Source organism: Zea mays, chromosome 9 (assembly GCF_902167145.1).
Source record: "Zea mays cultivar B73 chromosome 9, Zm-B73-REFERENCE-NAM-5.0, whole genome shotgun sequence".
In the NCBI taxonomy this organism is placed as follows: Eukaryota; Viridiplantae; Streptophyta; class Magnoliopsida; order Poales; family Poaceae; genus Zea; species Zea mays.
Window position 1 is genome coordinate 44,767,593 of NC_050104.1, and position 72,089 is coordinate 44,839,681.

Below are 72,089 nucleotides of genomic sequence, written 5' to 3' on the forward strand. Positions count from 1 at the left end.
ATATAGTGGGAAAGATTCAGCTTAAGTGGGAAGGTCCCTTCTTGGTAATATCTTCGTCAAGGCCTGAATCGTACATGTTGAAAGACTTTATGGTAATGACATTCCAAGGTCTTGGAATGCGGATGAGCTTCGGAGATATTATGTGTAAACTATGTAATTTTTTCATTCTTTCCGTATGGCACCATTTTCCTTTCAAGAGGGGAGAAAGATTTTTAATGGGGCCATAGGTTGTAATTTTTTTCTTGTGCAATACAAGGGCCAAATTCCTCCACATGTAAAATGTAAAATCTGAGACTACACCATCGAGTGTAAAAAGCTATGAAGAAGCTCAAAAGTCGTCCCTAAGGGGATGCAGAGATAAGATGCCACCTAAATAAAAGGTGAAGAAGCTCCAAAGTCGTTTCTAAGGGGATGTAGAGCTTAACTGCCAGCTAATTCAAAGGTGAAGAAGCTCCGAAGTCGTTCCTTAGGGGATGCAGAGCTTAGCTCCAAAGTCGTTCGTACGGGAATGCAGAGCTAAAATACCACCTAAGTAAAAGGTGAAGAGACTCCAAAGTCGTTCCTAAGGGGATGCAGAGTCTGGGTGTGTATTCGTGTGAGTTTTTTATCTTCGACATACATTTGCACACATAATCACATCATCTTTTGCATTCATACAACCATACATTAGGCATTCGTAGGTTAATCATCATCACATAAAGCATGAAGCATTAACAGGAAAAGTGGGGATTCTTGCCTTCAATGAGAAAACGCTTCATTTTATACGAAGGTGCTTCGTTTCAAAGGAAACTTCGTTTTATACGAAGGTGCTTTGTTTCAAAGGAAACTTCGGTGTATACGAAAGGTGCTTCGATGTGAACGAAATGAAGCGAAGGTGTTTTTCGTCTTCGGCTCAAAACCTACAAGTGTCGGTTTCGTCCACAGCAAAGCAGATGATATATAAGCGAAAGGTAAATAGTATTACAAGGCATTTACAAACATTTACAATTCTGCTCTCATTACAGTTACAAATATTACATTTCTTGTGCTAAAGAATTTCCAAAGTGTTTTTACAGAAATCAAGGAAGATCCTAAGAAGACTACTCTAAAGCTTTAGATTTAGCTTCGGATCAGTGGCCTTCGGCATCATCACAATGGAGAATGACGAGGAACAGGGTAATCAAGAACCTGGTAAGGAGTCATGTAAAAAAAATAAAGGTAAAAGAGCTATACTTTGTTAAGTAGGTTTCGGGATTCGTCTCTAGCCAACTCGCGTCCACCCTTAGCGCAAATTTGAGTGATGAACATGTTCCCTATGCTTCGGCCTTCGGCTAGAACGTCAACCAGATCCGATGACGAAAGGCTAAAGTTCGGTCTATTGACAACCTTTGCGTGATTACACTCGGCCTTTATGAAAGCAGTGACTATACCACGAGAAGCCACCAGCGTACATAAGTCTCCATGGCCGGTGATAACTTCATCGAGGACATCGACTTCTTTCTCTACGCATTCGAGGGTCCCGGGGATATCTTCGACAGAGAAGTTAGCTTCTTCAGATGCAGCTCCAACTGAATTGAATATGATTTTCAATCGAGTGGTGCATTGTCTTGCAAAGTTAAAGCATCTCTCCTTAAGAGCTCTCAACGCTTCACTGAGCTTCGAATTCTTCTCAGCCTCAACCTTAAGTTACATTTTCAAAATTTTAGATTCTCAGTTGAATCGGTTGGAAGTTTCTTCTAAAAGTATATGTGCATCCGCCAGCTCTTAGCTCAATTTCTTATTTTGAGCTTGCGCTTCGGGAAGGGATCCTTCGGCTGAGCGCAGCAACTCATCCTTTTCTGTTAGAGAATCCTCAAGTTCCTTGATTTTATCCTCTAAACCTTTGACAATAGCTTCGTTTTTCTATCCTCATTATCTTGGTGCATTTTTAAAGCTTTGCTCAGTAACAAGCTCTGTAGAAACAAATTCAAAATTAAAATACTTAAGCTAATACGAACATATCAGTGATAACTTGTAGAAAAGGTTCTTACTTTGAAGTTAGAATAAAACAGGCTGCCTATGATATGCTGACGCATGTAGTAGCTGATGTCCTTCTCAAGCTTCAGGAATCCAACACTCTTCGACAGGGTGCCTATAATTTTCGCACCAGCACGATCATGGATGCATCCCACGATTCTTTCGTCAACCCCGCCAAAGAGCACCGACCCCGGTTGTTAACCGCACGAGATCGCAAATTCTTTCAACTCTGATTTGTCCTCATCAGAGAGTTGTTGGCCACCCAGGTGTCGTAGGTCGAAATTCGCTCCCTCTAGAGAGGATTCATCAATCTTCTTTCCCTTGTCTGTAATTGTCGTGACCATCTCCTTCTCCACAACCACATCTGATATAAGTCTGTCGATTTCGAACAGAGTGGTTGTAAGGTTTTCACCTTCGGCTGTAGCAGTGGCTTCGACATCAGTCGGTTTGGCAGCTTTGCTTGCCGAAGCTGGAGGCGGGGTTTGTTCAATTGCTTGTAGTATATTCACAATGCGTCGTTTCTTCTGGCCCCCGTCTCTCCCTTTAGCAGTCGAAGATACTTCCTTTTTATGTAAGAGGCTGGTCAGTTCCAATCCTAGAGGACTTAGCGGTGTGAATGGGAAGGACTCAGTCATTACCTTCAATATTTCTGAGACCTCAGCAGCAGAAGACGAAGGGCTTGCAATTGGTTTCAGGACATCTTGTGTCTTCGTCTTCTCCGAGGATTCTACAGCAAGCTTCTGTTTTTAGGAGTCAATGCCTTCGACACCGACACTGTTTTCATCTTCTTCAAAGTTTCTTGGTCTTCCTTGATAGACCGGATAGCTTGCCTACACAGAATGCTGACAACCCTTTTTCTTTTCGCTCCCCCGACCCCTTCGTCAAGTCTGTCGTAATCTAGGTATTCAAAATTCAGGGCATCCATCACCCGATTCAACCTTCGTTTCGGCCGGGTGTCGAATGCAGCAGTCATTAATTCATCTTCTTTCTTTGTATGATTTCTGAGGATTTCATTGCACATGGTTTCTATCATTTCTAACCATTCAGAACATGGTTTTTTGAATTGCTTTTTAAATTTGAAACAGTAGGAAGTCGAACAAGTTCATATTTTCCCTCCTTCCTTCTTATTTAGCATCCCCCAACCGCTAGAGGTTGGAAAAGTTTTGTTTGCCAGATATTCCTGCACTAAGTCCCAAGTGCTAATATGACCAGCTACCACCCTGAATTCTACTTCGGGCAGCTGGCATGGGGAGCCGAGTTGCATGTTGCATAATGGCCTCGTCATGCCGAAGCTTAATCTCAGAGGACTCATTACCATAGTCATGAGTTTTTCTCTCTACTCATCAGCCTTCACGTAGAACCATTCGCTAGTCCACCTGGTTGGCCATTTAGTGCGGTAGCCGATCACCGGGGCATTGGTGTCCTTCCGGTATGCAAAATTATAGCACCCGAAGTTTTTGTGCAGACCATCGGCTCTGGCTTTCGTCTGATAGCGCAGCTCATGTACTCGGTAGAACCCTTCGGCATTCGCACTTTTACCCTGGCTTCGGAAAGCCCATATGTAGACACTGAGCCTCACAATGGCATTCGGTATCAGCTGATGAAGATATATTTCAAATCTTTTCAAAACTTCTCCTATCATATCGTACAGGGAAAACCACAGCCCTGCCCTGAATAAGCTCCTAAACACAACAACTTCATCTTCTTTCGGCTCTAGAATCAATTCTTCGCCAGCAAAACGAATAAGTTTACCTTCATCTCCCCCAAAATAGCCCACCTTTTTCATCACAACTAAGTCCTCTTCTGTTACGGTCGATTTTCCGAATTCAATGTGACTAGGTTTTGATGGGCTTAGATTGTTGTTGTCCTCCTCACTTTCATTATTACTTCCGCCTTCGGCCACTGTCTGCTCAGCTTCGGCAGTAGCACCTTCGACAGTAGTTTCTTCCGACACAACCAGACCTGATCGTCTCATCACTTCTGATATCGGTGTTGTTTCAGTCACTTCGGCCTAGCAGTGGATCTTACTCGGGCCATTTCAGTGTTTAGACTACTTAAGATGAAGCTAATTTCAAGTGACGAAGAGCTTGTTCGGATGCGCAATCCAGAAAGCTTCGGCTTCAGTTAAAATTTTTAACAGCACAACAGTGCGATGGCAATGAATGCTATGGTAACTTCTCACCAACCTGTCTGCTTATATAGTGTTGCAGGAGAAGAAGACGAACCGCCAGACCGTCTACACTGGTTGAACGGTGTACCGCATAGCGCCCGGAAGGTGTTTTTTGGACCTTCGGCATTCTGAAGCCTTCGTATTTTTCGTGGACCGAGCTCGTTACGAAAAAACGATCTAGCATCGCAAAGGGGCTACTATTGGGGGTCTTCTTCTCCGCCGAAGGTCCTCAAGACATAAACACCTTTGGCAAAATGCCACAAGAGGTCCGCCCCACTTCTGCCGAAGGTTCTCAAGACGAAGACATCGGGAAGAAGCAACAATGCAGAATGTCAAAGCTCAGTAGCTTCGGCTCAGATCAAGCAAAGAAGGAAAAGACTAGATAGACCTTATTAGTTTAAGTTGCTTATAAACAAATGTTTAAGGGCATCGATGTAATTTTACCCGGGCTACGTCCCGTGCCTATAAATAAATGAACAGTAACATCGTACTGTTCATGCTGGATTGTAATTACTTTCTTGCGTCTTCACCTTCGAGCAAGCCGAAGGTATCAATGTAATATTAATCCTGCTAATATTTATATGTACTATGTGGAATACAAATACGAATGAATTAATAAGATGCAGTTACTGTCTTCATCCTTTCGTATTCTTATTCACATATTAAGTGATGAAGTATGTTGGGGACTTGTCCTTAAATGCTATGAATTAAGAATAAGACAACACAAAAATTGTTAAACGTTAAAGTCCTTCGTCATTCGAAGCATTATTTCCCTTGGGATATAATGAGTTTCGGATGAAGGTTATGAAGGACATACCTTCATCAGCACAACAAATAATGAAGAAGGATTCATATAAAGTATAAGAAATAACATAAATACTTAAATATTATTATTAACTTATTTCTATTTTATTATTATGGAAAAATAGAAATGATAACAAATTACAAATGTACCTTCGGCTTCAAAGAAGGTAAAAGTACAAGCGTGACGCAAAAGCAAATGCCAAGTCAGCGTGAACAATACGGGAGCACTATTCATCTATTTATAGGCACGGGACGCAGCCCATGTAAAATTACATACATGCCCTTTATATTTGCTAATAACTCTATAGTAATCCATCGGGGTCTAAATAGCCTTTTCCTCTTTAAGTCGGTTTCCTTTTCTGCTATTACACCGAAGCTCCCCTGCACATAGCTTCGGCTCTGCGCCATCCTTCGTATTCTTTGTGCTTCTTCACACTGTGGTTTTGACCTAAGTCCGAAAGTACCTGTTCATGTATCATACTCCAGAAACATTGTTAAATCATGTTTTTGAGGACCTTCGGAAGCCGAAGGCCCCCAACAGTAGCCCTCGCAATATTAATTTGTTAGAATGATAAATTCAGATTGCGAGATGGACAAAGGCCCTAAGTCGAAGGTCCGAAAAAACACCTTCCCTTTGCTAGAATAGCAACAGTTATTGACAAGCGGGGCCCTCCCACTTGCAATGCACTAGGCGTATAAATAAGAGCACACCGCGAGCTCATTTGGCACGCTTTTTGCCATCTGCTCTGCCTACTCAATTTTTAGCTCTTGCGTACAAACGCTTTGCCTGGCTTTTTAGATTTTTTAGCTTCGGCCTCAAGAGCACATTTTCAACATTTTCGAAGAGATGTCTCAAGATAAGAAAGCTGTTGTTGAAACGAAGCTGAGCCTTTCTGAGGAGAAGAATCTTGGCTTTCTTGAATCAATAGCGAAGACAAATACAGAGAAGATTACTAGAGCGATTTTAGAAGGCTTATCTGAAGACACTGGTGATAGTGACAGTTATGATGTGGAAAGTGGTGGCGAAGACTCCGAAGATCGACCCTGGCGACCAAGTCATGCAGTTTTCGGTAAATCAGCTATTAAACAGAGTCATCTCGATAATATGAGAGGAAAATATTTTCGAGAGATATCTCTGGTGAGGGCTGACAATGGAGAGAAGGCTGCTCCTACTCCCGAAGAGAATGAAGTTGTGATCTTCCGAAGCTTTTTCAAAGCTGGGCTTCGGCTCCCCATAAGCGGATTTGTGGTTGAAGTTTTAAAGATATTTCAGATTTTTCTTCACCAAATTACCCCCGAAGCAATCATAAGAATGGGAATTTTCGTCTGGGTCGTGAGGAGCCAGGGCTTGGAGCCAAATGCAAAAAGTTTCTGCAGTATGCACGAACTGTTATATGAGACGAAACCCTAGGGCAAAGAGCAGTATCATAACAATTTTGGTTGCTATAGCTTCGTCGCTCGTTCTGGCTCAAGCTGCCCTGTGCCAACCTTTGGGAAGAGATGGCCTGGGGACTGGATGAAGGAATGGTTCTACGTAAAAAACGATTTAAAGGCACAAGAAGACATTAAATATATTATCATGCGTCCTATCTGGCAGCGCTTCGGCCTTCGGAAACCGAAGGTAGAAATTGATGAGACAGCCGAAAGATGCCGAAGGGCCTTCGGCACGGTTTGCTCTTTTATTGGGACAAGGGACCTGATCCAGGAGCACATAGCCTTCAGAATATGGCCACTTTTAGAGAAGTGGGAAATGCCGAAGGAGACTATCACTAAGACTAGCGAAGGAGAGCTGGTTCGACTGAAATACAGCTTCAAATATGGAGATAAATTTGATGAGCCAAATGATGACTGGCTGAAATGTATCGAAGCTACAAGTGATGAACTGCTCGGACCGTACTCCAAAACGGAAGATAATGCTTTATCTGCGGCCTTCGGGAGCCGGAAAAAGAAGAGGCTAAATAGAGTTTTTGACGCCATCGAATTTATGTATCCTGACTACCGCTACCCGTCGAAAGGGCAAAAGAGAAAAAGTGCAACTTCTGGGAAAGGTGATGCTTCAGCTGCTCCAAACGAGCCCGCGCCAAAGAGGAAAAAGGTGAAGGTCCTTACTCACCGACCGTGCTTCATTGAACCGGCCACAGTGCCCGAATTTGGTGGTGAGACCTCTTCGGCTATTGAAGCCAAAGGACCTGCTCTTACACAGAAGAATGAAGAGCCGGCTATGATGCCGAAGGCCGATAATATTAAAGAGATAGAGGCCGAAAAAACAAAGATATTAAAAGTTATAAGCCCTTCGGCAAGAATGACAGTGCCGAAGGCACAAAAAGATCTCACGACGACTCCCAAGAGAAAAAGGATGGTCAATGTACTAGATGTGCTGGAGACAATAAAGTCTTCAAGCACCGCTCCGAGGAAAACTGTTGAAGCGTCAAAAACGCAAATTGAGACAAAACCATCTAAAGCCGAAGCTGCAAAGAGCCAGACCGAGACCAAAGCTGGGCCTTCAGAGCCCGTCAAGGAGAAATCCTTGGAAACCAGAAAAGAGGAAACGAAAAAAGAAACTGCAGAGCAAATTCAGTCTGAAAACTACTATTCCTACTCCCGAAGCATCTTGCCAAGTTCTTGATTATATTGTACGACATGCTTCGGGAAAAAGGCTATCTGAAGAAGAAAAGCGAGAAGCTCAATACTATGCCCAGAAACTGAAATACCCGAAAGGGGCATTGATATTCAACGGCAGCGGAGAAGAAGATTTCTTGTATTGTCTCCCAGACAGCAAGGAAATCTCTGTGTGCCGGGAGATGGGCAAAAGCTTCAGATTCCCGACACTAGAAGACGGGCTCTCGGTGCTATCAAAAGATGAATTGGCCGACAGCTTAGCATACAATAGCTTAAAGGTGAGAAAATGAGATTTTTGTACTTAAAAACAAAATTTTTCCATTTACTTATACTTAATACCGCACTCCTTTTGTAGGGCCTTATTCTCAGCAACGCCCTCAGGGCGCAAAAAAGTGCTGAAGACGAAGGATGTACTATAGCTTTGAACAACCTTCGTTCCGAAGTAATTGAGCTAAGGAACGAAAGTCTTGAAAAAGATAAAATATTAAACTCATTAGTGAATAAAATAAAATAAAACGAAGCTACTTCCCAAGCCCGAGCTGAAGCCCAAAAATGCGAAATTGAGGATCTTCGGAAATAGATGGCAGAAGCGAAATTAAAATGTGCTATCGCCGAAGCTGACCGAGACGCCAGCGATTACTGGAAAAACTATTGGGAGAAAACGGTTGTAGAACTTCGCTCTTCAAGAGAAAAATGTTATAAAAAATCCATAGAATGTGTGGGAAAAATAAAAACTAGCTTCGCCAATGTTGGCGCATACTACAGCGAGGACAATTTCGTGAGAGGCGATCCTGAGGGCCCAATTGATTGGATCAACAACGAAACCGAAGCTTTTGAGGAAATTTTGAGCGGTCCTGGGGATGTTTGCGCGTTCTCAGGTGCCAGAGGAATTGCGGCTATTTTGGAGAAGTCAGGTTGCGAGCATGTGAAAGCTTTGGCCCAAGCCGAAGCTACTTTATCTATTGATGACACGAAGGACCCCTCGGCTGAAGCGAGCTTAGTTGGTGGAAAGTTTTTCACCGACGTCTAGGAAAATGGCGGCCTAGGGATGGCCCACGAAATTATAAAGAAAAATGAAAAAGATACTCACGATGCTAGAGAAGCAACAAAGGCAGCTAAAAAGACTGCAGAACTCGAAAGGCGGATAGGTATTGCCTAATTGCTTTTATGTTTTATTTTTGTGACTTCGGACTTATTTATGTTTTATATCGCAGTCGAACTATCTCCTTCTCCGGAGCCCTTCGAGTCATTGGCCGACCCCGAAGCAAAAAAGGAAGATGAGATTACTAAGATGGCCGAAGCTATTATGGACGAAGCTGTTACTCGACTACTAAACGAAGCTGCGGAAGCAGTTTTAAAAGAAGAATAGCTATTATTGTAAAAATATTTGGAATATTAATGTAATATTTGCTGAACAAAGTGTGTAATATTTTGTAGTTTTGAATGTAATATATAAGCTGTTTGTAATTCAATTCTTTACGATGCATGAAACTTTATGTAAATACCGTTTTTGAGCCTTCGGCGAAAAAAACACCTTCCCTTCTTTTCATGCTTCGTGAAGAATATCCATATTCCGTAAAAACATTATCACTACAACAAATGTGACCTTCTGTGATGAATATGCTATGACACGAGTGAGAATCATCATTAAATCGCTTTATTTATGACGATTTCTATGAGACATCTAAGTTTAATGACAAATAAATAACCATTGTCATTAAAACTGTCATAACCCATTTTAAGATGCTTTTTGTGACGATGATCTATGACAATATGAGTTTGTCATAAGAATAAATTGCCGTAGCTTCTTGTACACCATAATTGTGACAATTGTATGAAAGCTCATTCGTCGTAATAGTCATTCATACACATAAACTACCTTTAGTTACTAAAAAACACTTAATAACTAACTGCTCTCGTCAGTTGCGTCATTATACTACTAGGCCTTTGGCTTGCATTCTTTACAAAAAGATAATAGAATGTGTGGAAGAGGAAAAAATCATTTGGCTTGCATTTTTTAGTCGCCCAAAAAAATTGCAGCCTTTCCACCAAAAATGGTAACGGCAGCAACCCCCCACGCAAGTTTATGAGATCCGGTAAATCCTCCACCCATCGTCAGTGCCAAATCAGTTCCCTTCCGTGCCTAATTCACCTTCCCATCCTTGGCACTAGCGGCTTCGTAGCCTCCAATCCTTCAGCCTCTCCATCTGATTTGGCGCAGATGCCTCCAGGGAGGAAGGGGCAACGATGCACAAGGGAAACCCCAGGTAAATTCCAATCACTCTCAGATTCGATAACTCCAAGTCTCGTCCCTTTTCTATCTCCTTGACAAAGACTCTGCCTGTAGCGAGCTATCAAAGGGCCGACTTCTCCATGTCTTCCATATCTGGCTAATCTGCCATTCAAGCAGTCATGTGCAAAGGTTGTATTGGATAGTTTATTTGTAGCGTGTGCTTTATGGTACTCCAATAAGAGACATGTACTTCTGAATTGTCTTAGGAATGCAAGATTGTCATTTATTATAAGATTGATGCAATAGTTTCAGGGTACAAACGAATATGAACAATGCAGTTTCTGAATTGTTTGTAGCACACTGAGACTGATATGAGGCAGATTGTAGGGTATTTCCAAGTCTATTGCAAAAGGGAATGACGAATGGCCTGAAGCCTCATATAGGAAAGTGATCACTACTAAACTTAAGCCAAAAACATAAGTCTCTGGTCTCACTTTAGCTAACAATAATAGAATATAACCAATGATGAAATTCGTATCACTAATAAATCAAAAAAGCAAGGTGAGTAGAATATAAAACTAGATGACACGCTTACAGATTTTTATATTTGCAGTATTCATATGTACATTACACCATTTGGAGAGGGCAAAGTCTACCTTACATATTTGCAGCCCTAAAACTACAACTGATGGCATGCTTTGAGTTTGTAGTAATTCTTTGTACATTACACCATTTGATTATTCATCAGAGCCTCAGTTTTCATCATCCTTTACTCCTTCAGCATTTGTAGTTTTTATGATCTGTTTGGTATGATGGGATCGCTGGGTATAAAATGACATGTATTAATTGATTTGAATTATCACATAATGTTTGGAAGTCTACCTGAGATTCTCTTACACTTGATCGGCTAGCAATGGGCATAATTTTCAATTTTTCATTAGTGGTATAAAGTTTTCTAAAACCAAGGTTGGCTGAACAGAATGGAAGAAAATATCCATGATTAGAAAAAAAAAAGACAACAAATAACCGGCCATGCTCACTTGTTTTCTATTGAACTTTTACAATTAGTAGAGTACGCATAACATAATTCAAATTGGTGTAATACTCATCATATCCATACAGATATGAGATGCCCATATGACAAACATAATGAAATGGAATTGATTCAAACATTTTGGTAGACACAAAACTTAGCTGCATCGGAAGCTCTGCATTAGAAGCTCTGATTAGACACAAAACTTAGCTGCATCGGCAGCAAAATCATTGCTATTTAATAGGTGCATCAGAAGCTATTTAATACCTATCTTCTTCACCTAACCTCTCTTCCTCACCCTCCCTCATAGCAGTTGGCTGTCGTGATCCGGTGACCTCCCCACGAAATTCCGAAGGTAATTTTGTTTAGTTGCTCCTCTCTGTTTGTCACTTCGTGAAGCAGTGGGATCTAGGTTAGGGAAGCTTTTTCTCCTTCATGTCCATGGCGGCTCACGAGCTCTGTCCCCAACCTTCCCGCCACCCATGCCTCCACCATCTGTCGCCTCCTCTTCTTTGTCGTCTGACTCGTCCTCAACATCGCAGCGCCACCTCCTTTGCATTCACTGTCTCCACTAGCAGCTTCCACCATCCCCTACCACAACCTCTGCCTACTATTGCCTTCCACTGTGTCCGCGTGAATGACTCGCTCTGAGCCTTCAGCGGCCTCGCTCGAAAAATTCTCCGCCGGCGACAGTGAGAAGGTGCTCGCTGTCGTCGGCGTACACACGGCGACTTCTCCGCGCTACTTGCTTCCTGCCCAACCCCGAACCTCCATAAGCTTTGGATCTAGGTAGATTCATGATGTAGATTGCGGCTGCTCATGTCACGTATATACTAGAAACTTCTAGCTATTTTAGTATCTAGCTGCTTGCCTACTACCATGGTGTGATCGGATAAGATGTTGCTTGTGTGTCTACCGTTCCCTGCATTTCCTGCTAATATGGTGCTTGTAGCTTTAGATCTCTTGGCTATATGCGCCAATTGCAAATGCTCACTATTTTAGAATACAGTTTTTCAATTGGGCATAGCTAGGTCGATTTTATTCATTGTCAAACCAGACAGGATGTTTTTTTAACATTGGGTGGTGTTAATCAAAGTTTAGGAGTTTATAACATTGGGTGGAGAACTTTATCCTTCTATATATAACGTTTTGGACCAACCAAGAAATTGACACAAGATATCAAGTGTTGAATATAATTGATGCATTACATTATCTTCTTTATTGTGTTCGATACCTTTTTCATTTATTAATTTACATTTTAAATGTACAGAAGACCCTCGTACCGAATACGAGAAAATGAGGGATGTGAATATAATGAAGAACAATCAATTACTTTTGGGTTCGCAAATAATTTGATATGAATATGCTTATTGTGTTGTACATATATTTAGGAATTCCAAGCTCGTAAGAGTGTCATTACCCACATCTCCAATGATGGTGAATAGATGTCAACAAAAGTAACAAGAGGAAATAAAAGAATTATGGCACCTGTCTATTTATAGCTTCATGATTTTTTGCTTGTTAGTCTGTGTTGCTTTGTTTGATCAACCACTCTTGTTACATACAATCCTCTTGGTGTTTCTCAAAGAAAGCTACTAAGTATCTAGGTGGTATTCACATTTGTAGCAGTGTGGCATGATCTAGAATGGTGTCTTCTGCATAACCCTATATCTGACATGATTGCTTACTTTGTTGCAACATCATATGTTTGTTTTTTCTTACTTCAGCTACTTATTCTAAGTCTATATTATTTTTACATGCTTATTTGATACACAGGAAAGTTGTGTGAAGAACAAACTTAATCGTGAAAAAGTACTGTATCAACAATGCACAGGCTCTCAATCCTACATTGCAAAGGTTATTATATTGGTAAGAAAATAACCATTGTTTTCTTATCTGCATAGTTGAATGATACGTGAATGTGTAATATTGCCAATAGAGTCAGTTTATCATCTCTGGTACCTCATATAGTTGCCCCTGGTTGTTTCATTTGTGTTCACTTACATTTGTTGATTATGCAACAACCTTTATTTTATGTGCATAGTTGAATAATCTATGAATGTGTAATGCTACAAATGAACACCCATAACCATTTAAAGAGGTGGTTATTACGTGTGCTTGCCTCCATTAATCAGAGATCATGTCTCCTAAATCATTTTTATTGTAGTGTTAATAGTTGACTAACAGTTCATCCAACAAACTATAATGTTTTAGGTTGTAGCTACGTTACCTACAAGTATCCTGATCCTCCTTATTTGAGCATTGTGCAGCAGCTCCTCATGCTCTTTCTCTAAAAAGTCCATTTACATATACATCAAGTACTGAATAGACAGAACAATAATAACAGAGAATGTATAGCTTGTTGTTTTTCTATTTATGTATTCGACTCTAACATCTATGTTTCTGTAATCGACTCTAACATCTCTCTAGCATTTAAATATGTGTATACCTTGCTAAAGCATTTAGATATGCAGTAATCGACTCTAACATCTCTGTTTCTGTTTATGTATACCAAAGCACAAATTAACATCTATGTTTGCTCATATAGCTGTTCCTGACTGCTTCATTTACTGTTTTATTTAAATGCTTTAGCACTGTTCATATCTAAAATGCATTTTAAATTGTTATTTTGAAATCCTATTGTATCTTATTTCAAGACCTCCATTCTCACTGGACTCATTTTATATCATTTCAGAAGCAAGAAAAATATAAGGATGCGGAACCTAATGCAATAGATCTTTTCAAGGAGATGCATTGCTGCAAGAAGAAATGTTTTAGTGAAAATGTTCAAAAAGATATTGTAAGTGCTTGTTTTCCTTTCATGTTTGTACTCACAACTTGCAACTTGTGGTATACTGTACTGATGAATAACCTTTAAAATTTATATTAGGTTCACATGGAAGAAATGGTAGCAGCGCCATTTCAGGATGGACAACAACCAACATCTCCTACAGAAGTTGTTTCTAATGTGCTATCGGGCTCCAGTGTGTTTTTACGCAATGTTGGTCTTCAATTCGCCTCCAAGAAAAGCTCCACGACGATTGTTTCTGCAATGGCTCAACAACTTCAGGATGAACTGGAGATCGAGAAGCAAGAAAAAGATGGCTTTCAGGAAGAAGTGGAAACCTTGAAGGCTTAAGCACAATCATCTCAGGAGACCATTGATAGTATGAAGAGGTCGATGGAAGAAAATAACAACCTCCTTCGTCAACTATTAAGCTTCAATCAAGGCCAAGTGCCTCCATCTTAAGTCTAGTTGACCACTATAGGACCTGCAGCCTTATGGCTGTTATAGTGGCTAGTTACAGCTCTAGATTTAAAGTTATAGGATCATTTTAAATTATGCTTAATGTTTAATACTTTGAGTTGAAGTTATTGGATTTGTTTTGGATTTTAAGTTAAAGGATTTGCAGATATATGTTTTAAAGTTATATTATTCTCTGCTAGATGAAATATTTGTGTTGAACAAATTCATATGATATTTTGGTTGTGATGTGTAATATTCTATGATGATATGAATGCATATGATGTGTTCCTTGCGATGACGATTGTATCTGTCACAAATGGTTCGCCACATCACTGACCATGTCATCACATTTTATGACGAATTTTTTTCACAAATGCATTGTCACGTAAGCGGCCAACGCCTTCTAATTTGTGATGAAATTCTTCGTCACAATAATTTTGGCACGTCATCTGCCACGTGACTTGCCATGTCATCGAATCTATGACAAATATTTTCGTCATAAAGGTTTTGCCACGTCACATACTACGTCATCACCATTAGCCACGTGGCAATGCATGTCAATACGAATTGTGACGTTTTCAAGGGCACTTATGACGAAATAGAGTGTCATAGATTTAGTGACGAAGCTGGTATGCGTCATAGAATCTATGACGATTTTTTGATCATCGTCATAGTAGGCTATTTAACACGCACCTTCTGTGACGGTGGCATTTTCATCACAAAGACGTCACCAAAACATAACCTGTGACAAATAAATACTAGTTAGTGACATAATAATTATGTCACAGAAGGCCTAAAAGGTTGTAGTGATATGCTTCGTACGCAATAGATCTCCTTTGATATTAGAGTTGATGAAGCTGTACTTCTTCAAAACTTATTTTGTGCCTTGGCACAACTTCTTCGAAACAATTTCCGAGGATCAACATTGTATCCCCTTCTTGTGCCATTGATGCAATATGATGTATGATGTCATGTTATGTGAATGATGTGATGATGTTATGCTATACAAAATGATATTTGTGCCGAAGATATACACACATTCCCACAGTAGAACACACAATCTCTTTGCCGTTTATTTTTCGGCTTCACCGCTTATTTTTCGGTGTATCGGCGTTGACTTTTCGCTGTAAGTTCTGCATTCCCTTAGGAACGTCTTTTGAACTTCTTCGCCTTCTATTTCGGCGGTATTCGCGTTGACTTTTCGCGCTTTGCCTTATATTTCGACGGAATCAACGTTGACTTTTCGCTGTAAGCTCTGCATTCCCTTTGGAACGACTTTTGAGCAGAAAACTTATGTTGCGCTCCCTTAGGAACGACTTTTCGTTGCTTCGGTAAAACTTACGCTGCGTTCCTTAGAACGACTTTTGTTGCTTCGGTAAAACTTACGTTGCGTTCCTTAGAACGACTTTTGTTACTTCGATAAAACTTACGATGCGTTCCTTAGAACGACTTTTGAGCTTCACCGACTTTTTGAACTTCATGAGTCTGTGAAGAAGGTATATTATGCTATGACAATAACGAAGCTATTAAAATAAATTGAAAACAACAAAAGAACTAGGCTTTCAATGATTGTTCCTTATTAAAAAAGAAAATGATGACGAATGCAAAAACTGTTTTAGAGGTAGGATATCTCTTAGTAGATGTGCTTCGATTCTGGCACAGTACTATTGACTGTGCGAGCTTCGGACTGCTCCCTGAAGTCTTGCTGGTGGTGAGTATGCTGGCTCCCTTCTGGCTACTGGCCTTGGGAATATGCGGGTTGCATTGGTGGTGGAGGTGGAGGCTGTTGCCAAGATGCCTGAGGTTGGCTTGCCGAAGCAACAGAAGCTGCAGAATGGTTACCCACATACTCTGGTATGTACGGTGAATGATACGAAGCAGTATGCATAACTTGCTTCGGCTGGTTCTGTTGTGCTGCAGCTTCTGCTATCTCCTTCTGTTTCTGGATGGTGACATGGCACATCCTTGTAGTATGGCCCTTGTCCTCACCGCAGAATAGACAATAAATCTTCCTGGGCTGATCCCCAAACATTCCTCTGAAGCCCCTGGCGCCTCTGCCCCTTGGAGCTGGCGGCCGAAGGTAGCTTTGTTGCTGCCCCGAAGCCTGCGAGGAATACTGTGGCCTCTGTTGCTGGCTTGCTCTGTCGTCATTCTGGGTGGAGTGAATTGATCTGACATGCCTTGGATGAATCCTTCCTCCGAAGCCCCTGGTCATCTTGGAGAATCTGTAGGCTTCCTCCCTTCTTTGACGAAAGTCATTATCAACGCGGATGTATTCATCCATCTTCTGAAGCAATTTCTCCAGGGTCTGAGGGGGCTTCCTGGCGAAGTATTGGGCCGTAGGTCCTGGCCGAAGCCCCTTAATCATGGCCTCAATGACAATTTCATTGGGCACTGTTGGCGCTTGTGCCCTCAGACGCAAGAATCTTCGGACATACGCCTAAAGGTATTCTTCGTGATCTTAAATGCACTGGAACAAAGCTTGAGCAGTAACCGGCTTCGTCTGAAACCCTTGGAAACTGGTGATCATGTCCTTCAGCTTCTGCCATGGTGTGATTGTTCCTGGCCGAAGAGAGGAATACCAGGTTTGTGCAACATTCTTGACTGTCATGACGAAAGACTTCGCCATGACTGCAGTATTGCCTCCATATGAAGATATGGTAGCTTCGTAGCTCATTAGAAACTGCTTCAGATCTGAGTGTCCGTCATACATGGGGAGTTGGGGTGGCTTGTAAGACAGGGGCCAAGGTGTAGCCTGCAGTTCTGCTGACAGAGGAGAAGCATCATCAAAACCAAAATTTCCATGATAGAAATCCTCATACCAATCATCCTCATTGAAGAAGCCCTCTTGGTGAAGATCTCTGTGTTGGGGCCTTCGGTTTTGCTCATCTTGAGCAAGATGACGTACTTCTTCAGTGGCTTCGTCAATCTGCCTTTGTAGGTCAGCTAGCCGAGCCATTTTTTCCTTCTTCTTTTGCACTTGCTGATGAAGCATCTCCATATTCCTGATCTCTTGGTCCAACTCATCCTCTTGGAGTGTTGGACTGGTGGCCTTCCTCTTCTGGCTTCGGGGCTCTCGAAGAGAAAGGGTCTCCTGGTTCGGGTCCAGCGGCTGCAGAATGGCAGCCCCTGCCGCTGAAGCTTTCTTTGGTGGCATGACGAAGGTCGATGCTTGCCGAAGGTGGTCGAAAAGGGTTCACCGGAGGTGGACGCCAATGTTGGGGACTTGTCCTTAAATACTATGAATTAAGAACAAGGCAACACAAAAATTGTTAAATGTTAAAGTCCTTCGTCCTTCGAAGCATTATTTCCCTTGGGATATAATGAGTTTCGGACGAAGGTTATGAAGGACATACCTTCATCAGCACAACAAATAATGAAGAAGGATTCATATAAAGTATAAGAAATAACATAAATACTTAAATATTATTATTAACTTATTTCTATTTTATTATTATGGAAAAATAGAAATGATAACAAATTACAAATGTACCTTCGGCTTCAAAGAAGGTAAAAGTACAAGCGTGACGCAAAAGCAAATGCCAAGTCAGCGTGAACAGTACGGGAGCACTGTTCATCTATTTATAGGCACGGGACGCAGCCCATGTAAAATTACACCCATGCCCTTTACATTTACTAATAACTCTATAGTAATCCATCGGGGTCTAAATAGCCTTTTCCCCTTTAAGTCGGTTTCCTTTTCTGCTATTACACCGAAGCTCCCCTGCATATAGCTTCGGCTCTGCGCCATCCTTCATATTCTTTGTGCTTCTTCACACTGTGGTTTTGACCTAAGTCCGAAAGTACCTGTTCATGTATCATACTCCAAAAACATTGTTAAATCATGTTTTTGAGGACCTTCGGAAGTCGAAGGCCCCCAACAAAGTATGTCCTTCTTGACCTTTGTCTGATGAGCATTATACCCATGTGGAGATAATGTTTTGGAAGACGAAGGTCCTTAATCTTTAACAATTGTGTTGTCTTGTTTTTGATTCACAACATTTGAGAACAAGTGACCAACAACTTGCCTTTTACTATAAATCTTCTCATCCCACGAATTGGTGACACCTTGAGTTACACATGGTCACCCTCTTCAAACTCTAGTGGTCTTTTTCGATTATCAGCATAGCACTTCTTCCGGGTCTGTGCTACCCTCAAGTTCTCTAGGATCATACGGACTTGTTCCTCTGCCTCTTGTATAATTTCAGGCCCAAAGAACTGCCTTTCACCAGTCTAATCCCAATACAGAGGAGTTCTGCATTTTCTGCCATATAAAGTCTCAAATGGTGACATCTTCAAACTGGCATGGTAGCTATTATTATAAGAGAACTCAGCATTGATAGACTCTTGTCCCAACTACCTCCATGCTTAAGGGCACAAGCTCTTAACATATCCTCAAGTACTTGGTTAGTTCTCTCAATCTGGCCATCAGTTTGAGGATGATAGGCCGAACTGAAGTTCAACTTCGTATCCATGTTCTCATGATGGCTCTAAGTTCACCTCCTGGTGATCGAATTAATAGTTTCTTCTTCAAGGAATAGTTTGGTATATTATGTTTTCCACAAATGACTTTGTTACGAAGGAGTGAGATGCTCCAAATCAAATAAAACTGATGCAGGTATGGAGTTAATAAGAAACATATCATACACGACGTCGGCATCCTCAGGAACTGATTCTGTTGTCACATGATTAACCCTTTCCCTACTTTGATTCTACGGAGTCTTGTTCTGTGCAGATCCACGAGCAGGTGTGTTCTGATCAGTCTTCTGGTTTCTATTCTTCTGGGGTGTCTGTTGATTACGCCTTGGGAAGTTGTTAGCATAGTGGCCAAGTTCGCTACACTTGAAACAACCATTCAGTTGGACTAGGGTAGTTGTTTTGTTGTTCTTGGTCGGTGTGTTCACAACGCTTCCTTGACGATTCTGCTGTTGACCACTAGACCTTTGACCGGTCTGAGTGTTGTTTCTCTGTTGGTTCTGATATTGGTTGCTCCTCTGACCTTGTTGTCCACAACGCTGTACTTGGTAGTTGCTGTTCCCACTCTAATTTCTGGAGCGGAACTAGGAACCCTGGGAGTTGTTCTGACGGGTATTCCTACTGGTCTACCCTTGGTACTTTCTCTTGTGATCCGACAACTCTTTCCTTTTGCTTTCAAGGCCAATTGCCTTGTTAAGCAAAGTCTGGAAGTTGGGAAAGTTGTGGCTCTGTAACTTGTAGTTCAAATGCCCAATCAAGCCTTCCAAGAAACGTTCTTTGCGCTTCTCGTCAGTGTCCACTTCTTCTAGGGCGTAACGTGAAAGCTGGGTGAAGCGATCACGATACTCACTAACAGACATGTTCCCTTGTGTGAGGGAAAGGAACTCCTTCTTGAGCTTCATGATTTCCGGGGGAATATGGTGAGCACGGAAGTTCACTTGGAATTCCTGCCAGGTTATGGCATCAGCATTAGCATGTGTCGCGGTGAAGACATCACACCAATCGGACGCGGCACCTTCGAGTCTTCCTGAAGCATACAAGACCTTTTCTCGGTCATTGCACTAGGTGATGTCCAGTTTCTTCCTGATGACCTTAAACCAGTCATCAGCATCCAAAGGGTCTACTGCATGCGAGAAAGCAGGCGGGTGATGGCTCATGAAATCCCAATGCTTATCTCTAGTTTGTGGTGCTTGTTGTTGTTGATGCTGGTGCTGCTGATTCTGTTGATTCTGTTGTATCTGCTGCACCGAAGCAGTGAGTCCTTGCAGAAGCTGCATCTGCGCTGCGAGGAATTGCTCCATATTGGGGTTGGGTGGCGGTGGTGGCAACTGCTGACCACGCTGGTTCTGGTGGTTATTGGGACCTGAGAGAGTGTTCACCATCTGTTTGGTTAGAAAGTGCAATTCCGAGGTAAGTGAGGAGTAGAGAAGATTCTAGGGGGAATATCTCATTATTAAGTTTGAGTTTATTATATATGTTCTTATGGCCATCATTCCATAAGACCATTGCACTCAAGCAAAAATCGAACTCAAACATTTCAAATAACACCATCACATGGTTGTTATTATTATAAGCATAATATTATAAAGATGTTCATCGTCTAACGCGAAATATAACTTATTACAATATAAATGAAAATTTATAGCAGCCTGGTGATAGATCCTGGTTCTCCATAGCGGATCCTCTTGCGGGGAGGGGATAACGTCATGGTAGAGACTTGAACTTTAGGGGGATTCCTTCCATCAAGCTGAGCTTCCAGGGCTGTGATCCTTGCGTGTGCATCCTCCAGCTCCAAGTGTACCCTAGAGAGGTCCAGGGTAGCACTATCCAGGTCGGTGTTAAGACCTGCCACCACACCAGCTAGGGTGTTGAGGCGATCTTCTCCAGCTCCACCTGGAACAATGTTGGTTTGGCTTTTTCCACGAATACACAGAGAAATATGCCTGTACTTCGTGTTGTGCAGCTGCTGCCAGTAGGTGTGGCTGAGGGACCACAGAGTTCGCCTAGCAGCATCGTTGTCCGAAGCAGCGTAGGTGGATAGCGGTGTCAGAGACTCATGAACTGATAGAGTCCTGAAGTCTCTATCACCTGCATCCATCACCCTGACATGAATGCGAGTGATGTAGTAGCAAGCCTGAGGAGGATCGTACACTCGCCTTGTCTCATACAGGGGTCGGACGTAGGTTCCCAACGCATGCAGAACATCCTGCAACAGGTTAGGAAGTGCCCTGTCTCGAACATCGATGTATAATGTTCAGTGACAGGCCATAACCTCATGTAATGGTCCTGTTGTTCATCGTTGGCTTCTTCGTTGACGTTCTCCGCTTCTTCTTCTTCGTCGTCTTCATCATCGTCACCAGAGTCGTCCGGGTCGTTGCCTCTGGGAGCAGGGGCTTGGACTGCTGGTGCAGGCGGTGCTAAAGCTGACGATCCAGTTGCGAAGGCTAGTGATTGTGCCAACGGGGTAGGCGTAGGCAAAAACTCCTCTGAGTTGTCTTCCAGAATAACTCTATTCTCCACACAAATGCGAGGGAGATCCACAGGGATTTCCTTGACTACCACCAGTTAGACGGGAACTTGCTGTGGCGGAGGGATGTAGTTGGTGTTGGTCCGGGTGGTTTGGATTGTACGAACCATCTACAAGAGAAAATGTCAACTTAGTTGAATTTTAAAGAGGTAAGGTTAATAAAATAATTTTGTAAGAACAAAATTATGATGTTTTGAACAGACTAGGTTTTCAATTTCTAACTAGTCTAAGGATCTAGAGTCAGCATAGCTTTGATACCACTTATGTCACACCCGGTTCTGGGGGCAAAACCGAATGCATAGCATATGTGGCCAGGATCCATTTTTCCATACATATGTTGATGTCACAAGTGTAATATGTCAAAAGACAATGCAATAAAGGCGAAAAGAGAGTAGAGTAACTTTATTGCATCATCTGGATCATAGTATCTTAAACAAGTTTCATAATCAAATACGGCGGAATTAAACATGGACACTCTTCCACAGGAAGGTGACTAGCGCATCGTTAGACTCAAAATTCATCAACGTCATCTGCGAAGTCTTCGTCATCACCCTCTGATCAAAATATTAGCAAGGGTGAGCTCACTTATGGTCGGGGCTCAGCAAGTGGGGGAAATAACACAAGTTAACAAGGTAGGTTATGGATAAATGGTAAACATTTTAGTTGGTCAATATTTTATTAGCAACACATGTCTTACTAATAAGTGTGTATCCCAAATTTCCCAATTAATCAAAGGCATAAGATTATATCAACAACACTTAAATGAAATCACTTAAGCAAACCACTGGTAGATACTCATATCACGATTTATTTTCCATCTTTAAGTTCAATTATCATGTGAGGGTCCAGGTTGCTCTTAACCGTGAGCACGACTGACATATCAGTTTTACACTCTGTAGAGGTGGTACAACTTTACTCATAAGCTGTGTATCCCATCTAGCCTGGGTTGATCGGACCCATAAACACTGCCGAGGTGAATGGCTAGGGATCCACTATGAGGCTTTCACAAAACATCCTTAGTACAAAGCCACCCGCTAAGGTTTCCACGTCAGTACTGATGGCCCTCTGGGTGAGGTATCTTAGCCAAGACTACCACCCCATGTTAACATGAGCTGTCACCAAACCAATGCCGCACCTCTTGCCCATCTTTCAGGTAGGGTTGCTAAGCACTAAGTCTATAGAGCTAATTACCAAAGCCAGAGCCATTATAGCACTCGTGGTTGCACTGTTATCCTGGGTGGTCACTCCATGTTCCATTTAATACAAAATGTTCTTGTTTAACCATCGGGTTAACATCATAAATAAATCTTCATTTCTGGAACATAGTATCATTAAAAGAGTGACAACATATTCATCAAGTTGAGCAATAGCAAAAATTGTTAAGCACAACATTTATCCCAGGGTAATTCAAGGAATAGGGTTCATAATTCTAGGAAATCCTTATTTAGGCAAATCCCATCAAATTATGCAATATCCGAAAAGTAAACATTATTATATGCATTATTTAGGTATAAACAGAAATGCAGAGGTAGAATCCACTTGCCTTACTCGAAAGTGTCATGTGGGTTGTCCTCGAACGTGTTTGGTTCGTCTACCTCACAGTCAACTTCTAGCATCGATTTACGTATCGTACATACAAAAGAATACGTACGCCAAATAAATAAACATACATTATTAAATGGGTAATTATTCATCATTACATACACATTCATATATCACACAATTATACTCATAGATATGTTTAAGGCATAAATATTTATTAATCCACTATATCTTCCACTTTGAGTTATCATTGGTGAAAATATGAGTAGGTGACTACGACGCTAGTTTATCTAGTACAATATAGATAAAATGTCTTAACAAACTTTACGTTTCTTTATTACTTAATAACAGTCCCTTGGGTTTTATCCTTTCCTTTCTAAATAGAAATTATACATATGGCTAAAATGGTTATTTATATATTACATAACATTAATATTCCAAGGATTAATGTAAATTACTAATTTTGGACTTTAATACCATAATCATAGTTATTTTGACATAAATAGATATTTTACTAATTCTAAGTGATTAAGTGATATGCATACAAATACTTATATCCTGATTAGTGAAAATATATATTTTAACCTAACCGATAATATGTGACCTATTACTTCTTCCATTTTCATATATCAATAAAATTATACTTAAATCACTACTAACAATATTGTTCCATGTGCTAAAGTGAAGTTAGCCGTAAACATTTCTAGTATGTAAATCACCAAGTTAGTGAATCGTGGCATTATTCATTTTCAAAATATAAAATAATACTTATGTCCAAAATATTGTTGCAGGGGCAGGTTCACAATTAAGTGTATACATCGGGGTCTCTTTTTAATAGTTTTTGAACTGAGAAATATCTGAACTAAATGTACACAAAACCAGGGGTTAAAACGTAAAATAATCATCTTCTACCTTGGGCTCGGTCTCGTGATTGCGCAGGAAGCTCGACAGGGGGAAACGAACGAGCAGGGCGAGGTGCGACCGGGACGGGCGAGGCTCGGCGGTGTTCGGTGTGCTCCGGTGTGGCGGCTCGATGAGCAGGGCGTGACTCCGGCGAACGACGACGCGACGAACGGCAAAGGCGCGGGCAGGGGAGAGGAGTAGAGAGCGCGGGTAGGGAGGGAGAGAGGAGAGCTCGGTCGGCTCCTATTTATAGAGACAGGAGAGGGAGAGGGAGAGGGAGAGGGAGGGACGTCGGGGAGGAGGTAAAGGCGTCGGTGGCTTAACTCCATTAATGGCGCCGATTATCCATTGATGGAGAGAGGGAAGTGGGGGAGGGAGAGGAGGAGGTGGCGCGGCGGTTTCCGGTGCAGGGAGAGGAGGGGACGCGGCCAGGGGCGCGGGGCGGGTCCTAGGCACGGCGCGGGTGCGCGCGCCTGAGCGGCGGCGCGAGGAAGACGAGCCGCGGGTGGGCGGTCTGCAAATGCAAGAGAGAGAGAGGGTAGGGAGATGGCACGACTGGCTGGCTGCCCTAGTGGGCCTCGGCTAGGCCGAATTCGGCCTGGCCGAGTGATTAGGGTTTTGTTTTGCTTTTCTTTTTTTGTTTTCTATTACAAATATAAATAAATATATTTTCAAATATTTCTAAAAATCATAATAATTATCCAAAATTATTTATGACCAAAATATTTATTTTTGGACCAATATTTCCATATTAATTAGTTAGATTTTCAATATAAAAGAAATTCCACTAAAACAATCATCAATCTAATAGGAGCAAACAAAAATTATTCTAAATGCAATTAAAAATCAAACACTTAAAAGAAAATTTCATTACTATATTTACCACTAATAATCTAAATGCATTATTTTTGGTTGATGGTTTTGTGATGTTACAGGTATCCGCATTAAATGCAGGTGTTCCCTTCCTGTTTTCGGACGCTTTTGCCTTATCTTCCTAGGATTAGCTCGGGCGAGACGGACGGAGCGGTGGCGACCTCGAGCGAGGCGGAGTTCTACCTGAGGTGGGAGACTTTTGGGGAGAGGCCTCAGTATAAGAGCTACCTCGCCTGTTTCCCCTCGGGGGTTACGCCTTTACTTCTCCTGAGTGCGTTCTTCGGGGGAATAATTCGGGTATCCCTAATTATCACCCCTGACAACTTTGCACAAATCAGCTATATGAGAACAAAACACAGATGATTTGACTACAATATCATCAATGTAAACTTTTACAGTGTTTACCAAAAACTCGTGAAAGATCAAATTCATAGTGCTCTAATAAGTGGCACCGATATTTTTTAAATCGAATGTCATGACAACCCATTCAGATAAACCAATGAAGCATGTATATATAAAGGACATTTTAGACGCGTCTTTCTCGGCCATGAAGATTTGATTATATCCGGCATTACCATAAAAAAGCTAATAACTCTATTTCATAATGCATTATTAATTAATATGACGGCTATAGCCATAGAATATTCATCTTTAGGTGTTGATCCATTTAAATTCCGGAAATCAATACAACTCTAAGCTTACCATACTCCTCCACCAGCACAATATTAGAGACACACTCTACGTATCTGCAAGGTCTAATAAAATTAGCTTATAAGAGCCGATGAATTTCGTTCTTAATCCTAGAGAGTAAGTCTGGACGAATTGATATTGGTCTCGGCTTGAAGGGCCTGAAACCGGACTTAATAGGCAACCGATGCTCCTCTAGCTCTCAGCTTAACCCTGGCATCTCGGTGTAACTCGAAGCAAAGCAATCAGAATATTCTTTTAATAAGCCGATCATTTCATCTCTAGGATTGTCTTTCAAGGTCTTGTTCACAAAAGTCGGCTTTTGAGTTTTACCATCTCCTATGTCAATCTCCTCTAAAGGATCGCCCGATGTAAATCGTTGTCCTAACTTGTCGAGATCCCTAAATTCCTCTATTTTGGTTACTTTAGAGGAGTTAAACGCTCTCTGCGTGACTATGGACTATCCGGCCTCAGAGGTTGGAGCGTCCACGATACCGGAATCGCGCTATGGCACTCTCTGGTAGCAGCCGGACTGTCCGGCCTTTTAGAGGCCGAACCATCCAGGAAAGGGCCGAACCGTCCAGCCTCAGGCCGTCTGACCTTGGGGGCCGGACCGTCCACGACCTAGGTATGCTCTCTTTAGATGAATTCATTGTTTAACCTTTACATGGGATTTAGCCGATTCTCCATCAACTCTAGCATTATTTAACCTTTACATGGGATTTAGCCTATGGGCGTATCGTCCGTGGGTCGAACCTTCCAGTCCTCAGGGCTGGACCATCCAGCCGTGACTAGTGCCACAAATGGTGCTCAATAGTTTGTTTGGTGGCCAAGGAATAGGAGAGGATTAAGGGCTTGTTTGGGAGATAGGGAAATGAAGGGGATTAGAGAGCTAAATTTCACTCGCTATTTAAAATTGAATAGGGGGAGATTTTAGCTCTCAATTCCACTTGGTCTCAAACATGAAGTTGGAAATCTCTTCCTATTCAAAATATTGAATAGTTGCGCTACCAAACCAGCCCTTAGATTCCGCCATCACATCTCTAATAAAAATTACGGTTTAGAAAATTGTAATGATGTGGATTCAGTCTGTACAATTGCAGGATTTGAAGCCTGTCAGTAGTGCAGCGCGGGTGATCAATAACAGAGGCATATCGCACACGTTGACGCGTACAAATTAGAATACAAGAAGTATTTTCAATCAATTTAGCCCAAAAGGAAATAACGACTTTTCGACCTCGCTTCCCAAATCTGACGCTCTTTGGTCGGCCCACTAGGCGTCTAGGCCCAACCCGCCATTCCATGCGGTCATCCAATCCTAAACTAGGTTTGCCTGGCCTCACGGTCACGAGGACGTGAGGCGTGATGTCTAGTGAATATATATGTATAGAAAGCACGAAGCATGAAAGCCCAACTAGAAGCACGTTTTTTGGCCCCGTACGAGCTCGATCCGGACCGCTTTTATACGGGCCTAGGCCAGTCCGGCACGAATTAGCGGACCAGGTTCGAATAGGAAACTAAGCATGGTGGGCTAGCCTGGCCCGTCCCATTTACCTATAAGCCCGTCAAGCCTGCTTTTTGCACTAAATCATTCTTACCAGCCTGTTTTTGGCCCACTTTTTCCGTGCTTACCGAGCCGACCCGGCCCGTTTAGGCCTGCAGCGGCCCGAGCTCGAACAGAGGAACGAGCCCGCGGCTTAGACGGACCGGTCTGGCTTTCTAACAGTGCCTGGCGGGCCGGGCCCGGCCAGGCAGCCGTTTGGCCATCTCTACTAGTGAACGTGCGACTCCCTCCAGCTCAGGGCGACTGGCTACTACTGAGCTAACTTATACAGTAAATTTCAGCAAATATATCTCGTCCTCTATAACAAATCAATTATATTAACATGACATATTCTCTTACAAAGCAACTACCAAACAGAGGCAATTGAGACTCCAAAGTTAACTCACTCTTGATTCTGTTAATTTTTATTGGTGCGTCCAAGAACGAAGTCAGGCCCGTTTGGATCATTTGAATTGAATTCTATTTAATAATCATGATTTAAGCATATATCAATTAAGCTAAGCTAATTATATAGAATATATTTATATGCTGAATTTCTACTGTACGAGAGCGAGTCGAAGAGCATGCCATAAATTATAGAATAGAAATATAAACTGGTGATACATAAAATCAATTTTTATTCCTCGCTCTACAAATTTAAGATAGGCTTATGTTTAAACTTTGAAAAATGGTAGAATATCAAATTCCAAACTAAATAAGATACTCTACTAAGTAGATTCCAATTCCTCTAAAAGAATGGATCTAAACAACCCACAAAGGAAATTTAATTATGCCCTTAAAAGACCAGATAGGCAAGAGCCGAGACAACATCAAAACCACACCAACTATATCACTGAATTGGCACAAGTATGCAGACAAAAAAAGTTGATCACATTGTTCTAGAATCTAAAATTTAGGAATAAGATTACATGGCTGGTCATTAAGTAGTGAGAATTAAAGAATAACATAAGGTATATATACTAGACAACGTCTGATTAGTTCATAAGCAAGTATTTCCATTTTAACCAATATATCTTTGTTGTCAATTTCAGCAGGCTTAGCATCAATAACTACAATTGCTTCCTCAAAATATAACTTTATAAAGAGAGGATTAAAAAAAGACCCCACAGGGTTACGGCGCGCCGGCTTGAGCACGACGTCGAGCATCTTGCACATGTCTTCCCCGCCACTGCCTACGTGACCGCAAGGCGAAGGTTGATTAAGGCATTGGATAGGCCGATTCATGGAACCGAAGGAGACGAGACCGGGGGCGTAGTTGTGGCGACGACGGTGGTAGACGAGGACAACAGTGGTGAGGGAGGGTGACACGAGTGATTGCTCGAAGGTGGCCTTGAGGACTACTAAGGAGGAGGCCTGACGCATGAGCGGCTAACTAATAGGTCATTGAGGATGGAGAGGATGAGCTGCTCGAGCCTGACTTTAATGGTGAGCAGGGGATATTATGTGGCCTCGAGACATCCCAGTGCTTCTGCGCTTATGCTCGTTTTAGCGTCGCGATAAGCGTGTTCAACAACGGCGGCTCTGATTGTAATATCTTAGCCCTAGTGGATAGTGATATCTTAGCCCAAGACTTAATAGAATTAATAAAGTATTCATACCAACAATATGCATCTTCTTTTTCGGAAGTATGTCTTCAAAGAACCTCTTAGTTAAGTGTGCTTGGTCTACCACAATCTTAGGACGGGTGACCGACCAGGAAGTCTTCTCGAGTGCGCATAAGTGAGGACAAAGTGCGCACAAAAGACTCGTGTTGATCTGTGGGGATGGTCTATGATCCTAAAGGCTGCCAAGAGTAAATATCGTCGGTCGGGGAGTAGGCGTGGTGTTACAAATGGTATAAGAGCCGACCCTCGCGGTTTCACAGGCGTGTATGGGCTAGGAGTTCGGGCATATGGCACATGTGGGCCTGGAGTGGTCACATGGAAATAGCATATGACGACACTGGACACACAATCGTGGCCAAGAGGGGAGGTTCCTAGCTTAGGGTTGACCGACAAGGACGTCGGTCTGCTAAAGGGGTGGATTGTGATATCCTGCCCCTAATGGATGGTGATATCCTAGCCTAGGGCTTAATAGAATTAATAGAGTACTCATACCAACAAGATGCATCTTCTTTTTTGGAAGCGTATCTTGAAGGAACCTCCAGATTAAGAGTGCTTGGCCTAGAGAAATCTTGGGATGGGTGACTGACCGAAAAGTATTCTTAGGTGTGCATAAGAACAAAGTGCGCACAAAAGACTCGTGTTGGTCTGTGGAGATGTTATATGATCCTAAAGGGTTGCTAGGAGTAAGTACCGCCAGTCTGGGAGTGGACGAGGTGTTACACCGATGTATGTGTCGTCACTATCACCGTGAGAAGCACACGTTTGAGGGAAGGGAAGCTTCGTGAGAGCTAGGAGGCCATCTTGTCGTCATCGAAGCCATACATCGAAGAGGAGTTGCTACACAGCGAGCACGACAAGAGGGTTCCGAGCTAGCACAGGAGTGAATGTGCGGAGGCAGCGGTAGCGAGCCCACCACATTTAGCAAATGAAGAATACATCCTCTATCGTAGCAGAGATTTTAGCGCGACATGCTGGAGGAAGAAAGGAGCCCAAACACTAAATGTAGCGAACTGAACGGTTTATTGTGTCCTGCTGGAGATAGCTTAAAGTGTAGAAGACTTTGTGGATATAGTCTTAGAGATGTTGCTAGATGTTGCTCACTTGCATGCAATGATAACGTAAACGGTAGACGAACGATGAGGCTATATTTAGTGTTTAGACGTGTTTAAACGAAATTAAACGGTCTAAACAATTTTATACTATAGCAACATTTTAGCAAGATTACTTTCACTAACCTTTTTTGAAGTAAACACAAAGCTTTTGATGTCCTCTCCATCTAAACCATGTACCTACAAAAGAAGGGTTCATAGTTAGTATGTAATATGTAAATTTTAGCAAGAGTACATGAATAAATCCACATATATATTTGGTTTAGCAATACAAAATTATGATAGATGGACAACAGCTCAGACATAACATATTACATATCCATATAACCAAAATGACCAATTCAAGACAACTAAACTCAGCCCCTATTTTAGCTAATTATAGAACAACTAAAACATGTTAGAAGAAGACATATTCATGTATAGAATGTGTCAAGAAACCAAAGGAAAGAAGACAAGATCGGGTAGAGAAGGTGAGGGAACCCTAACAGTAACATACCAATGCAGATGAGCCTGCCACATTTTGGGCCTATCAATAAAACTGCCCAATAAATAGGCTAAACAGCGTTTAAACCTGTTCCGTTTAGCTTGTTTTGACCGAACGTTGACCGTTTAAATGAGTCAACTGTTTAGAGGACCATCTAGGCCTTAAACTGCACGGTGTTCCTCCGTTCATCGTTTAGACCCATTTAAATGGTCATCTAAAACTGTTTAGGGTAACACTGCTTGCATGAAATCGGAGTTGGATGAGGAAGATCTAACAAAGAGAAGAACATTGCAAATGGAAGGACAGAGGTGGAAAAGAGAAGTTTTAGAGTGCAGAAGACTTTGTGAAGGTATTTTTTTATTCACTCATGTGGACTCCACTATATACCTCTAACCCAAAACAAATCAAAAGCAAAGAACATGGGTATGGGCAGAAGTGCTAGTATCCCTATCTATTTCCTTTCCTTCTCTTTTTACGACATGTACAGCCCTGATCCCCTAGATTGGTTTTCAATGTAAAAGAGACAACTAAGAGGCTGCATTAATACAACTCTGAGCTCCTAAATAATAAATATAGTTAAGAGGCAATAGGTATAGAGAGTCGTGTAGAGACAGTCTTTTGACAAAGTGAACCATCTCTTGTACTTTTTTTATTTAGCTCCCTAAAGATCAATCAAGAGACCCTTTATTAAATGGTATTGTACATATACCATATCCCACTATATTTCCTATTCCCTATCCAATATCCATAGCTTCATCCAAACGCCACTTAAACCTACACAGGTCTGCTACGGGCCTAAATCCTCCCTCCCCATTAATCAGCCACGGCCCCACTAAGCCCGTTTGCCGCATAAGCCCACCCCCCGGGTAGCTTACATTTCAGTCCTAGGCACAGTTGCAGCAAAAACACAGCAAATTTGTAAGCGATGATCGACTCTGAAAGACGACCGTTTGCTAAAACTTCAGCCAACCCCCCCCCCCCCCCCCCCCCCCCCCCCCTCCCCCCGGGTTTTGAAAGCCATCACCAGCTGGGAAACACTTCATCTGGCAGAGTTCAGTAGACCACGGACCAGCCCAAATTTGAACTGTACCGAACATCATATTCATGCCGGCTGGTCTGTCAACTATTCCTCCATAGGATTTGACCGTAAGCAACGATTCAGTCCTTGGCTGCATCCAAGGCAACAATTCAAAGATCTCATTTTCTTTCCGAATTACTATATGTGAACCAGCTACCACCTCATGTACATGCGACGACTTTTGCACCACCTCACCCATCTTTTTTCAACATGAGTGGAATCCAGTTCGCCAAAGTAAACAACGACCAGGCCAGATGACCAGCGAACTTCTGTCCAGGCGTCCAGGCCAGATGACCAGCTATAAGGCACATAGTTCTAGTACAATACATACTAGTACTAAATACAAAAACAACAGTGCTTCAATGCTTCATGCACTGATATATTTTCTAGAGCCATACCAAAACCATGAGGGCTCTAGAAACTTCGTTCACCCCGCTATCAACGATACTACTAGCAGCTTGTTCACTTAACTTTAATCTGTACCGGCTTCTATTATTTCTACATTGTTTTTGTCTCCATGGATTACGACTATAGCAATCCAAACAGCCTTGTTTTTTCTTATTCAGAAGATTACTGAGTTTTGCCATTTTTTTCTTTTCTTTTGCTGAACCTTGATAGCCACCGTCAATCCTTGGAGAGCAAGGACAGTTTTGCCAATGAGGAAAGACTGTGACCAAAAATGACAGTTTGACTACTAGCAGCCACCATTGTTAAGCGCCCACAATCCTCTGCAACCATAAGGAAAGTTTGACTATGAGAAAGACTCGTACAAAAAGGACGGCTTGACTAATGACTACTATAGTAGCCACCATGCTTTCATGGATTGAAAGAAACATTCTACCAAATCCTTGACATGACGTGTCCTGGAACTTTGTGCAAACTTCCCATGGGTCAGCCTCATGCAAATAATAAATCCTTCATTTTAGCAATGCAAATCTGTACCAAGTCAGTCTCAAGTTTTGGATAAGTAGTACCTACAGGTCGTGTGACCACACAGCAAAATTAAAGAACTTCCAATGTGCAAACCACAGCGCACGACCAATGGAGGAGTAGAAAAGTACAGACATGGTGGCGAACCAAAACATTACCTTGTTCATCCTGTCCGTAGGCCTTAGTATTGCTGGATTCACTGCTGGGGACGACGACCAATTCGTCTACACCGGCTTCGCTAGCAGCAACCTAACCCTCGATGGTGGAGCGACAGTCACGCCGAGCGGCCTCCTTGAGCTAACCAATGGCACCGTTCGGCAGAAAGGCCATGGATTCCACCCCAGTTCGGTGCTCTTCTACGAGTCCTCTAGTGGTGCAGTGCAGTCTTTCTCTGTATCCTTTGTGTTCGCCATTCTCTCTACCTATCCTGAGACTGAGAGTGGTCATGGCCTAGCTTTCTTCATTGCGCCAGACAAGAATTTATCGGGTTCATTCCCAACCCAGTACTTGGGCCTCTTCAGTGACCAGACCAATGGTGACCCAAACAGCCACATCTTTGCAGTTGAGCTCGACACCGTCCAAAATTATGACCTACAGGACATCAACAGTTACCATGTTGGCATCAACGTCAATAGTCTACGCTCCATCCGATCCCATGATGCAGGCTACTATGATGATAAAAGTGGTTTGTTCAAAGATCTGTCACTCGATAGCCATGAGGCGATGCAAGTGTGGGTGAACTACAACAGAGAAACCACACAGATCAATGTCACCATAGCTCCCCTCAATGTCGCCAAACCAGTGAGGCCATTGCTGTCTGCTAACTACAATCTCTCAGCAGTCATCACTAATCCGGCGTATATTGGTTTCTCATCCTCAACAGGCTCTGTTAGTGGGCAACACTATCTGCTTGGTTGGAGCTTTGGCATCAACAGTCCTGCTCCACCAATCGACATTACCAAGCTGCCAGAGATGCCTCGTCTTGGTCAGAAGGCTCGGTCGAAAGCATTACAGATAACTCTGCCAATAACAATTCTGGCTCTGTTCCTTGCTGCAAGCATTACTATTTTTTTATTCGTGCGGAGGAAGCTAAGATATGCTGAACTACGTGAAGATTGGGAGGTTGAGTATGGGCCTCACAGGTTCTCATACAAGGATTTATTCGATGCCACAAGAGGATTTAGAGAAGCTAACCTGTTAGGTACAGGAGGGTTTGGAATGGTGTACAAGGGGATTCTCCGTGGATCCAGACTGAATATTGCTGTGAAGAGGGTGTCACACGACTCAAAACAGGGCATAAAGGAGTTTATAACAGAGATTGTTAGCATCGGCCATCTTCAACATCGTAACCTGGTGCCCTTATTGGGGTACTCCCGGCGGAAAGGCGAGCTTCTCTTAGTGTATGATTACATGCCCAATGGAAGCCTCGACAAATACTTGTATGGTAAAGAGGGCAAGCCTACTTTAGATTGGAATCAAAGGTTCCAAATAATCAAAGGAGTAGCATCTGGTTTACTCTACCTTCATGAGGAGTGTGAGAAAGTCATCATACATTGTGACATCAAGGCAAGCAATGTGCTCATCGATAATGAGATCCATGGGAGGATTGGTGATTTTGGTCTCGCGAAATTGTATGACCATGGCACTGACCCAGAAGCCACACATGTGGTTGGCACCATAGGATACCTGGCTCCGGAGGTAGCACGCACTGGCAGGGCAACCCCTCTGACGGATGTTTTTGCCTTCGGTATATTCATTCTTGAGGTCACATGTGGGCAGAGGCCTATCAAGCAAAGTACCCAAGACAGGCAGGTAATGTTAGTTGACTGGGTGCTGGAACATTGGCATAAGGGATCACTTACTGATACAGTGGACATCAAAATTCAAGGTGAATATGATATTGATGAGGCATGTCTAGCACTGAAGCTAGGATTGTTATGCTCCCACCCATTCACTAGTGCAAGGCCAAATATGAGGCAAGTCATGCAGTACCTCAACAAAGAAATGCCAATACCAGAGTTAACACCAAACTTAAGCTTTTCCATGCTAGCCTTGATGCAGAATGATGAGCTGATAATGCACTGTCCATCAGAAATAGGCTTCGGCACAATATCTACCATCTCAGGAGTCAGGAGGTAGATGACTAGATGCTATGGGGCTTGACAGTGGCAGGCACAGGTCTTCAATGTTTGCATGCACAGTTGCACACATAGTCAATGTTCCATAAAGATGAAGACATGAAGTAAACTCTATAAAATAGAGTCGCTTAATATTTTTTTATGCTCTTCCTTTGTCTGTTTTAGACTAAATTACCCCATTGTTTGTGTGCTCGTTAAATTCATCTTTGTCATTCTCGAATTATATTCAATCTCATTTTCATTCATAAACATACAATTTTCTTGTCATTAAAATAAAATCCATATAACTGGACAAGATTTCTCCAAGACAACGAGAAAATACATCACAATCGCAGACATAGTCAATGAAACCAAGGAAAGTGACTGCATTGATGGTAATGACTAAATCAGAGCATTTTTTGAGATATTTTAAAGAAATGGGACATGTACACGGACAGAAAGGGATTTTAATGGTCCAGAGCTTGACTTGAGAAACACACTAGATCATAACATAATATGTGTTGTTTACTCATATTTGAGAATAAGAGCTCCACTTAGTGTTATGAACCACAACCACATACCATGCGAGGTGTGCAATTGAGATATACCAGTGCTAATAAGGCATCTGGTTGATAAGTGATCCATACGTAGTCAAAGGAAGAACTGAATCATATCATACATCAAAAAGTATGAATCAGTTGTATTTCATATAATAATAAATCTATTTCGACCTTATTAACCGGCCAATATCTAGATAAACTAAACACAGGGAGCAAACATGGTCAGCGAGATTAATGAAAATTGAAAGCAGTGATTGTACAGAAATCCTACCACAGCACGCATTTCTTGATATATTCCTAACAACTGGGACATAGAGACAATGGGCAAGGAAATTTCATTCTCAACAAATTGTCCCAAGAGACACGAATACTTGACACTAGACATGTTGATCAACCTAATGAACAAGCACATGGCCACTATGTTAAGCTATGAAAATAACCATGAAAGCAGCATTGGATTTTTAGTAGCTGAAATTACTTTTGACCAATAAACTTTTTCACTGAAAGTCAAGTCCTAATGTATTAGTTAAACTAAAATAAGTCATAACTAGCCATCCAATTAAAAAAAGACTACCTGCTCTCCACTGAGCAGGCCTGATGCACTGGTGAGAAGCCTTTTTATTGAGCCAAAGATCCTAGGTTCGATGCAGTCTCTCTGTAAAAAATGCATGTTAAGGCTTGTCTCGGTTATTCCTTCCCCATACCTCACTTATAGAAGCCTCTAGCACTGGGTCTGTCCTTTTTACCTACCCTGGAGGTAGCAAGAACCAAAAGAGCCAACTGTAGTACATTAAGAGAAAGAAGTCCTCACAATGTGAAACCTTCAAAGAAAATGTATGGAAAAAATCAACAGGTCAAAGTATCTAGCAAATGTTTGAACCTGAACAAATAGCTAACTTCACTGATTCAACATCCACTGACAGTGACTCAATTATTGAATGACATATGTCTTCGAAGAAAAGTAAACATTAAACACCTTACCGGTTCAATTCCACTATATATTAACAACAAACTGAGACTAGATGTAGAGGACAACTGCAAGCCCCAGGTAGCTCAGAAAATACTTTGCTCTTGCATCCTTCTTGAGCTACCACAAGTTACATCCATGCCTGAAAAGAAACATAAGTGGCTCATTCTATACCATCTTCTCTACCTTTCCATCCTCAACTTTACATCCTTCATCATTGCTGGTGATCAATTCGTCTACTCCAGCTTCAGAGAAGCAAATCTCAGCCTAGACGGCACTGCCACAATCAAACCAGATGGGCTCCTTGAGCTAACCAACGGTAGCTTTAATCTCAAAGGCCATGCATTCTACCCAACTCCTCTGCATTTCCGCAAGTCATCAGGTGAAAATGTGAAATCCTTCTCAGTCACCTTCATCTTCAGCATCCTCTCTGCCTACCCTGACAAGAGTGCAGATGGCATGACCTTCTTAGTCACAACAAACAAGAATTTCTCTGATGCATTTCCAGCCCAGTACCTAGGACTCCTCAATGATCAGAACAACGGCAATCCAAACAACCATATCTTTGCGGTTGAGCTTGACACCATACAAAACAGTGAGTTCGAGGATATCAACGACAACCACATTGGCATTAATATTAATGGTCTCCACTCGGTACAATCCCAGGGTGCTGGTTTCTACGATGACAAAAACGGTATGTTCAAGAACATGTCACTCATTAGTCGTGAGGTGATGCAGGTGTGGGTGGAATATGATGGATGGACCACACAGATCGATGTAACCTTGGGTCCCATTAAAATGGCTAAACCTAATAGGCCACTAGTCTCAGCCATCTACAATCTATCAACAGTTCTCACAGATACATCATACATTGGATTCTCATCTTCAACTGGTGTAATTAACTCAAGATATTGCTTGCTTGGTTGGAGCTTCAGTATGAGCAACACAACTCCAGAGATTGACATCACCAAGCTGCCAAAGTTACCTCGTGTTGGCTCCAGGTCACCATCAAAGGTCCTGACAATCATTCTTCCAACAGCCATTGCATCATTCATCTTTGTTACTGGAATCACCATCATTTTACTGGCACGGAGGAAATTGGCAAACAATGAGCTACAGGAAGATTGGGAGGTTGAGTTTGGACCACATCGGTTCACATACAAAGATCTGTTCCTTGCCACTGAAGGATTTAAGAATAAGAATGTGCTGGGTGCAGGAGGATTTGGGAAGGTGTATAAAGGTATACTTCCAACATCTAAATTAGAAATTGCAGTGAAGAGGTTGTCACATAACTCAAAGCAAGGAACAAAAGAGTTCATCACTGAGATTGTTAGCATTGGCCACCTTCGACACCGAAATCTCGTGCAGTTACTAGGCTATTGCAGGCGAAAAGGTGAACTTCTATTGGTATATGACTACATGCCAAATGGTAGTCTTGACAAGTTTCTATACTGTGAAAATGACAAACCTTCACTGGATTGGGCTACAAGATTTCACATCATAAAAGGAGCTGCATGTGGCCTGCTCTACCTTCATGAGAAGTGGGACAAAGTTGTAATCCACCGAGACATCAAAGCAAGCAATGTGCTTCTTGATAGCAAATTCAATGGACGGCTAGGAGACTTTGGCCTTGCAAAGTCATATAACCATGGCACAGACCCACAGACCACACGTGTGGTTGGCACCATGGGTTACCTGGCCCCAGAATTGGTACGCATGGGTAAAGCATCCCCACTTACAGATGTGTTTGCCTTTGGCACATTCCTTCTTGAAGTGACATGTGGGCATAGGCCTGTAAAGCAAAATGAGCTAGGTGAGCATATTATGTTGGTTGATTGGGTACTTGACCATTGGCAGAAAGGATCATTGGTGGAGACAATAGACAAGAGGCTAGAAGGTAACTGCAACATAGATGAGGCGTGCCTGGTTTTAAAACTTGGGCTCTTGTGCTCACAACCATTCGCTAGTGCAAGGCCTAGTATGCATCTTGTAATTCAATACCTTAATGGTGGCATGCAGTTGCCAGAGTTCACACCATCAGATATAAGCATCAACATGCTAGCCTTTATGGAAAATAGGGGATTCAATCCTTCCTTGATTTCATACCCACAGCTGACAATGAGTGTTGGCACAATGTCAAGCCTCTCAGGTGGAAGGTAAAAATGATTTGAGGTCATTAATCAGAGCAATAGCAGGTTTCTTTTGTATATTACACGGGGTGATATCTATTATTGCATATTTCAGAATTAAAATTTTTAGGGTGTATTTGATTTGAGCAACCACCTCATGCTACATGACCTGTTGCATCATGAATTCATTACAGGGGTGTTTGGTTTGAAGAATGAGTTAGTCTATCATCTATTCATTTCTCACTTTTTTGTTTGGTTTATGGTACAGTGTTTTCAAGTCGTCTGACTATTTGTGATTAGTCAGTCTAATCGGTACTCGGTAGGTATCAACCGACCAGCCCCACCGATGCGACTAGGCCGACCAAAATATTAGTATTAGACATGGGATGACCAGTTTAGAGTTTAAACATGACTGTAGATGGGCTTTTGAAGCAGGGGAACTTGTAGGCTGCAATTTGCTTTGTGGGCATCTAGGGTTGAGAACGCTCAGGCAAGAACTCCAGTCCCAATCTGCACAGGCGCACAGCCGCCCTCCAGCCTATAGTCAGCACAGCAGCCCTCCAGTCGGTAGCTATACGATTAGGTTCAACTAGACGACTTGAAAACATTGTTATAATGTTATGTATAATATGATGATGCACCATCACCTCAAGTCAATAATTAATACTAGTACAAGGAATGAAGTCATTCCATCATAATTGAGGAATTAACTCATGATGCACCTCATATAGGACCATGCATATATTAGTTATTAGCTTCGAAGGAATAAGGTGGTGATGGATCAACTCATTCCATCTTACAAACCAAACAAAAAAGTGAGGCGTGAGAAAATGACATACCACAGCATTCCTTAATCAAACACACCACATGCTGCACTTGCATAGCAGCGTGTGATTATGTATCTAGATGCTATATTCACTTATTCAGTATTCAAATGGTCGAACCAAAGTACGCACACGGGGAACTGCTACCATTATCTTGTAATAAAATTATGATCAAACTATATCTTTTTATTTGGTCAATTTCCTTTACAATACTGACTTAGACGCCCTAGTGCCTAAACCACACACGCATCCATAAGGTTCAGCAATCACACGCAGAACCTCAACCAACTTGGGTACGGTTGTCTGAAATCAGAAAGATTGCATCTTGAAAGAAACGGAAGCGTACCAATTGTGGTTGAGCAGAGGACATCAGGTAAGCATCATCGCTTCCTGGCTACCAACGAAAGCGTGCCCATTGGCCATCACGTGCACCACCGGCAGGACTACTGGTAGGCCGACGGCCGCCGCGCAAACTGCACCCTTGTTTAGAGACGCCGAGCCGCCGAGGGTGAGCCGCCGCAGGAGCAGAGAACGCGGCGGGCGGAATGGGCGGATCAGGGGCGGAGCCAGGATTACGGGGGCCGACCAATTCATCGAGTTTAAGCACTCTGAATAAGAATTTTAGATTTTATAAATTATCTTAGTCCATGAGTCAATTTTCTAGCTAATTGATATATTTAACTAAATTTGTGACAAACAACAATACCAAAATAATAAAGACGTCATAATGATAAATATCCAACTTATGAGATTCAACTTTTATATAATAACTCTAGTATTTCTGAGGCAGCTAACAAATTTTTGAGATAATTCAAAAATCCAACTAACCTCGAGGATCCATGAAAATTCATCAACCTAAGCAGGTACATGTTAAATTTGTCGTGTACACACCAACTATCAGGTAACAACTTTAGTTGAAATTTGTATATTTTATCTTACATTCTTTGTCTCTTTTAGGACTTTGGTTGCCATAACACAACAGAGTTATAGATCATATATTACCGATCACTATATTAAACCTTTAATTAATTGTGGTGCACAAAATTTAAACTATATATATTATATTGTTTGTGTCGCAGCTTCGGGAGGGGCCATGGCCCGTGCCGGCCACCCCTTGGCTCGCCGGAGGAGCCCGGAGAGAAACGCTATCATCACAGAACATACAAGCCCAATGAATCCCAATTATTTCCGGAGCCCCTAAATCCATCATACCATCAGCGCACCACATGTGACCCATTATGGCGCTGATTCGATGCCTGCGTCTCTGTAGCCGGGCTCATGTGAACATGGCCCAACACATACGGTGTTTTCATGCGTATCCCGGCATGCAGGTAAAAAACTTCCGCAAATACGTAACTTGCACCGATGCATGCATGCTCAACCATCTCCATGCGGACAATCGAACAAATTCAGAGACTCAGTCAACACATGTGGTGAGCCAGGCTACCACCGAATGTGCAACCAAACACACGATATAAGTTCTCAAGAAAATTTCTCTCTCCGATTAAGATTATGTTTTCGGTCCCTTCTCTACTTAATATGAAGGACCAGTATGTAAAAATAGAGATTTGAATCATGGTTATTGGTTTAAAACCTACATTTATACACAACTAACTAATAAAACACATGTCTTTGTGTTTTATATAGAAATCATAGCAACATACGGGCACCTAACTAGTTATCATTTACTTTCTGGTTTCAGTCTTTTAGTCTAAACTAATAAAACAAAGGTATGTTGATAAGAATACGATACCTATAGATGCATTTATATAAAAGTTAAGAACATGATAAGAAGATAAGCTTGTTTCTATTTTACAAAAAAAATAAGAATCTATACTAAACGTTGTTGTTTTCAATATGCTTAGGAACAACAATGATGCAATTTAGAAAACACTTTCGATAGCCTCTAAAACAGACGGAATAGGGATACAATATTCAAAAGACCGTTTTAGTGTGCAAGCTCATCGAAACCCAACATTTGGTTCATGGGTAGCTTGATAGTGTTTTATTATAAAGTCCAAAACTGATACATATAGACTACAATTGAGATCAATGAGCACTTGATACAAATGTTGTTTTGATAATGTTTCAAATGAACCTAGTCGTGTATCACTATCATGACAGTAAGGTCTTCAAATCAGCATGTCAATCTATTGTTGTTTTTGTTAGGTCATTGAGAGCTTATTATTTATATTAGGACCCTCGATCCATGTAAGAGCATGGACAAACCATGTCAAGGAACCTCAAAGATTACATGTATGTCCTCCTCCTTGGACACAATTTTAGGTGAAAAGTATGGGTGTCCTAGTCAAGTTGAAGACCCATTACATATCGTGTTCGAGTCCATCCCAGAGTGTCATACCCGAATTTAAGAGTAATCTCGAGTGCGTCTCAAATGTGTACTAGGATCAAGTCTCACACATATGATGACTCAGTACAGAAAACAATGTCACATCTTTATTTTATAATAAAAGTTCTATACAAAATAGCTAAATACATTACATCATATGGCGCAACGATCCTCCATCACCATAGTTGACTAGGAGAGGACAACCTAGACCCTTCCGTACTTGTTCTTGACCTGATGTAATTATAGCAAGGGTGAGATCACATACGTTCATTGCTCAGCAAGTGTGGGGAATAATGTGTATGAGCTCACTTACGGTGAGGGCTCATGTGTAATGTAAAACTTACCAAGAATAATGGTTGAGGCTAAGCATTGTTTTTAATAAGTTGGTCAAAATTTTATTAGCAATTACTAAATGTAAGTAGTTACCAACCCAATTAAATAATTGATCATAATGATGAATAAATCCCAGAATGCAATGCAAATGATATATTAAGTTTAATTTCATAAATTACTCATGTGAGGGTCTGAGTCGCTCATGACCGTGAGCATGGCTGATATACTAGTTTTACACTCTCTAGAGGTTGTACATCTTTACCCATAAGTCGTGTTACCCATTTGCCAAGGGATCACGACTTCCCATTCATCTCTATCGTGGAGACGAGGCAAGGTCCCACTACGAGGCCTTTACAAAGTTCCACTAGCTTAAAAAAATCACTACGGTTTTGTTGGAAAGGGCACTACACCACAACCCAAAATCTGCAACTTACTGTCAGTCGCTAAAAGCTCTTTTAGAGTCTTACTATCCGTCGCTAAAAACATATGCCGACTACACACATCCGACGCTATAAGTGCCGTCGGGATAAATCTATAGCGACGAACAACTTTTGCCGACTGATCATCTAGCACTAATTAAACATATGCCGACTGACTTAGATATAGCGATGCACGGTTCATTAGGAGTTACGCTGACTAATGATTAGACGCTAAAAATGCTTTTAACGACTGTCAGTAAGTTGCATAACATATAAACTACAACAAAAAAAATAGAATTCATGTTTAACTACAACAAAATAGGATTCATGATAGCAGCCATTATATGTTTAGCTACAACAAAATAGGATTCATGATAGCAGCTGTTACATGTTTAGCTAACCAAAATCAGGACTCAATCTACAAAATGATTCATCTCTGAGTCTCAAACAAAAAATCCTACATATAGCAATGCCATGTCATGACATGTTTAGCTACAAATCAGGACTCATTGTCTACAAAATGCTCTGTCAGTCTCTTGTTTGTCCAACTGCAGCTTGCCTCTAGTGCCATCCACCTGCAATCCAAAGATTACATTTGAATAAGTTGCCATCCACAATGAATTTCTAAAGCAGAGCGGATCAGCCATATGTCCATTTTTTAACAACAAAATGTTGGTCTTCGAGGCCACAAAAATGCAGAGCAACATTACCAAAAAAATGTGTGGGTCTTTTATTATCGTGCTTAATCTATGATCTTATTGTATCACAGAAGTGGGTGAGTATGAACAGCTAGCACATAAAGCAAGGATCCAATGGATGCAGATTTTTTACTTGCCTCAACTAATAAAGCTATATATATGAGAGCGAGAGATAGAAGAGACAAAACATTCATGAGTATGGTCAGACAGATCGACTTCTAGACACTGCAGAAATTACGAGAGTTAAAAAAATGCGCTTGGAGGTTCAACCAAAAATGCACAGACCGGTTCCCAGTTTTAGCCGGGGTGATCGCTTGGAGGTTGAACCAAAAATGCACAGACCAAAAATGCACCAGTTCATCTGTTTGCTGTTCAACCAAAAATGCACAGACCAAAAAATGCACAGACCGGTTCAACCAGATCACTGCTAACACAGCTTGATCAGGGAGTTCGGGGTTCAGTCAGTTTTGGTGATGGCTCTCGGGTGAAAATCCAAGGTATGGGTTCTGTAGTGATGCAAGATCACAACTCTGGTCATAAGGTACTTTACTGATGCTTACTATATTCCTGAGATGAAAAGTAACATAGTAAGTTTGGGACAATTAGAGGAAAAAGGTTTTACTTATGAAGGGGGCAATGGGAGACTGTGTGTATGATCAATAACACAAACTGCTTATTTCTGCTCCTAGAACAGCGAATAGGTTGTATATTGCAAAATTTGGTCCTAGACTGTCAGTTTATTTCTGCTTATTTCTGCTCCTAGACTGTCAGTTTATTTGCAAAATCTGAAGAAAAGTCTTGGCAATGGCATGCAAGATATGGACATCTAAATTTCAGGGCTCTGAATGATTTAGGCAGTAAAAACATGGTTGAAGGCATCCCAAGTATCAAGAAGGTAGAGCAGGTGTGTGATGGTTGTGTTCTGGGGAAACAACATAGAAAACCATTCCCACAGGTGTCGAGTTTTAGAGCCCAAACAGGATTAGAACTGGTCCATGCTGACTTATGTGGAAAAATTACTCCAAGAACTATAGGGGTGCATTCTAGCAACCAACGCGAACTGAAGTTTGAGAACGTACTCGTGTTCTCGATCTTGCAGCGCAAAGGTCTCGAAAATCTGCATCTATGCGCCTAGCTTTAATATAGTAGAATGTGGCTTGTAGAGAAAGAGAGAAAGAAACAACAAATAGAAGCACTACACATTGTGGCTAGAGCTGAAAACATACATGCACTATATATACAAGTGAGCTGAAAAATCCAATACTTGGAATGAAGTCTCATGTAATAGGTAAAGCAAGTTTGAGCATACCTCCAATACCTTGGGGTGATCCTGATGCCTTGCTAATCTTCATCTATCATGAATACAATTTTAGATTGTTTAGTCACTCATCACATATGCAAAAAGAAGAAGCAAAGTACTAGAGTAGTTCATTACCCTCTTATAAAGCCAAGCAACTGACATTTGATGAGCATCGGCCATCGTCTCTACATAACCATAAGGACAAGGCAAAATGGCATCCCTTTTCAATACAGTGTTCACAATAACTTCACAATATTCTTTCCCAAGAGGCACACCTCCCAGCAAAGTGTTAGGATTAGTTGAAACAATTGTTCCCTTAGCCACAGGTTGCTCAGGTCCAATAATGGCATATAATATTACATCCTTTCCAACCTAAGGCAAAAAATAAATTTATTAGAATTGAATCAATCTATGGAACCATATTAAATCATAATTAAAAACATGAAGGATGAGACTAATACAAGTTCATCATGTTGAATGCGAGAGGGGGGCTCATTCCTTGGTGGGACTGGGTGGGCTAAACTCGTAGTGATGCACCGTCGAGGATGCTTTGGTGGGACTGCACCTATAGGACTGCTTTGATGGTGTTGCACTGTCGGGGCTGCACCAACAGGACTGTTTTGATGGTGTTGCTCACCATCATCACAGTGATGATTGATGTGATTTTCTGCACAATCTTCATCTTCTACAAATTGAGCGTCATGGTGCGCCTCCACATCATGCTCTTCATACCTTCGGCTCTACAAACATACAAGAGAGAGAATACATAAAGAATAAATCTGCATAGGGTACAAATATATTTCACTAGCATTGAACTGAACTCCATTAGAATGTAACTAAGTTGTTGAAATACTTTACCCCATTCTGTCGTGAATTTGAACCATTATTTGAAATGAGTTCCACATCTTGCAATTCCCTTGCCACCCTTTCCTCTTGCATTTGCTGCTCCAATTCAGTTATGCGTTGTTGAAGAGCTACTTTCTCACATTCAGCCTTTTTACGGGCCAAACCTTCCATCTGCAGTCTTGTGGGTGTGTAACACTTCAACCCTGGGGTACCAACATCTTGGGGAGTTGGTCCTAAACCCAAAGCACGAACACGTCCTCTTGGCTCCTTTTCTCCACAAGCAGCAGCAAATGCATCGCCCTCTTGAATTGTTCTTTGCTTCAACTCTGGATGGGCTTCAACTATGGCTTTCAATTTATTCTAAAAAAAGATGAATAGTTACAATACTATATACAACAAGAATTAGAGCCTACAATTCTTCTTCGAGGAATGAACTTACAATAATTGGTTCTGCATGTCTTGATGGAACTCCATTTTTTCTTGTATGTGTCTTGATATAAACCCCATCTCTTCTTGGAGAACGCCTTAGTTTATTAGCCTGCAAGTTTTGCAAATTTCAGCACTGAGATATCTACAAACTAATGTTTTAAAAAGTTCATGGAAAGTTTCACATACTAGTTCATGCGCAGAACAAGCAAAGCTCTTGCTGCCTGAAGTGTGATGATTTCCCACCTTTGAACGACATTCTTTTGCTATTTCTGAGCGAGTCTGAGTACAAGGTACATAGTGCAATTAACTATTGAAGAGCAAATAATGCGATCTCAATGGGAATATTAGTTTATACTTACTTCAGATTCAGATGACCTCCAATATTCTATGAGAAACTTCCAATCATCATCATTAACTCTACCTTTATGTCTTTCCTTTAGGTCTGCATCTGATATGTTTTCATCAAAAAATTGATGCTTTAATGTTGACTTAAAATCCTTCCATTTCCTTCCGGCGCTATCCATAAACCAACTGAAGGCAGCATCATCGATATCATAAATTTTCTATTTTTTCATGCAAAAGTAGCCAATTAGTGTATATGTGGGTAATAATGTACTAATCATCAAAGTAGGATAATGATATACCTTCATATCTTCCCACACCTCATACTTCTTTTGAGGATCCACAAGTCTCCAGTCAGAACAACCAACTGATAATTTCCTTCTCACATGGCAGCCAAGAGCACTAGAAAACCTTCTACAATTGTCCCCAATAGGCTGACCATATTTATTGAGTTCTACTTTGATTTTAGGCATGCTGGGCTTCCTTGCAAATATTTCATCCAATCTAGTGATACCCCTTCCTTTCCTCTTCTTTTCTGCGATGTTGCGTGAATCTATTACAAGTAATTTAAAATATGAGAAACTTGCTACAATACATGCTATAACAAGATACATATATATATCATACATGGTACAATACCTTCATTATCACATAAGAAATCTCCAATTGATTCACAACCAAGGTCTTCATTAATTTGTTCATTTCCATTTTCAACACAATTCTTTTGTGGCCTTGCACGCAGATTGTGACCTTCAGTTGCTACATCACTAGTGTTATGAATCCTCTGCAATCATTAAACATGGTGTAAAAAGATGTTTTGAAATGAACAAATCCTATTTGAAGAGAATATATATACATAACCTTAGTTCTTTTTGTAGTTCTACCATGTTGATTCATATTGCTCAAAGTAGGGATATTAAGAGCTTCCAATCGCCTTTTGTTTTCTGCGATGGTTGCAAGTCGTTGTTCCTCGTACTCGTTAAGGGAGGCATCCTTATCCCTTCTTCTTCCGCTTGCCATCTTTCCTAAAACAAAGAAGAAAGAGTACAACAAAACAGTGTCAATGAACTACTAGCAAAATAATGTAGCTACCCATGTGCATAGATAATACTTACTTTGTAGATTTTTTTTTAGATTTTTTTGGATCAACAAAGTAACCATCTATATCTCTTCTAGTAGTGGGGACAACACCATTAACAATATCAACAGTTACATTTGCATTCAGATCAAATAATGGCACAAATACTCCATTATCAAAATCGGTATGCTCATTATCCAAATTATCCAAATCAAACACATCTCTTGGTTTAGAGTGAACAACAGCAGCCCACTCAGTATCAACTGGATCTGGAACATAGTACACTTGAACTGCTTGTGATGCTAAAATGAAAGGCTCGTCAGATAATTTGTCACCTGTATTGAATAAATGCTTAAAGTTCACAGTTGTGATGCCTAACCGATCAATTTTGACCCATTTGTCTTGCACACGGTTGTCAACCCAATCACATTTGAAGAGCACCACATTTCCTTTATGGTGATAGTTTAGTTCAATAATTTCCTTGATAATACCAAAATAGGTTTTCTTTCCTATTATAATGTTATCATTGCTGCCCTTGTCAAAGATTGTTGACTCCGCAACCACAACAACCCCACTATTTTGAATAGGTCTACCCTCATCATATGATGCTGTGTGAAAGTTGAACCCGTTCATGTTATAGCTACTATACTTATTTGCAACCGTCATTGGTGATTTAGCTAAAATTTTAATCTCATCTTGTGCTTCCCCACACATTTCCTGTACCTATGGGATTGAAATGCCACTATTAATGTGTGTGCAAAATAATCTCAAAAGACATTTGGTAAGAATTATCCTTATACTTACATGCAACCTAAACCACTCATGAAAGGATTCATGCTGTAAGCGGTTGATATCTCTTTTATTTCGATGACCAATTGAGGACAAATAGTGAGCATGCTTGCTGCAAAGGTCATCTTATCACTTTAGCATACAAAGAAAAGCGATCATGTGATGACAAGAGATATAGATAACTTACTCCAAGTAAGGGGTTATATTGTCGTAGTTGAACAAAACATATCTATGAGCTTGTAGCCATGTTTTATGGTCTAAATTAACTAAACACTTCCCAGCCAATCCTTGGCCAATGGTATGGAAGAAAGGAGTTGTAGTACAATCTTCGTCATACTCATATCTAACTTGATGGTTCAATTGAGTCTCACCATGTAAATAGCGAGCACAAAATGTAAGACACTCAGTAAACATAGACCATTCCATAATTGATCCCTCACAGTGACTCTTTGTATGAACAGAACCCTTCAATCTCATTAGATACCTATTCACATAAGTAATAGGCATGTTGAAAATGTTACAAAAATATTGTGTAAAAAATATTGTGTACCATGATATCAAAAAATTACCTCTCTATGGGCCACATGCTACGAAAATGGACGGGACCAGCTATCCTTGCTTGGGTAGGAAGATGTACCATCAAGTGTACCATGATATCAAAAAATGAAGGCACGAAAACGGTCTCAAGAAAGCTCAGGGTTTCAGCTATATTAGCCTCAAGCTTTTCCATATCGCTTATTCGAATGACAGGTGATGAAAGTTTCTTGAAAAAATTACTTATACGAATCACTCCAGCACTAACTATTTCTGGTAATATTTTCCTCAATGCAAGCGGCAACAAGTCTTGTAGAATAATATGGTTCTCATGACTCTTAAGCCCAAATATCTTTCTCTCATTAACATGTACATTATGACGTATATCGGATGCATAACCCTCAGGAAACTTCACACCTTTAAGTACTTGACAAAATAATTTCCTCTCATCAGGACTCATTGAGTAAGGTGCAGGTGGTAAATAAAATTGGTCTTCAACTTTAATAGGATGAAGATCACTTCTAATACCTAAAGCTTGAAGGTCCAACCGAGAATTCAAGTTATCCTTTGATTTCCCATCAGTGCCCATGAATGTATTAATTAAGCTTTCGCTCACATTCTTTCCTATGTGCATGAAGTCAAAATTATGTCGCAACATTAAATCTTTCCAATATGGTAGCACGAACCAAATAGATCTCCTTTTGAAAATGACTAATGGTTCCCCTTTCTTGCGTCTCTTGCTTGTTGGTTTCTTCCCGGATGGGTCCTTGCCAAAAATTGGATTAAGATGTTTAGTGCACTCCAATATTTCCTCTCCCGATAGTGGAGTAGGTGCTGCCCTAAACTCAGTACAACCAAATTTGTCAACATCAAATCTAAATGGGTGGTTTTCATCCAAAAATCTGCGATGGTCCATATAGCAAGTCTTGCTACCATTTCCAAGTCTAAGTGAACTCGTGTAGTAATGGCAATCAGGACATGCTGCTTCACCTGATGTGACAGATCCAGATGCATATCCTAGGCCAGGGAAATCTGTAATAGTCCATATTACTGCAGCTCGCAGCTGGAAAAACTCACCCTTTGAAGCATCATAGGTTCTAACTCCATTAACAAACATATATAATAAATCATCTACAAGTGGCTGGTAATAGACATCCATGTCACTACCAGGACTATTTCGGCCAGGAATCAGCAAAGAAAGGATGAAATTTGATTGCTTCATGCACATTGAAGGGGGGAAATTATATGGAATACAAATGCCAGGCCAAACACTATAGCTAACATTCATGCTCCTGAATGGATTAAAGCCATCAGTTGCAAATGCTAGACGAATATTTCGGCTATCTGCTGCAAACTCTGGATGTTTTCTATCAAAGTCTCGCCATAAAGGTGAATCTGCAGGATGCCTTAGCAAACCATCTTTTATCCGGTGTTCATCATGCCATCTTGCTAGACCTGCTACTTTAGGGGTCATGAATGGCCTTTGGAGCATTCTTGTTATTGGAATGTAGCGGAGAACCTTTCTAGGAACCTTGTATATATGTTTCCCATCTAGACTCTTCCTTATTGATTTCCAACGTGAAACCTTACATTTTGGACATGAATTCAATTTTGCATTATCCTTCGAATAAAGAATGCAATCATTTTCACATGAATGAATACTATTGTATCCAATTCCTACAGATTTCACCAATTTCTTAGCTTCATAAAAGCTCTTAGGTAATGTTGAACCCTTAGGGAGTGCATCATTAAGTAGATCTAGTAGCAGGTTCATAGATCTATCAGTCCATCCTCCAAGGAGTTTGATGTGAAGCAATCTAACTAGGAAACGCAGTTGTGTATATTTCTTGCAATTAGGATACAACTCTTTTCTGTTTTCTCCTACCAATTTTTCAATGGCCGCTAGCTCATCACAACACCCAATAATGGAACTGTTGTCCTCAAAATCACCTTTATCATCTAAACCAGCAGCTAAATCTCTAAGCAAACCAGATATGTCATCATCTTCGTTAGGCTCCTCTATAACCTCAGCATCGTCATAGTTCCCATGATTCACGGAAGAGCTAGCTTCTCCATGTAAGTTCCATATCATGTACCCTTTAAGAAACCCATCACATATCAAGTGCTCACGTACTTCACTTGCCTCTTTCCAAAATGAGTTGACACACTTTCTGCAGGGGCATAAAATCTTACTTCCTACTGCTGAATTTCTAAATGCAAAAGCTAAGAAACCATTCACTCCTTGCAAATATGCCTTGCTGTGCCTACAATATTTTTATGTTAAATGACATTTTAACCATGTGTGTCATTCAATTTGTGAAACATGGTTTGTACCTAGCATCATTATCGATCCATGTTTTGTCCATCAACCTTTGTATAGGGGACCAGATAGCTTCCAAAATGAAAAATATCATAAGAAATACAATAATCATATAATTTTATATATCTTTATTTATGTCCATGCATATGATATTCAAATCCACATGTTATGAAAAAGATGAATAGAAAGACAATCATACCGTCACACAAGAGCTTGTGCGGGTTCTTTCACTTTTAGCCTTCTATTGAAATAAGAGGTTGTGCTAGCACTAGATCAAATGTAGATTCAGATGCTGCAGTGTATGAATGGATTAAATTAGATAAGTGCACATAAATGAGATAGTAAGCTACAAAGACATCATGGTGGTTCCAATTATTAGTCAATTTTTTCAGAAACAGAAACTAGTTCAGTCTTATTGATAATAAAAAAATGAAATTGGTTCAGCCTTATTGTTTACACAGAATCTTGTGAATCCTTGATATCTGAAAGCAAGTGCTATTTCATATTACTAGTAGCTTGCTCGTGCCTTGCGCGAGTCTTCGATCGATAGGTTTACAAAAATAGCATCGCTTTAGATATATAGGAACAACAAAATATGCAGTTTCTAATTAAATTGGTTCGATCGATAGGTTGTTCGCTCGCTCCCATATGCAGTTTCTTTACGTCTTCCATTCTAGACAAATGTGCACACTAGCTAATAGTTTCTAATTAAATTGGTTCAGCCTTATTAACAGCTAAAAGTGGACACTAGCTAACAGTTTCTAATTAAATTGGTTCAGACAAATGAAAGCTAACAGTCCTCGTACCCAGAAACTAATGAATGCATTCAAACTCCATAAAACGCAGCAACTCCACCAAGAATTTGATGAATGCATAAAAAATTTGAGAAACAAAAAGACATGTCGCAAGGGCCTCCACTGCTGCCCATCTGCCATTGCGGAAGGCTGTCGAGTGCACACAACATCTTTATATGGTCTGCATCCCCACACATTTCCATGAATTAAATGTGTCAACATATTTCGTTTGTAAAGCACACAACAAATTTTGTAAAGAAGCACATGGCAGATCTACATGTCCATGGTCTGCGTCTCGCAGTGGAGACAAAACTATAGTGATGTATGCAGTTGTTGGGAATGCTAAAGTTTTAAAATTCTCCAATAATCTACCTTGCACAAGCGAAAATTCCCAATATACATATCTATAGCGTTGGAGGGGGAGAAGAAAGAGAGATTAATACCTGTAATATGTCTTGCTAATGAAGTGGTGATGATGTCTTCTTCCTTGAGCGCAACTGCACGCACCCCTGCTGGAGCTAGTGGCTACCGGTACAGCACCCACCCAGACCTCAGCACGTGTGCCGTCCTTATCCAAATATCGCCCTTGTGCCCACACCGGCGCTACTCCGCTCTTGCCTGGCCCCTGCTCACGCACGCTCGCCGCGCGCACAGGGCACTGCCTCGCGGCCGTGCGGTCGTTCAGCGGCCGGATTGGCGCGAGCTCCACACGCCTCCCCAAACACACACGGCTGATTTAGCAGGATTGGCAGCGGTGGCTAGGTGTGGGTGTTCCTCGGCGGCGGCGGCTATTCATGGTGCGGCGGCTGACTTAGGGTTCTAGTCTTGTGAAAAGGTGCAGGTCCTGTGACTAATTTTGCCCGCCAACAATTGTCATGTCGCGCGCTAGAGAAATTGCCCAATGCTTTTTATGCCGACTGACGGTACAATGCTATTGCTGGTTATTGCCGACGAACGAAGCGACGCTATTCACATATAAATATAGCGACGGATATTCTGTTGGAATATAGATATATACCGACTCACCATCTGTGACAATTTGTAGCGACTGACAGTTCGATGGTATACCTCTATTTATAGCGACAGTAGTCCGACGCTAATTTAGTGTTGTGGTATAGTGGGGGGCAATATAGGAATCTCTCATTCGAAAAGTCATCACAGCATGATCGACCCGACAACCTCCCTATACCGAGAACTTTCTCATAGTGTGGTTGCCCCTTTCGGGTAAGGTAGTCCTACACTACCTTTCCTAATTAGTTAGCCAAGGAGGTCCCATACCACCCTCGTGGTATCATTGTTTTCTCGAGTGGTTCTCCATGTTCCAATTAATACAATAATCTTATCATGAACAATAATTAAGCCAACAATAATGTTAAAAGCATGATCATAATTCAGATATAATATTAATCCCAAAACTAGGTAGAGCAGTAGCAAGACTACCAAATAATTCATCTGTATGCAATGTGTAGGGTGACAAAACAAGGTAACATATTAGGTCCCGTCAATTTAACCTAAGCATGCCATGGTGATTATCAAAAACATAAACATTATTAGGCCAAAGAATGTGATCAAGGACACAACTTGCCTTTTACTTGCGATTCCAGGTACTTCCCCAAGTTTGGGCTTCGGGTTCCTCATGATCTCGCTTCTACTCATAGCAATATATACAAATAAGCAAATAATGGATACAATAACATTACATCAAAACATAGGAACAAAATGTGTATTCATATTCTATGTGTCCATACCAGATCTAAGGTTTAAGAACCACTAAAATCAAAGGTAAATGGAGGAGTTATGAATTAATTAAGCTTTTTGGGATTATTTTTGTACTAGAAATTGATTTTCGGAATTAATTTATATAAATTCAAAAATCATGGGACTGTGGGTTCTAAATTTTCAAAGCTCAGGGTCTATCTTGCAAGAATTCGGACCTAGTTGTAACATTCTCTGCATAAGGAAGGATGGTGGGTAGATTCAATAAGAGTAGAGGGTCTCTTTATAAAGATTGGCTCAGCGGGATAGGCGGGGACGACCTGGACCAACCTGATCAGATTCGACGATTGTGGTGTAGGGCGCAAAGGGGTATCAGCTAATTTAATCATGATCTCTCTTCCCCAAATCAACGATCAAGATTACAAACCGAAAAGGATACTCTAGAGATCTAATCCTAGTCTCATGCTCAACGATCAATGTCTCATATCCTACCAACTCCTTCTTCTATCGCTGACCAAACACGGTGGTGCCTGCGCTCTCAATGCGGTGGCGGCCATCACCGGCACCCGCACCCTAGCGCCCTGATGCCCGAACTCTACTGCGAATGAGTGCTACATGAAGCAGATAATAAATCGAAATGAAAGGAAAGGGTCTCACCAACAGCGAGGGTAGCGATGAAGTTGTCCACGATGCACAGAAGTTCCACGGTGGTGCCGTCGCTACGGTGAGAAAACTGGCCAGCACAGAAGGCCTCTGCAGCCATAAGCTCCCACCTACACAATCCACACGTGCTAGAGCATCCCCTTGACCTCTTCCTAGCCTCTAAGCGGCGACCTGGGTGACTTGCGATGTCAGTGGCCTTTCTCTCTCTCTCTCTCTCTCTCTCTCGACTATCACCATGGAGGCACCACCCAATCAACACACCGGCGACATTTGATTTGGGGATCAGCGAGGGGTTGCGGAGCCCAAGCTTTATAGCCCCTTCCCTGGCTGAATCACCAACCCGGCGAAGATGTAACAGACTCCAGCTAGTGATTTGCTCGGTGGTTACGAGAGAGGGGGAGAAGAAGCATCTGGACAACAGGGCCCACTTCTCAGTGATAGCCAGGAGACAAGGGTGTGTGGTGGTGGGCTGACCAGGTGACCCCACCCGACAGCGACAGAGATACGTGTGCGAGACAGCCATGGGTCGGACGGGCCGACACCTCTGTGCACCGCAGCAATCGAGCGTCCACACGCGCACGCGGCGAGATTCCTTGATAGGGTGGCCCCACATGTGTGATATCCTGGCCCAAGGCTTAATAGAATTAATAGAGTATTCATATCAACAAGGTGCATCTTCTTTTTTAGAAGCCTATCTCGAAAGAACCTCCAAGTTAAGTCATGTTGGTCTGTGGGGACGATATATGATCCAAGAGAGCTGCCAGGAGTAAGTACCGCTGGTCCAGGGATTGGACGGGGTGTTACAACATGACGGTGCTTGTACTGCTGTGTCGGGCAAGCGGTTAGCTAGGCTGAGGAGAAGGGTTTTGGCCCAACATGTTTTCCTTCTTTTTTTCTTTTTCTCTTCTTTTCTATTTTCCATTTCTGTTTTATGTTTTAAATATTCAAATTCAAATTTGATTTTCAAATTTAAATATGAATGCAACAATACAGGAAACCAAGCATGAGATGTGTAATTATGTATTCTATTTATTAATTGTTCCTTTAACCATTTAAGTAAACAATCCAAATATGTAAATTATTCATTTTAAAGAAATCATTATTTTGATTATGTAGTTTAAAAGTTCATTCAAAATTCAATATTTATTACTAAAAAGGTAATGCATATCTTTGTTAAGAGTTACCTTAGCTTTGAATATTTTAAAGGTGTGTTTCTAATTATATATAGCTCATGAAGAAAATAATCTACTCTAACAAATCAATCAGAAAGTCCTGCTTTTATTTCCTTTTGAGATTCTAATTAAATTCTAGTTTCGAAATTTCAAATCTAAGTTTTGAACTGTCAAACTTTTAATATTTTCATTTATTTACTTTAGAGAGGTAAACTTTATGAAAGCAATCATTATTAGAAGACATTTGCTCTCAGCTCTTTTTGAAGAATTCTCTAAATCCTCAAAGTGTGATTTTGGGTGTTACAAATTCCCCCCTTAAAAATAATCTCATCCTCGAGATTAGTAAGAAAGGGATGTAGAAAGTTTTAGATTTTAATTGGTTCAAAAATCTAAAGTTTTTTTGTTCAAGTCTTTAACACAAATTAGCAGATGATTAGGAAAGCATGGGTATCTTTCATGTATGGCCATCTATTAGGTAGGACTCTATATGGCTACGTCAATGATAGGTTGTGGTGAGAAAGGTTAGGGTAAGAAAAGCTTTAAACTAGATGATGGATCTTGACTCATTTGAAGATCTGGATTAACTCTTTTCTTCCTTGACGAGGTTGATCTCTTCCTCCTTTAGTCTTGGTGTTACCATCTGAGTTATGGACCTATAGTTATGATAGTTGGGGTACATGGGGTGGGTAGGCCAAACAGGGTTTACTTTGCTTTAAGGTTGGGATAGGTGGATTTAGGCAACCTATTAGGTAGGTTAGGTTGTTGTTCATGGTCGAGTTGATCTAAGCCACCAATTTTAGGGTTAAGTGAACTTAAGTTAAAACATGTTTAGAGGAGTAGGGTATAATCTATTTCATTAGTATTAACTAACTTGTTAAGTAAGTCACATTATCTTAAATCGACTTAAGGTCAGATTTGGTTAGGTTAGATTAATCTATTAGGTTAGGACTCCTATTACTTAGGTACAATTCGGTTATAGGATTCCAAGGTGTGAAATCCTCTTTTGGCTTTAAGAAAGAAAAGGTGAGAGTAATCAGAGTAAATAATAAAGGATGAGAAATGATTAAGGGATGTTTAGAAAGAATCAGAGTAGAATTGGAAAGTAGGTAAGGGTTTGTCCAGGTCTATCTAGGTTACGTCACACAGTCAACATTGCTCTGATACCACTTCTGTCACACATAGAGTTAAGGGCTACCCCGGGTGCGTCTCAAATATGTGCTAGGATCAAGTCTCACACACATATGATGACTCAGGATACAGAAAACAATGTCACATCTTTATTATATAATAGAAGTTATGTATAAAATAGCTAAATACATTACACCATATGCCGACAATGATCCTCCACCGTCATACTGACTGGGAGACGACGACCTAGACCTCTCCGAACATCGTAGCATCCTTCATGCTCCTCATCTTGCGGTACCTGTTCTTGACTGTCACACCTGGGTTTCAGGGGTCCAAAACTCGGGCGCGAAATAATCACCATGTGTGCTGGGACCAAGTCTCACACATATGATGAATAGTGGTACAGAAACAAATGTCACATATTTACTATTGTTGGGGACTTGTTCTCAAATGCTATGAGTTAAGAACAAGGCAACACAAAATGTTAATGGTCAAAGTCCTTCGTTCTTCGAAGCATTATCTCCCTTAGGATATAATGATCTTCAGACGAAGGTCATGAAGGACGTACCTTCATCATCACAGAGTATATTAATGGAAGTAGAAGCATATGAAACATGAGAAATAACATGAATAATCATATAACACCATTAACATTTCTTTATTATATTATCATTAATGAACATGGACAATATTGAATTACATTTGTACCTTCGGCTTGATAGAAGGTGAAAGTCCAAGCGTGACGCACAAGTGAATACAAGTCAGCGTGAACTGTAACGGGGGTACTGTTCATCTATTTATAGGCACAGGGCGCATCCTATGTAAAATTACATTCATGCCCTTTATGTTTACTATTGATTAAGGACAATCTATCGAGGACTAGATATCATTTTCCTCTTTAAGTCGGTTCCTTTTTCTGCTGATGAGCCAAAGCTTCCTTGCGCGTAGCTTCGGAACTGGTTCAACCTTCGTCCCGACCATGCTTTTCATATTGTGTACAACTTCATTCCGAGTCCGAAGGTTCCTGTACATATATCATACTTGGGAAACATTGTTAATCATGTTTCTGAGGACCTTCGCAAGACGAAGGCCCCCAACAGTAGCCCCTCGCAGTAATAATTTGTTATAACAACAAATTTAGACTGTGACGTGAACGGAGGCCTTAAGCCGAAGGTCCAAAAAAACACCTTCCCTTCGCTAGAATAGCGACAGACAATGACAGACGGGGTCCGCCAAGCTGCAAAGCGCTAGGCGTATAAATAGGAACCCACACCGGCAGCATTTGATACGCCATTTCTGCCATTTGTGTTTTTATCTCAAACTTTTAGCTCTTGTTCACTAGCTTTTGTCTGATTTTCAAGCTTTTTGAGCTTTGGTTTAAAGACATGTTTTCACCATGTCTGAGGAGAAGAAGATGTCTGAGGAGAAGAAGATGACTGAGGGGACGAAGATAACTGAGGACACAAAGCTATTTGAAGAGAAAAAAGTTGTGGATCCTTTCATCGCTGGGTTTTTCGAATCCATGGCAAAAACAAACACAGAAAAATTACAAGAGAAATACTGGCGGATCTATCTGAAGACTCCAACGACAATGATGAGTATGATGCACAAAGTGGAGACAAAGATTCTAAAGATCGGTCGTGGTGACCAAGCCATACCATCTTCGGAAAATCGACTATCAAACAAGTCATGTTGATGCTATGAGAGGGAGATACTTCCGCGACATGACTATTGTGAGGGTTGGAGGAGACAACGATGCTCCTACTCCTGAAGTAAATGAGGTGGTTATTTACCGAAGCTTTTTGAAAGCAGGGCTTCGGTCCCCGTTGAGCAGATTCTTGGTTGAAGTACTGAAGACGTTTCAGATCTTTCTTCATCAACTTACCCCTGAAGCTATAATCAGGATGGGTTTGTTTATTTGGGATGTGAGAAGCCAAGGATTGGAACCAAGCGCAAGGTGTTTTTGCAGCATGCATGAACTTTTGTACGAGACGAAGGCTATCGGCAAGGAGCAGTATCACAACAACTTCGGTTGTTACGGATTCATTGCTCGATCCAATGCAAGCCATCCAGTTCCTACATTTCGAAAAAGATGGCCTGGGGTCTGGATGGAAGAATGGTCTTATGTCAAGAATGATCAGATTGAAAGAGAGGACATTAAGGAAATCATCCAACGCCCCATCTGGTCTCGTTTCGGCCTTCAGAGGCCGAAGGTGACAATCGATCAGAATGACAAAGCATGCCAAAAGGCTTTTAGCAACGTTTGTGCCTTCATTGGCACAAGGGATATAGTTCAAGAGCACATAGCATACAGAATATGGCCACTTGTAGAAAACTGGGATATGTCGAAGGATACTACCGCCGAGTCAACTGAAGGTGGGTTGGTCTGATTGAAGTATACCTTCAGATTCAGAGACCGGTTTGATGAGCCAAATGATGATTGGCTAAAAAGTATTGAGGCTATCAGCGCCGAGCTACTTGGAGCATATAGCAGAGTCGAAGATGATGCCTTGTCCGCAGCTTTCGGGGGGCCGGGGGAAGAAAAGATTAAACAAAGTATTTGATGCCATCGGCTTCGTATACCCTGATTATCACTACCCACTGCGAAGGCAAGAGAAGAAAAGAAAAGTTATCGCTTTAGCCGCCACTGCTGTGCCGAAGGGCAAGAAGATGAAAGTCCTGACCCACCGGCCGCGATACATTGAACCGACCGTGGTGCCTGAATTTGGCGAAGGAACCTCTTCAACTGCCGAAGTAAAACAAGCTGCTCCGACTGCGCAGAGCGCCGAAGAGCCAATTGTAGTGCCGAAGGTGCCTACAGTCGGGCCTACCGAAGCAAAAGATGGTGCGGACGAAGAGCCGATAGTGGAAAAGGTATTGAAACTGCCAGAAATTCTGAGCCCATCAGCAGGGGCAGAATTGCCAAAGGTACAGAAAATTGCTGCCGCAACTCCCAAAAGGAGAAGGATGGCCAGCGTACTAGACGCTGTCATAGAGACCACGAAGGCCTTAACTCCTGCTCCTACCAAGAAAGCTGCTGAAGCTGCCAAAAGCCAAGTCGAAGCCGAAGCTAGGCCTTCAGCGCCCACTGAGACGAAGGCTGTCGTGCCTGAAGATAAGGTGGGTCAGCAAATTTCAGATACCGACAATACAACAGAGCAAAATATGGCAGAAAAAGCAAAATCTCATGTCCCCGAAGCCCTAACTGAAGATATTGATTACATTGTTCGACATGCTTCGGGGAAAGAATTATCTGAAGAAGAAATCTTGGAGGCCAAACACTACGCCCAAAGACTAAAATATCCGAAGGGGGCCTTAGTGTTCAATGGTACTAACGAGGATGATTTCATGTACTATCTCCCGGATAACAAAGAAATATCCGTTTGCCGGGAGATAGCTAAAAGTGTGAGATTTCCAAAACTTGAAGAACGTCATTCGGTTTTGTCGAAGGATGATCTTGCTGATAGACTGGCGTACAATAGTATAAAGGTATGGAAGTTGACCTTGAAGTTGGGAATAAAGTATTTTATTTGTCATGCTCAATTCTTTCTTCTTTTTTGTAGGGCTTAATTCTTAACAACGCCTTGAGGGCACAAAAGAACACCGAAGACGAAGGCTGTACAATAGCCCTTAACAACCTTCGCTTAGAGGTGATTGAGCTAAGAAACGAAGGTCTCAAGAAAGACAAGATTTTGATTTCATTGGTAAATAAGCTAAAAGAAGACGAAGCTCAATACAAAGCTCAAGCCGAAACCCAAAAAGCTGAGGTTGAAGACCTTCAGAGACAATTGGCCGAAGCTAATGAGAGGTGCGCACTCGCACAGGCTAACCAAGAGACCAGTGAATACTGGAAAAATAAGCTAGAGAAAAATGTTGAAGAACTTCGCGAATCCAAGGAAAGGTGCTTTAAGAAATCCTTGGATTGTGTGAAGAAATTAAAAACTAGCTTCGCCAAAGTGGGCGCCTACTCTGCTGAAGAAAATTTAATACGAGGCGACCCCAAGGGCGTTGTTGAATGGATAAGTGGAGAAGCCGAAGCCTTCGAGGAAATTTTGAGTGATCACGGGGACATTTGCGCGTTTTTCGGTGCGCGGGGAATCTCAGCTATTCTGGAGAAGGCCGGATGTGATCACGTTAAGGCCATAGCCTAGGCCGAAGCTACCTTCTCCATAGATGATACGAAGGATCCTTAAGCCGAAGCAACTTTAATGGGCGGGAAGTTTTATAACGATGTTTGGGTGAATGGTGGCCGAGAGCTGGCCCACGAGATTATAAAAAAGAATGAAAAAGACACCCACAATGCCCGGGCTGAAGCAAAGCGAGCTGAAGAGGCTACTAAACGTGAAAGGCGTATAGGTATTATCTTTTGGTTTTTTAGCTTCGGTACTTGTTTTGTGGCTTCGAACTAATCGATTTACCTACTTTAGCTGAACTATCCCCACCACCGGAACCGTTCGATCCCCTAGCTGATCCATAAATGAAGGAATCACTGGATATTATAAGCATGGAAGACTCCATTATTGACGACGTCGTCGATAAACTTTTGAACGAAGTTGCTGAAAAAGTCCTTAGAGAAGAATACATTTTATTGTATAATATTTTGAAACGCTTGATGTATGGAACAGTGGAATGAATATTAGGCTTCTATTGTAACAAAACTATGTGACATTTGATGTATGTAACATTGAATCAAATATGTAAATTATTGTAATTTATTTCTTTGCGATGCATGAAATTTACACACATACCGTTTTGAGCCTTCGACGAAAAAACATCTTCCCTTCTTTTCATGCTTCGTAAATAAAGTGATCCCTTCTTATGACAAGGCTGATAAAACTGTATTTCCCGAAGCTTACTTCGTGCCTTATCACATTTTCATTTTAACGAAGCATTTGCCAAAGATTGGCTTCGTATTTGATTCTTGTGCCGTTAATGCAATATGATGTATAATGTAATGTTATGCGAAATGATGTGATGACATGATGCAAAATGATGAGGATGCCGAAGACACACACCCACACGCCCACACTGGAATACACAAGCTCTGCATCACCTTAGGAACGACTTTTGAGCTTCTTCACCTTCTATTTCGGTGATATAAGTTCTGCATCCCCTTAGGAACGTCTTTTGAACTTCTTCGCCTTCTATTTTGGCAGTATAAGTTCTGCATCCCCTTAGGAACGACTTTTGAACTTCTTCGCCTTATATTTCGGCGGTATTTGGCTCTGCATTCCCTTTGAAACGACTTTTGAGCAGAAAACTTACACTGCGCTCCCTTAGGAATGACTTTTTGTAGCTTCGTCAATTTTGGCTCTACATTCCCTTAGGAACGACTTTTGAGCAAAGAACTTACGCTGCGCTCTCTTAGGAATGACTTTTGCAGTTTCGTTTATGTTGGCTCGCATTCCCTTTGGAACGACTTTTGAGCTTCGTAAATCTGTGAAGAAGATATATTTCATTCTGGTACAGGCAAAATCATTACAAGAAATTAAAACTAAGTTTTCATTGCTCGTTCCTTATACAGAAAGCAAAATGGCATAGAAAATAAAAGTATTTCAGAAGTAGGATATTGCTCAGTATATGTGCTTTGATTCTGGTACAGTGTTGTTGACTGTACGAGCTTCGGACTCCTCCCTGAAGTCACGTTGTTGTTGGGAGTGCTGGCGCCCTTCTGGCTGCTGGCTTCGGGTATAAGTAGGTTGCAATGGTGGTGGCGGTGGGAGCTGGGGCCAGGAAGCTTGTGAATGGCTTGCCGAAGCAACAAAAGCTACAGGTTGATTGCCCACATATTCTGGTATGTAAGGAGAGTGGCACAAAGCAGTATGTAGGACCTGCTTCGGCTGATTCTGCCGGGCTTTTGCTTCGGCAATCTCTTTTTACTTCTGAATGGTGATCTGACATGTTCTTGTAGTGTGGCCCTTGTCCTCACCACTGAATAAGCAATAGATTTTCCTCGGCTGATCCCCATATCTTCCTTCGAAGCCCCTGTCGCCTCGGCCCCTTGGAGCTGGTGGCCTGAAGGAGCTTTGCTGCTGTCCTGAAGACTGTGAGCTGTGTTGTGGCCTCTGAAACTGGCCTCCTTTATCATCGTTCTGATTGGAGCTGTGGATTGATCTGACATGCCTAGGGTGGATTCTTTCTTCGAAGCCCCTAGTCATCTCAGAAAATCTATAAGCTTCCTCACTTCTTTGGCGGAAGTCATTATCAGCCCGGATGTACTCATCCATTTTCTAAAGCAGCTTCTCCAGAGTCTGGGGGGGTTTCCTGGTGAAGTATTGAGCCGTAGGCCCTGGCCTAAGACCTTTGATCATGGCCATAATGACGATTTCATTAGGCACCGTGGGCGCCTGTGCTCTCAGACGTAAGAACCTTCGGACATATGCCTGAAGGTACTCCTCATGGTCTTGAGTGCACTGGAATAATGCCTAAGCGGTGACTGGCTTCGTCTGAAACCCTTGAAAACTGGTGACCAACATGTCCTTAAGCTTCTTCCATGACGTGATTGTCTCTGGCCGGAGAGAAGAGTACCATGTCTGTGCCACACTTCAGATTGCCATGACGAAGGACTTCGCCATGATTGCGGTATTGCCCCCGTACGAAGATATAGTTGCTTCGTAGCTCATCAGGAACTGCTTCGGATCTGAGTGCCCATCATACATGGGGAGCTGAGGTGGCTTGTATGATGGGGGCCATGGGGTAGCCTGCAGTTATGTTGATAGAGGAGAAGCATCATCAAAAGCAAAATTTCCATGAGGGCCCGTTTGTTTCCCTTCATTTTAAGGAATTGGAATTTAACTAATGCAATAGGCTATCTTTTTAGAATGTGACATTCCACAACTTTCCAAAATGTATATATATGCCTATCTCAAATTCATAGGGACGGGAGATGGAAATTAATTATATAGATTTACATGTTACTTTCTAATGTACAATTTATAACACACTCTTCTACTTGTTTCTCTATAACATAAATATAATGTATAACTATCTATCTGATATGATTTAGGATAACATATTAATATATTACATAAATAAATATATTAACTCAATTAGTTTTGTCTAAATTATAATTATTAGAATATAATTCAATTCCAACGAAACAAACGGGGCCTGATGGAAATCGTCATACCAATCATCATCATTGTAGGAATTGTCTTGACGAAGCTCTCTTTGTGGAGGTCTTCGGTCTTGGTCATCTTGAGTAAGATGATGTACTTCAGTAGCTTCATCGATCTTCTTCTGTAGATCGGAAAGACGAAGTATTTTCTCTCTCTTCCTTTCGACCTGCTGATGGATAGCTTCAAGATCCCATATCTCCTGGTCCAGCTCCTCCTCCTAGGGTGTTGGACTTGTAGCCTTCCTCTTTTGAGTTTGAGCTTCGCGCAGTGTGTCCTGGTTGACGTCCAGTGGCTGCAGTGCAGCCCCTAGCCCTGAAGAAGTTTTCTTCGGCGGCATGACGAAGGTCACGGCTTGCCGAAGTTGGTCGATTGAGTTCACCTGAGGTGGGCGCCAATGTTGGGGACTTGTTCTCAAATGCTATGAGTTAAGAACAAGGCAACACAAAATGTTAATTGTTAAAGTCCTTCGTCCTTCGAAGCATTATCACCCTTAGGATATAATGATCTTCACACGAAGGTCATGAAGGACGTACCTTCATCATCGCAGAGTATATTAATGGAAGTAGAAGCATATGAAACATGAGAAATAACATGAATAATCATATAACACCATTAACATTTCTTTATTATATTATCATGAATGAACATGAATAATATTGAATTACATTTGTACCTTCGGCTTGATAGAAGGCGAAAGTCCAAGCGTGACGCACGAGTGAATACAAGTCAACATGAACAGTACGGGGGTACTGTTCATCTATTTATAGGCACAGGGCGCAGCCTGTGTAAAATTACATTCATGCCCTTTAAGTTTACTATTGACTTAAGGACAATCTATCGAGGACTAGATAGCCTTTTCCTCTTTAAGTCGATTCCTTTTTCTGCTGCTGAGCCAAAGCTTCCTTGCGCGTAGCTTTGGAACTGGTTCAACCTTCCTCCCGACCATGCTTTTCATATTGTGTACAGCTTCATTCTAAGTCCGAAGGTTCCTGTACAATATCATACTTGGGAAACATTGTTAATCATGTTTTTGAGGACCTTCGGAAGACGAAGGCCCCCAACTGACAGCACTTAGAGGTGGGGTGAATAGGTGATCCTGTAGAAACTAAAACTTACAGCCACAAAACTTGATTAAGTGTTAGCACAATGGAATTAAGCGGCTAAGGACCAAGCTCTTGTGAAACACAATGGTCGCAAAGAAAACAAGCACAAGAGACACGATGATTTATCCCGTGGTTCGGCCAAGTATAACACTTGCCTACTCCATGTTGTGGCGTCCCAATGGACGAGGGTTGCACTCAACCCCTTTCAAGTGATCCAATGATCGACTTGAATACCACGGTGTTTTTCTTTCTTTAACTCTTCCCTGTTTGCGAGGAATCTCCACAACTTGGAGTCTCTCGCCCTTACAACAAAGATCAAAGTGAAAGCACTAGAGTAAGGGAGGGAAGCAACACACACTAATCCGTAGCAATACGCACACACACAACCAAGACTTGAGCTCGAATGAATCGCAACAAGTTCACCACTAGAACGGAGCTCAAATCACTAAGAAAGTCAATCAAGTGCGTGGAGGCGGAGTGTGAAAGATTAAGAATGCTCAAAGTATGCTTGGGTGACTCCTCCATGCGCCTAGGGGTCCCTTTTATAGCCCCAAGACAGCTAGGAGCCGTTGGAGGCATTCTTGGAAGACAATTCTTGCCTTCTGTCGGGTGGCGCACTGGACAGTCTGGTGCACCACCGGACATCCACTGTTCATTGTCCGGTGCAGATCTCCTTCCATTCCTGGCGCAGCCGACCGTTGGATCTTCGGGCTGGTTGGCGCACCGGACAGTCCGGTGACCCCAGCCGACCGTTGGCGTGGGCCACGCGTCGCGCACGGATTGCGCGGCCGACGGTTGCGCTGGCGGCCGTTGGCTCACCGGACAGTCCGGTGCACCACTGGACAGTCCGGTGAATTATAGTCGTACGCCGCCGACGAATTCCCGAGAGTGGTCAGTTCGCTAGAGCTCAGCTTGGCGCACCAGACACTGTCCGGTGCACCACCGGACAGTCCGGTGTGCCAGACTGCGCTGAGTCTTGGCTGCTCCAGCCAACTCTTTTCCTTTTTCTATTTTCTCTGATTCTAGCACTTAGATAAATATATTAGTACACAAAAACCAATGTACTAAGTATAGAACCATTCCTTCTTGTCGATTTGCACTTCATCCATCATTTGGCATATAATTACACACTTAATATGTGTTGGGCACTTAATCACCAAAATATACTAGAAATGGCCCAAGGGCACATTTCCCTTTCAATCTCCCCCTTTTTGGTGATTTATGCCAACACATCAAAAAGCAACAAATGGAAGTGCAACATCAATGCAATTGAGAACAAAAATAGTCTTTGACAAGATTTGACATATTTGGATCGTTCTTTGCCACCACTTGGTTTGTTTTTGGAAATCAAAATTATTTTCCTATTTCTAAGTTAAACACACATGTTTAGACTCAAAGAGAGATAATCCAAGAGTAAAAATGATCAAGAGCCAAAAACTCCCCCCTTTTTCCCATAATCAAACATTCTCCCCACAAGAGACCAAACTTTGACAGTAAGAGTTATTTTGACAAATCAAAAGTTCTACTCTACTCTTTTTCACAAGTGGTAGCTGATCCATTTGCTTTGGCCTTATTTTCTCCCCCTTTGTCATTAAGCACCAAAATGGGATCAATCTTGGCCCCTTAACCCCATTGCCTCACCAAAATTGTCAATTAAGAGTAAAAGAGGCAATAAGAGCATGTAGATGAACTTGGAGTAACTTACCCTCACATCGGAGTGCAGTGGAAGTCTTTCATGGTCCAAGTCCACTTTTCCCTTTCAATCCACCTTTGAGACTAAGTTAAGTAAACTCAAGCACACGGTTAGTCTCAAAGGGTCAAGTTGTAGCATTTCTCCCCCTAAATATATGCATCATTCACACATGGACTTGTGAGGTCCGGGGATCTCTTGCACAACTTGAGCATCATAAATAAGCAATAATATGTATAAAGAAACATGATCAAAGACATAAAACATATGTATGCTATAGATCAATCAAAGTTATGCGAATCTAAGACATTTAACTCACTACGCAGCCTGCAAAAGGTCTTCTCATCTAGAGGCTTGGTAAAGCACTACACGACGGTTCACTTACAGCGACCTACGGTTGGTTGCTAAAACGGCCTTCAGCGACCTATGGTTGGTCGCTAAAAACTTTTAGCGACCCATAAGGATGGTCGCTGTAAGTGCCGTCGCTAAAGCCTTTAGCGACCGACATCTTTTTAGCGATCGACCGTCCGTTGCTAATATTGTATATTTAGCGACCAACCATGGGTTCCTGTACTATAGATTTAGCAACCAACCATAAGTCGTCATACTATACATTTAGCAACCAACAGAAAGTCACCCTTTTTACAGTTGTTATTAATAATAATATACATTTAATTAAGCACCACAAATCACAGATTTTATACACAAATCATAAAGACATACACAGTTTATCAGTATACCACAATCATAGACCCATCACATAAACACAAAAGTACCACAATTATATATTCACAAAAGCATCACAATTATAATATCACTAGGTATGTGCCCGTGCGTTGCGACGGCGTAAAATTATTCGATAAATGTTAGTGCACAACGATTACGTAGGTGCTTATGCGTTGCTACGGTGTACATATCTTGTTTAAATTGCTGCATTTCAAAGGAGGTCCTTGTTTCTCTTGATGAATAACAGGCTCTATTGCAACATGTGAAGTAACTACATCCATTCCATAACATGTCTATGTGATCGCGGTTAAGCATCAAGATGTTTGATCGGATGCATGCTGTATTGAACATGATTTGGAAAACCATCTCTTCACGATCCAGATCCTCATACAAATGGTTACACTCTAGGACAATATCACCTTGGACATGAAATTGAAGGTCTATTTTCATCAGCTCACCTGCCCAAGGTCAGAAATAGTCAATTCCTTTCTAGTAAAGGTTAGCAAGGAAGATATAAAAGAAATCAAATTTTATGTTTCAAGATATTTATAACATGTGTGATATTATATAAGACATCATTAGCTAACAGCTTAAAAGCATAACAATGAGGTTGCTTTTGTTTGGAGTTGAAAAAAGAACTTTTGGAGTCTAATCAGGGGGCATGAGTGGATCTGGGCCGTATATCCTGAATATTGGACGGAAACCACCTTGACCATGAAAATTTGGAACCATCATCAAAATAACACAATCTAATGTGAGGGCTCTATCAGCTGGAGGCCACTCATGCATGACCTTCCTCGTTGAGATAAAGCACAAATATCTCATTTGAGAAGGCATGGGATTCAGAGGTGAAATCATCTCCAAGCACCTGAACCTAATGCAATGATAAAAAAATTGAAACAAAATATCTCATTTGAGAAGATCTATTGCAATGCCTGTAATTTGAGCGTCGAAATGGTCCCCTTCCATCTCTTTCAGGGAGAAGCAGTGATAAAAAATTGAAACAAAATACAATAATCTATGAGTCAAAGATGCAAAGCAAGTGTAACTCCATGTAGCTACTCATTGTACATGTACTATTGTTATCATCATATATGTTCACTCTTAATGAAACCAGTCAAATATCATGATCAGAGACTATAGAATTCAGGTACTATAATTTTATACTAATTAGAGTTGTCTTGGCAGAAGTTTGTAGCTGCCCTTTTTTCGTTAGAAAAATTATTTTAGTTGTCATATGTTGCATTTATTTTTGTTCACTTGTCTTAAGCGTCTATTTCCTATGACTTGTTTGTTTGAATATGGGTCCAGGCTAAGCTAATTGCAGCAGATTCATATTTAAGGAGAACCGTAGTGGGTGAATATAATTTATGATGGATTAAGAAAACCTAAGATGTAATTGTACGCAGAGTATTGAAGAGGTAGAACTAAGGGCCAAGCCTTTTGTCTATTTTTTCCCTTCTCTTTGAAAAGAAAAATGAAAACAAACACAAGCTGACTTTATTCATTTGATTTTAGGCAAGGCCATTGGGGTGTTTGCGTATGTGGCTAAAATACTAATAAAAGCACACTCTACACTCACCTTTTAGCCACCTTTAGAATGTAGTTTCTGCATATTGCATCCTTCTGAAATTTCTTTGGCCTACTATAATGGCTGCTACAATGAAATTAATTTGGTGGCCATAAGTCACCAATAAATAACTGTACTATGGACATGGAAACTGTTGCTGGGAAGTTTCAGCAAATAGAATGAGATCATTGTCCTACCATAGTAGTATAGCACAGATCAAACATAGTAGTATGAACAAAATTTAAAAAAAATACAAAAATACAAGGAGTTCTCAAAGATTAAGTTGTGATACAGAAATAAAAAATAACACATACTAGTATAGCACAGATCGATCAAATAAAGCTAAGTATCAAGAGGGAGGAAGAGAAAGCATGAAGCAACTAACCAAATCTTTGGAGGACTTCTTTTTAGGTGTTCTGGTGCAGATGTTCTGGACCTGCACAAACACCGATAGATCAAAGAGTATATTTAAGAATGGATGAATGACTTATTATTTTCAGTAAAAACATGAATTATGGATAGGACCTCATGTTTTTCAGGAAAACAAATCGAAGTATGTCAGCATGCACCTACTAAAGTGAACCGGAAAACATATAATTACCTGATCCTAACGCACAACCTCATGCTTAAACATATTCAATATCCACTTCCACTAAATTGATTAACCCTCTACAGTCAAGCACAGGATCACATAGATTGACCACAAGCACCTGAACCTAAAAGGAATTATTTCAGCTAATCAACATCAACCAAACTTAATGCTAAATATATTAACTCACAACATAACAGAAGCACAAAAAGGCATGGCCATAACAAACCTATGATCATGCATTTCGTGAGAAGCAAATTCAGAGTGCAAACTTTACAGGTTTGTTGTATCACGAGATCAAAACATTTCCCATGATTGCTGATATACCATTGAGCCGATGATGGAAATCTAAGCTGGATAAATACAGAAGCAACGGGGTGTTAAGAGGATTACCTGAACCTCAGGCAATGGGCGTTCTTGGATCAGGGAATCAGGCAACCTATTTCCCCAAACCAAACCAGCAACCAAATATGGGGGCTGGGTTGGGAGGTGGGACACATATCAGAATGTGCAGATTAGGACAGAAATCCACCTATGAGAATGGCATGATTTAAAAATAAAAGGAATTATTTCAGCTAATCAACATCAACCAAACTTAATGCTAAATATATTAATTCACAACATAATGGAAGCACAAAAACGCATGGGCCAGAACAAACCTATGATGATGCTTTTCATGAGAAGCAAATTTAGAGTGCAAACTTTACAGGTTTGTTGTATCACGAGATTAAAACATTTCCCATGATTGCTGATATACCATTGAGCCGATGATGGAAAACTAAGCTGGATAAATACAGAAGCAACAGGGTGTTAAGAGGATTACCTGAACCTCAGGCAATGGGCGTTCTTGGATCAGGGAATCAGGCAACCTATTTCCCCAAACCAAACCAGCAAGCAAATATGGGGCTGGGCTGGGTTGGGAGGCAGAATGGTAGAGCGGTGTTGAGTGCATCGAAGAAGATGCGGATAGTTGAAGCTGGCCTGTGGCGGTGTCATTAGGTGGTGGCGCGGCGGTGAGCGCGCCTACGAGGGCGCGGATCGCTGGAGCGGGGCTCTACCGTCTTCCTATGAGAGCACCGGGGAGGATGGGGGTTGTGGGCTTGTGGCATCGAGGTCGCACTGGTGGAGGAGATGGTGGAGGAGCGGGTGCGGCTGCGGCTGCGGGCGGGTCAGGGTGCGAGGAGCCCAAGGGGAGAGCGAGTCGTGGTGATGGTGAACTCCCACCAGCTGCTCCATTTCCTCCAGCGGGAAGAGGGAGGAGGGAGGGAGGAGGGGGTCGGCGCCCGGCGGCGTACCTGGCGTCCTGGCGGCTCTGGACTCTGGCCGGAGTCTGGAGTCTGGGCGACGTCGTAGCGGCTGCCGGCTGAGGATGGCTAGGCAGCTGGCGGGGCTGAGGACATGTAGGGTTTGAGGACGGCCCATTAATTCTATAGCGACCCGCCGTTAGTCCCCGACGACATCTATAGCGACCAACCATAAGTTGTTAAATTTTTAGACTTTTAGCGACCAACCGACCGTTGCTACAAAAGGATTTAGCGACTGACCGTCGGTCCCTAACCTTTAGCAACCAACAGTTGGTACCTAATAAGGGTCGCTAAAGATCAACCGTCGTGTAGTGAAGATATCGGCTAGCTAGTTCTTGGTGCTAACATAAAACACTTCGATATCTCCCTTTTGCGGGTGGTCTCTCAAAAAGTGATGCCGGATGTCTATGTGCTTAGTGCGGCTGTGTTCAACAGGATTATCCGCCATGCGGATTGCACTCTCATTGTCACATAGGAGTGGGACTTTGTTCATATTGTAGCCAAAGTCTCGGAGGGTTTGCCTCATCCAAAGTAGTTGCGCGCAACACTGTCCTGCGGCAACATACTCGGCCTCAGCGGTGGATAGGGCAACAGAAGTTTGTTTCTTAGAACTCCACGACACCAGGGACCTTCCTAGGAATTGGCACGTCCCTGATGTACTCTTCCTATCAACCTTGCATCCAGCATAATCGGAGTCTGAATATCCAATCAAGTCAAAGGTAGACCCCTTTGGATACTAGATCCCGAAGCAAGGCGTGGCAACTAAATATCTGAGTATTCGCTTAACGGCCACAAGGTGACACTCCCTTGGATCGGATTGAAATCTAGCACACATGCATACACTAAGCATGATATCCGGTCTACTAGCACATAAATAAAGCAAAGAACCTATCATAGACCGGTATGCCTTTTGATCAACGGACTTAACTCCTTTGTTGAGGTCGACATGTCTGTCGGTTCCCATGGGAGACTTTGCGGGCTTGGCATCCTTCATTCCGAACCGCTTGAGCAAGTCTTGCGTGTACTTCATTGTGAGATGAAGGTGCCATCGTTGAGTTGCTTCACTTGGAACCCAAGGAAGTAGTTTAACTCGCCCATCATCGACATCTCGAATTTCTGTGTCATCACCCTGCTGAACTCTTCACAAGACTTTTGGTTAGTAGAACCAAATATTATGTCATCGACATAAATTTGGCATACAAATAGGTCACCGTCACAAGTCTTAGTGAAAAGAGTTGGATCGGCTTTCCCAACCTTGAAAGCATTAGAAATTAGAAAGTCTCTAAGGCATTCATACCATGCTCTTGGGGCTTGCTTAAGTCCATAGAGCGCCTTAGAGAGCTTACACACGTGGTCGGGGTACCGTTCATCCTTAAAGCCAGGGGGTTGCTCCACGTACACCTCCTCCTTGATTGGCCCATTGAGGAAGGCGCTCTTCACGTCCATTTGAAACAACCTGAAAGAATGATGAGCGGCATAGGCTAACAAAATGCGAATAGACTCTAGCCTAGCCACAGGAGCAAAAGTCTCCTCAAAATCCAAACCTGCGACTTGGGCATAACCTTTTGCCACAAGTCGAGCCTTGTTTCTTAACACTACTCCGTGCTCGTCCTGTTTGTTGCGGAACACCCACTTGGTTCCCACAACGTTTTGCTTGGGACATGGCACCAGGGTCCAGACTTCATTTCGCTTGAAGTTGTTGAGCTCTTCCTGCATGGCCAACACCCAGTTCGGATCTAGCAAGGCCTCTTCTATCCTGAAAGGCTCAATAGAAGAGACAAACGAGTAATGCTCACAAAAATTAGCTAATCTAGAGCGAGTAGTTACTCCCTTGCTTATATCACCCAAAATCTGGTCGACGGGATGATTCCTTTGAATCGTTGCTCGGACTTGAGTTGGAGGAGCCTGTGGTGCTTCTTCCTCTATAACTTGATCATCTTGTGCTCCCCCTTGATCACACGCCTCTTCTTGATGAACCTGTTCATCATCTTGAGTTGGGGGTGCACCATTGTTGAGGAAGAAGGTTGATCTTGCTCTTTTTGTTCCTGTGGTCGCACATCTCCAATCGCCGAGGTACGTATTGCGGCCGTTGGAACATCATCTTCATCTACATCGTCAAGATCAACTTGCTCTCTTGGAGAGCCATTAGTCTCATCAAATACAACGTTGCTAGAGACTTCAACCAAACCCGATGATTTGTTGAAGACCCTATATGCCTTTGTATTTGAGTCATAACCTAACAAAAACCCTTCTACAGCTTTGGGAGCAAATTTGGAATTCCTACCTTTCTTCACTAGAATGTAACATTTACTCCCAAATACCCGAAAATATGAAACGTTGGGTTTCTTACCAGTTAGAAGTTCGTATGTCGTCTTCTTGAGGAGGCGATGAAGGTAGACCCGGTTTATGGCGTGGCAAGCTGTGTTCACAGCTTCCGACCAAAACTGTTCGGGCGTCTTGAATTCATCAAGCATCATCCTTGCCATGTCTATAAGCGTCCTGTTCTTCCTCTCTACCACACCGTTTTGCTATGGTGTGTAGGGAGTGGAGAACTCGTGCTTGATTCCTTCCTCCTCAAGGTACTCCTCCACTTGAAGATTCTT

General features: G+C 41.7%; 3 protein-coding genes, 1 long non-coding RNA gene and 1 pseudogene across 8 annotated transcripts; 3 read left to right on the forward strand and 2 right to left on the reverse strand.

Annotated features, from left to right (window-relative positions):
• The first annotated feature begins 12,393 nt into the window (after positions 1–12,393).
• LOC118473305 (uncharacterized) lies at positions 12,394–14,307 on the forward strand (annotated as a pseudogene).
• Positions 14,308–21,483: 7,176 nt separating this feature from the next.
• On the reverse strand, positions 21,484–39,122 carry LOC109942347 (uncharacterized). 2 transcript variants are annotated; one of them, XR_002265113.3, is made up of 3 exons: positions 38,822–39,122; positions 29,513–29,566; positions 21,484–21,658 (listed from the first exon to the last, which is right to left on the reverse strand). It is a non-coding gene; the product is annotated as an uncharacterized lncRNA (long non-coding RNA). The 2 variants fall into 2 exon arrangements; XR_002265112.3 differs by lacking the exon at positions 21,484–21,658 and adding an exon at positions 22,061–22,713.
• Positions 31,931–34,150, forward strand: LOC109942346 (L-type lectin-domain containing receptor kinase SIT2). Its single transcript, XM_020544270.1, has one exon. The coding sequence runs from the start codon at positions 32,014–32,016 to the stop codon at positions 34,015–34,017; it is 2,004 nt and encodes a 667-aa protein (XP_020399859.1). The 5' UTR covers positions 31,931–32,013; the 3' UTR covers positions 34,018–34,150.
• On the forward strand, positions 35,580–37,768 carry LOC100281082 (lectin-like receptor kinase 7). The gene has a single exon (NM_001154001.3). It carries the CDS (start codon positions 35,661–35,663, stop codon positions 37,680–37,682), a length of 2,022 nt encoding a protein of 673 aa, NP_001147473.2. The 5' UTR covers positions 35,580–35,660; the 3' UTR covers positions 37,683–37,768.
• Positions 39,123–41,898: 2,776 nt separating the features above from the next.
• On the reverse strand, positions 41,899–51,975 carry LOC118473306 (uncharacterized). 4 transcript variants are annotated; one of them, XM_035962527.1, is made up of 14 exons: positions 47,629–50,084; positions 47,247–47,543; positions 46,308–47,171; positions 46,054–46,217; positions 45,832–45,976; positions 45,495–45,745; positions 45,210–45,413; positions 45,037–45,129; positions 44,861–44,959; positions 44,434–44,781; positions 44,037–44,315; positions 43,711–43,947; positions 43,585–43,627; positions 41,899–42,152 (listed from the first exon to the last, which is right to left on the reverse strand). In XM_035962527.1, exons 3-14 carry the CDS (start codon positions 46,351–46,353, stop codon positions 42,139–42,141), a joined length of 1,923 nt encoding a protein of 640 aa, XP_035818420.1. In that variant the 5' UTR covers positions 46,354–47,171; positions 47,247–47,543; positions 47,629–50,084; the 3' UTR covers positions 41,899–42,138. The 4 variants fall into 4 exon arrangements, with proteins under 4 accessions (XP_035818420.1, XP_035818421.1, XP_035818422.1 ...); XM_035962528.1 differs by lacking the exons at positions 46,308–47,171; positions 47,247–47,543; positions 47,629–50,084 and adding exons at positions 50,113–50,205; positions 51,151–51,975; XM_035962529.1 differs by lacking the exons at positions 41,899–42,152; positions 43,585–43,627 and having other exon boundaries at positions 43,802–43,947; positions 44,213–44,315; positions 47,629–50,083.
• Between the last annotated feature and the right edge of the window lie 20,114 nt (positions 51,976–72,089).

What these genes read in the sequence shown, in the direction of transcription:
- LOC109942346 (XM_020544270.1), top strand. Translation starts at nt 32,014, where the DNA reads ATGGTGGCGAACCAAAACATTACCTTGTTCATCCTGTCCGTAGGCCTT.
- LOC100281082 (NM_001154001.3), top strand. Translation starts at nt 35,661, where the DNA reads ATGCCTGAAAAGAAACATAAGTGGCTCATTCTATACCATCTTCTCTAC.
- LOC118473306 (XM_035962526.1), bottom strand. Translation starts at nt 49,685, where the DNA reads ATGATATGGAACTTACATGGAGAAGCTAGCTCTTCCGTGAATCATGGG. An exon ending in AGCATGTGGCCCATAGAGAG is followed by an intron (nt 47,544 to 47,628) that starts GTAATTTTTTGA and finishes TTATGTGAATAG; the next exon opens with GTATCTAATGAGATTGAAGG. An exon ending in AATATAACCCCTTACTTGGA is followed by an intron (nt 47,172 to 47,246) that starts GTAAGTTATCTA and finishes TGACCTTTGCAG; the next exon opens with CAAGCATGCTCACTATTTGT.